This window comes from Bidens hawaiensis, unplaced genomic scaffold (genome assembly GCF_021521415.1).
Source record: "Bidens hawaiensis isolate Kalapana, Puna unplaced genomic scaffold, B.hawaiensis_p1.1 tig00005028_1, whole genome shotgun sequence".
Lineage (NCBI taxonomy): Eukaryota > Viridiplantae > Streptophyta > Magnoliopsida > Asterales > Asteraceae > Bidens > Bidens hawaiensis.
The window spans coordinates 1,201,722-1,273,810 of record NW_027491319.1 but is presented as its reverse complement, the minus strand read 5'-3'; the positions used below and the strand labels follow the sequence as shown (position 1 = coordinate 1,273,810).

Sequence of the window (72,089 nt, the reverse complement as noted above, 5' to 3'; positions counted from 1 at the left end):
TTAATCATCTTTGATTCTTCGTTCTTTAGATTTTCACCATGCTTTCAATTTTGATTGTTTTGTTTAATTTAGACATTAATGTGCTAGGCTAAATTCCATAAACTACCTAGGTCGTGATGAACCTTAGTTCGGTTTGATATTTGTTTGGATTTCTTTTCGTTATGGATTTTATGTTCTAAGTAAACGGTTGAGTTTGATTTAATTGATGCGTTTGATTGCTTGGTTTTTGCTTTCTTGAATTTATTGTTTCGCATTACCCTTGTTAATTGTTTCATATGATAGGGTTTTGTTAGGTCACTTACTGTGTTTTCTTGACTAGTTTGTGATTAATATGCATTAAAATCATAGAAACAATAAAATCAAGTAAACAGATAAAAAGTGAACTGCCAGTCTAGAAAACTGTAAGGTGATAGGCTTTTTATAGATCTTGGTTGGTTAGGATTGCTAGATTTAGTTCTTCGTAAGGAGTCCGTCTAGGTTTGATTGTCAGCTTGGTTTATTAAGTTAATTGAGTCTGCTTTGCTATCTTTGAATTCCGCGCTGTAAGGTAGGTTTTCGTTATAAAAGATACTTAGACATAACCGATTAAATAACCGTAAGGAAGTTTAATATAAAACTGGTGAGTCTTAAAACTTGTTAGAAATCCATAGGCGTCTTCTTGAAGTTCAAGGGTCCTGTTCGGGTTTTCTGTCAAGGGGCTATTTTATGATCCCAGTTCCATAACGTGAGTTTTCCATTTAATTAATAACCGTAACTTTAGGGATTCTCATCTGGGTAGTTATCTTTGTCATCTGAATTAATCTAAGTGTTTACTTGTGTAGGTTCCCAGCCGGATCTACACGAGATATCGCGTTCTACGTAGGTGCGGAATCCCTACGTAAGACGTTACGAGCGTAGAAGACAAAACGATTAAACACGTTACAATAAACACAAACACGTTATATTGCAACCGTAAACACGTGATACAAAGATCACCAAATACAGACTCTCTCTAACTTGTTCTCTGAATAATGAACTCGTTGAATTATAATTACTCTCTAAGCCGTAACCCAGGACATATATATCACGACAACTTCTCCTGGCATGTTCAGGCGAAGTTGTCCCTAACTTCGCTTGTCTAACAAGTTCGCCCATATCAGCGAACTTGTTAGCAACTTCGCTTACATACAAACTCAAATCCAAACGACTCGATTACAGACACTAGACACTGAACTACTGACATCATGTACCAACAGACTCCCCCTTGGCAGTAGCTTCATCTCTTTATCTTCAAGCACGTGTCTTGTAATCTTCAACGACCTTGCATCTTCATTTTCAAGCATGAACTCCTTCGCGTACACAAACTGATACAATTCTTTGATATTTCTTCGCTTCGTCTTTCTAAGCAGGAATATAAAAGATTTTCTTCTCATTCAGCACCTGCAGATCAGCTTGCGACAAGTTCACTAGATGCATCGGATCATAAACTCTTAGCAGCTCTTGTTCATCTTCGTCTTCCATCACTGCTTCAGCTGTTTCACAATCAACATACCACCACTTTAGATCTTTGAGCACATCCTTGGGCATCTGTTTCATCGGCACTTCTTTAAGGCACCGGATAGGCTTATACTTCATAATCATCCAAGGTTTACCATCTGCTCTCAATCCACGATCTTTGTCTTGGATAAGTTTTCCCTTTTGTGGTTTCAACAGCTCAAACTTCTTCTCTTTTATACTTTCCTTCCAAACAATCTTCCCAATAACTCTAGCCATATTATCATCACTTCGATTTATCAATCCCAATCTGGCTAAGTCTTTCACCTCACATTCTGGCAATGTATTCAATGATCTTAAAAGTCTTTTGAAATACTGAACACCATCATACCTCTTAATAACAAAGAGCCTCAACTGCTCATCGTATATCCAGCAAATAATCCCTTTTCTCGCTTCAGCATAGCCTCTAATGTTGTAACTCTTCTTAAACATTGTAGGGACCGCTGGTTTCTTTGTTTTTACAAACCATTGAGCATAGCCTTCTTTCCATCTAGGCTACTCTTCCCATTCAGTCTCACCATTCCCAATCTCTTGACTCCTATCTGAGTTCTCGACTTGCGGTATCTCATGCTCCACATTCTCCTCTACTATCTCTCCCTCTTCAATATCATTATCAATCACTATCTCTGCACCAATCTTCTCTATCTCATCACTCGGTAGTACATCATCATCACCAACCAACTCATCATCCATCTCCTCTATGTCCACTACCACCACATCATCATCACCAGCTGCAGTTGTCGACTCCCCCTGAGTTGTGGAAGTCCCAAGAGCTTGATCAGTTCTTGGCAACTCACCACCTGCATCTTTCGACAAATTGGGATCATCGTCTCTATCATTTCGTCTCTTGGTCCTCAACTCATCGCCTTTACAGCTCGTCTCCCCCTGAGATGCCAAGAACTCCTTCAGAGCATCTATGATTTTTCCATGTTCTACCAGCAGGGACGACTGCATCTGATTCTCTGCAACTAGGCGTTGAATAGCATGGGTCTGGATAAGATTTATCCTTGATTGTTCTGCCACTACCCGTTCAAGTGCTGCTATTCGTTCTGAGTCTGATAAGGTTGCATCGAAATCAAACCTCAGATGTGATATATCTTGAGTGTACTGAGGAGGGATTTCCGATGTAACCGGGACCTCAGAAGTAGGCAAAGATGTAACCGCAGGTGGTATCGTCACCGATAACCCTGCAGTGACCACAACAGTCGACTCAATAAAGTGTGCCACGACCTCCGTTGGAGTAACACTCGGCGGCGGCAACGAAACGATCTCCGGAGTCGGTAGTTGGAAAGAAGTTGGTGGGAGGCCAAAGGCAGATGAGGTAGCCACCACGGGAACGTCCGTGGCGCTTGGCCTTGTAACCTGTAATGATGAGGGAACCATTGTCATACCGGATAGTGCGGGTGGGGTGAAACGTACCACCCTCGAGCTCTCACCAGCTCCAGAACCTGCACCTATCCGTTCCCTTCTTGATCTGCGTATTAACTGTTGTACCTCTTCCTCGTAATTTGACTCGCTGTCATCATCAGTTCTCTTTCTTTTCCCATGAGTCCGTTCATGTGTTACCAAAATCCTTCTTGCCTCATCAGAACCAGCCACCGTAGCAGCTGTCCTAGTAACATTCACAGTCGACACCCTCTCAACCGAGACTTGCACATACTCCTCTGGATCAACCCTCTCCATGTCAAAAAATCCTTGACCGCCAAACTCTGCGTCAAGGTCAACGTTCTCCTCCGGTGACACAACAGGAGCAGCAGGTATAGCTTGAGGTGCTCCTGCCTGTTGTGGTGCCGGGTCCCGAAACTCGTCCCCTCGAGCAGGCACATACCCCGGGTTGATTAAGTACCCAAATAGTGGAGTATGCCCAGGACGGAGCTCAGGTTTGCTCCTCGCACTGGAGGATCTGCATTGGGCAAAGATCCTTTTGCTCACACTTTCTACGTATCGGATTGGGCGGCGCTGAGGTAGCGTTGGAGCAACATGATTCAAGATCATTTGGAGAAATCTTGGATACATGATAAATCTCTCACGCGCCACCGCTCTTCGTTGTCGATCGATCTCGTAGAAGACCATCTGACTAAAGCTGTAACGCTTGTTATAAGTCAGAGCAGTCATAGCCGACTGCATGGTCGCGCCCATGCCATCAATGCCCGCCTTTCTCCCTGACATGCAAACAATCATGACATGCATGAGAAAGCGCCACTGGTCAAGCAGAAACCCCTTTCTTCTCTGCGTATCTCCCAAGGGACCAGAGTATCCCATCCTCAAAAACGCTCCATCACGGAAAGGAGCCACAACTCTGTCGGGTCATCCATCGTCTCATCTCCAAATCGTAAAGCCGCCCGGATCTGTTCAGAAGAGAACTGAACAATCTGATTGTTGACTGTTGCGCGCATCACCGGGGGCTCGACTCTACAGTCATATTCCACGGTCTGCCAAAAATCCTCAATGTTGGGCAAGGATATCGGCAGTGTTGTAGAGATCGCGTGGAATATACGCGAGCGTAGTAAGAATGTGATGATTTCGCGGAAATCATCAACTCCGCTCGCCTCCGGGTCTAATGTTATATACATGTTGTGACCCGGGAAGAACTGTCTCTGGTTATCACCACCGTCATCTCTGCCTGCACCACCTACAGCAACCATATCTGCATCAAACAAACTAAGTACACGTCAACGCAAATCACAAGTTTGCCTGTTACCATGAGCGAAGTTGTGATTTATTCTGTATAGGCGAAGTTAGAGGTGGGGCGAAGTTGGGAACAACTTCGCTTCAACTTGAACTTCGTCTGATAACTGTTAAGTAAAAAGGTCCAGGCGAAGTTAATGATAACTTCGCCTAACCACAACATCGCCTCATAAACTGTTTCAAAATCTATAATCAGGCGAAGTTACGGATAACTTCGCCTAAACTGTAACTTCGCCAAATTCGAATCGGCAACAGTTAGGTTTATCGAACGACGTGTAGATGATGAAATTGGAGATCGAGGACTCCGTAACACATGATTTTATGAAGTTTTAGACGTTCAGGTATATTACGAACACGTAATAACAAGTTTGAAATCAGGTGTTTAAGGTTTCGAAAGACGAGGTCGATAATCGAGTCGAAACGACCGATGATTAACCTCAAAAACATTGATATTAGAACCCTACACACCTTTAATCGGATTAGAATCTGAAAAGAGAACACAGATTGATCGATGAAATATGATCGGTTAGAGTAACGATAAGTTCGCCGGTTGACAAGAAAGTTAAGTTCGCTGGTTTTTGAAATAATGATACTGTTTGACCTTAAGACTTCTTTATATAGGGTCAGAGATTATACGGGCGAAGTTAAGGATAACTTCGCCTATTGCAGGCGAAGTTATGGAGAAGTTCGCCTATATATGAAAATTTTCAAAACAAACCCCTATAATTTGAACAATTTGCAATTAAGCTTTAAAAACAACCTTTAAAGAATTAAATGATACGATTAAGACCAAGTAACCAGGTATAAAATCAAACAACTACATAAGCAGAAAAAATTTTAAAAAAAAAATACACGGGATCAAATTTCAGTCTCGATAGGGACTACCATGTTTTAGAAAAGATCCGAACAGGAATCATACTAACTACGTGACTGTCACACAGATCCGTGTTTAGCTGTATTATGACATAAGAAACAGGTTGTAAGCAGGTAAATAACTTAGAATGGTTTTCATCGTTTCTGTGATACGGGTTAGGTTCAATTAAGCTCAAAATTTAAGTGGGCAACAACTCAGAGATTATGATGCCTCCTATCTATTCTCAAAGCGTATTTGGCTTTCCCCAAGTCACCCCGAGTTGACCTCGACCCGTAGTGTCTGATTAAATAGTAAGTACTCTTCGATCTTTAGATTTTGCATCCCGTTCTCTTTCTTACACCTTGATTGAGAAGTATAAATATTATGAACTCTAGAATGTCTTAGTAACACATAATTTTTTTTTATGTATTTACACAACTTCAGATAAACTACTGCAAGTCCCGAATCTGGATCACTGCAGTTTCTAGACACGCTATCTTTACGGGAATCAGAACACTCACGGGCTCGTGTATGACTGGGTAAGATATATATGGAGACATGCACAACTCATAAGAAGTTTCCACATAAAATCGAGTAGATTTTGTTAGTATCACTTCTACTTTTACGCACCATAAAAAGCTACCATGACATACAATGACTGTTCTAAAGTCTTTTAGGCCTAATAACTTTACTAGTTAAGAACACAGAATCAGTATATCTATCACTTTCCAAGGTTAGATCAATTTTCTGTTAAACATAGTAAAGGTACTTCTTACGAAGTAGTAGACTTGAAAAATAATTTCATCTCCCGAAAAATTTTTAACTTCAATCGCCCCGATCAAATTGAAGTTTTCAGGTAAACAGCTATCCCGAAGATCCAATGGATCAGCTGGACCGACCACATACAAGTATGTGTCCTTCTAACTAAATATGATCGACTAATTTTCAGCGAAAGAATAAAAACACATCATAAACCACCCCGGTCACTTTCAGTCATCTGGTTAATGGCTATCCTCATATTCTACAAGTAGAAATGAGGACCAAACATATCCGAAGACATGTCCTTCAAACTGAGGCAACCGACATACTTCTAAGCGATAGTGACGTTTTTTTTTATTTTTTTATTATTTTTTTTAAACAAAAACATAAAGCATGGTTACTCGGGATTGATCATCTCATTCAGCTCAACAAGGTTTTGAATCTAGTTTTGTCAAACGCTTTCGTAAACAAGTTAGCGAAATTATCTAGCGTATCAACCTTTTCGAGCTCAATCAGTTTCTTCTCAGCACAATCCCGTATAAAATGATGACGTATGTCAATGTGTTTAGTTTTACTGTGCTTAACGGGATTGTTAGTTACTGAGATAGCAGCAGTGTTATCAATGCAAATAGGAGTAAGAGTAAAATTCAGACCATAATCGCGCAACTGTTGTTGAATCCAAAGAACCTGGGAGCAGCAGTTGGATGCTGCCATGTATTCTGCTTCACAGGTTGAAATTGCGACTGAGGTCTGCTTCTTGCATTGCCAGGACACTAGTCTGCCACCAAGAAACTGACATCCACCAGTTGTAGACTTCCGACTCTGATTGCACCCTCCATAATCAGAATCTGTGTAGGCGACCAACTCCAAGTCTCCTCCTTTTGTGTACCACAACCCCAACTTAGGCTTGCCTTTGAGATACCGTAGAATCCTCTTCGCACCCTTCAAGTGAGATTCCTTTGGGTTTGCCTGAAAGCGAGCACAAAGACAAACAGCAAACATTATATCAGGCCTAGAAGCAGTTAAGTACATTAAAGAACCTATTATAGCCCGATATTGGGTTGGGTCCACGTCTGCATCGTTGTCTGACTCAGCACCCAATTTGTGGTTGACGCAGACTAGAGTATCGTATGGAGTGCTGTCCTCCATCTTGAAACGTTTGAGAACATCATGGACATACTTCGTCTGATGAATGAACATACCATCTTTCTTCTGATCAACCTGCAGTCCTAAAAAGAAAGTTAGTTCACCCATAGCACTCATTTCAAATCTCTTCTTCATGACGGCCTCAAACTCCTGAAACATGGCGACCTTTGATGCAGCAAAGATAATGTCGTCCACGTAGACTTGCACCAGTAGAAAGTCGCTCCCTTTTCTCTTGAAGAACAATGTGCTATCAATCTTACCTCTTTCAAACTCATTCTCAAGCAAGTAGTCGGATAACGTTGAGTACCATGCACGAGGTGCCTGATGTAGTCCATACAGTGCTTTACTTAGCTTGTACACGTGATCGGGAAAGTCAGGGTCAGGAAAACCCGGAGGTTGCTCAACGTACACAACCTCATCGACTTTACCATTTAGGAACGCACTCTTCACATCTAACTGAAAAACCTTCATCTCCTTATGAGCAGCAAATGCCAAAAACAGCCGAATGGCTTCCAATCTTGCCACAGGAGCAAACACCTCATTGTAATCAATCCCCTCTTGCTGATTAAAGCTTTTAACAACCAGCCTCGCCTTGTTCCTGATAACAATCCCTTTCTCATCTCTCTTGCACTTGAAGACCCATTTTGTGCCAATCGCATGCACATTTCTTGGTTTTGCAACCAAGTTCCATACCTCCATCTTCTTAAACTGGGCTAATTCTTCTTGCATGGCTTCGACCCACGAGCTGTCTTTGAGAGCCATTTGATAGTTCTTTGGTTCAATCTGGCTGATAAAGCAGGTGTACAAGCATTCGTTGATTATGCCTGATTCTTTAATGCTTGTGTAAACACAGGTGTGCTCATTCAAGCTTTGTCTTGTTTGTACACCATCGGACAGATCACCTATCACATTTTCCAGAGGATGATTTTTGTGAATTCTCGTAGTCGGAACCGAACTGACATTCAGATTATCTTCCAAGTTCGAAGATAGCTCATCAATGGGTGATTGATGTAGAGAGTGAAACGGATTGATGAATTCCTCTTCAGTAGAGGCAGCAGGGGTATTAACAGCATTTGACGAGGAAGGCTGACATTCATCATACTGTGGTCGTTGCACCAAAGTGTCTTCCTCATCGCATATCATCTTCGTAGCCATTCTTTCCTCAACTTCTGCAAAATCCAAATAAGGCATGTTAAAAGATTTAAAAAGTCTATCATAGTCGAAAACCGCGGCGGGTCCCGTGCTTGGTTTTGGTGATTTGTAACTTGTGATATCAGTGTTACACACCACCTCAACCTTGTTGGTCGATGTATTAAAGACCCGTCTGTTGGGAGTCCCAACAACGTATCCGACTAAGATTCCTTCGTCGGCTACTTCACCAAATTTAGAATTGGTCTTTAATATCGAACACGGTGACCCGAATGGTTCAAGACCACTCAAGTTGGGCTTTCTCCCATGCATAAGTTCATAACAGGTTTTATTTAATCTTTTAACAGTTAACACTCTATTAAGGATATAACAGGCTGTTGCAACTGCTTCAGCCCAGAACACCACGGGAAGTTTCGAATCAGCCAGCATGGTTCTGGCTCCTTCAATTAAAGTTCTGTTCTTCCTCTCAGCCACTCCATTTTGTTGCGGTGTATACGGAGCGCTGTACTGGTGTTCAATCCCCTTCTGTAAGCAGAAGATCTCCATCTCATAGTTCTTGAACTCAGTCCCATTGTCACTTCTGATGTACTTAACCCTTTTTCCCATGATATTCTCAACCTTGGTAATCAAATTCTTTACCATCTGAACAGTTTCATCCTTTGACTTCAGGAAATATACCCAGGAATATCGAGAGAAATCATCAGTGATCACCAAGCAGTAAGATGTTCCTCCTAGACTTTTTACATTCACTGGACGGAAGAGATCCATGTGAAGTAGTTCTAGGGAACTGACTATAGAATTAATCTTCTTGGTGTGATGGGATTTCTTGTGTTGCTTTCCCTTCTTGCATGATAAGCATTGGTCTTCGAAGTTGAAATTCTTCAAGGGAACACCCAACACCAACCCATTCTTGACAATGTAGTTCATCTTCCGAAGATGAATATGCCCCATTCTCCTATACCATAATTCAGACTCCGATTCAGTCGCTTTCGACAAAAGACACGATTCTTCTGTGGCCATTTCAGTCGACCTCATGTCCATGATATACGTATTCTTCTCTCTTGGAGCCCTCATAACAATCCAATCCTCGGGTATCTTAAAACCAGGATGCAACATAATCGCCTCATTCTTGGTAAAATGCATGGTGTAATCCTTGTCACAGATCTGCGAAACACTCAGCAGATTGTGCTTTAATTCTTCAACAAAGTTCACTTTCTCTAAAGTCATCTTTCCATTCGTCACAGTCTCAATTCCTGTGATCCTTCCACCGCTCTCTCCAGCGAAACTCACTCTTCCTCCTTGAACAGGTTTCCATTCGTGTAACAAATTCTTGTTACCCGTCATGTGCCGGGAACAGCCGCTATCCACAACCCATAGATTGTTTGCAGCCCTGTTTAACTGTTCCTGCACGATTAAAGCAGAGGGTTAAAATCTGGGGACCCAAGACCTCTTGGTCTTGGGTCGATACATCCCGTACCTTGGCTGTCCAAAGTTAGCATAAGAATAATTTCTGTAAGTCCTGAGCGGATACCTTCTTGGAGATTGACTATGAGGCCATCCAAACCATCGTGAATTAAATGAATTATTACTTATGGTTTGGTTGTTAGCAGTGAAAAACTGAGATCTATTTCTTTGAAAACCTGAATTAGACCAATTTTTGAACTTTGATGAGTTTTCAGTTTTTCCACTATTGTAATTATAGTTAGTTCTGTTCTCAGTTTTTGAAGGCCTCACACCTCTGAATCTCTGCTTCAGAGGGCAATCAGCAATTAGGTGTCCTAATTGATTACATCTGAAACAACTCCTGTGTTCAACTTTCTTTTCCATAGTTGTTTTAGATGTTGAGGCTGTATTACTGCCCGTTTGTCTCACATAAGGTGGGACATACGGGTTTAGTGGAGATTTCTTTTAAGTTGTTTTATGTTTCTCCCCACTTTTTGGTAACACTGCCTCTTGTTTTGTCTCACTCGACTCGGAAGACTTGTCCGAGTTAGATGAGACAGGACTAGGCACAGAAATTCTCACATTAGACACAGGCTTACTCGTTTCGCCTTTACTAACTTCTGGATCTTTAATAGTTACCTTAACCGGAACTGTCTGACTATAATCAACATCAACAGATTTCTGATTACTAGGATCATAAGTGTAATTATGATTGTAAGGTGGTGGAACTTCATGATAACCAATTCCTCCCCTTTTAACTGGGGAACCTTGATCACTAACGAGGTGATCAAGTATAGCGGTGGAATTTCTGAATTTCTCAAGTTTCCTGTTTAGTTCCACCACTCTCACCTGATGATCAGCTATCTGTTTATCCCTTTCAGCTATTAGTTTGGTTTTTTCTTCTAACACTTCATAGCTTAGATCAATTACTTTAATTTTTTCAGCTAGATTTGCTTTTAAACTTCTAATATCTTTTTCACTAGCTTTTATTTTTTACTTTATAACTATTTTCTCTAGCTTTTGTAAAATGATGTTCTTCTTTTAAGGTTTTAAATTGAGCATCCAAACTAACATACTGATCAGTTATAGTTGTCAATTGTTCAGACAGATTTTCACAATTAGTGCAAGGGAGTTTAGTACTTACCTCGGTGAGCTGATCTTTCACATCTGCTATACAAGCTTCATTTTGAGCCTCTGCCATGTAAGCTTCACTTTCGCCAGTCACTTCCTCAGTATCTGCAGTTTCGATATTCGCCACATTTGCCTGTTCGAACACTTCTTCAACGTGCAGATTCCAGTTATATTCCCCATTCTGTCTGGAAGTCATGGCTCTATTATCATTACCACCCCCATTCTGGTGTGTCGACCTGTTCTGACTACATTCAACTCTCTCATTCGTGCACTCCTTCGCAAAGTGGCCATTCTGCTGACAGTTGTAACAGCGCACCTTTGACTTGTCAAAACCCGGCCTCTCACCAACAAACTTCCTTCCTGTGTTCTTCATAAACCTCTTAACCCTTCTCATAATCATAGCCATCTGCCACTGCAGATCCATCTCTTCCAGATCATCAGCATCGATCTGATCATAATCTTCATCCAAAGTCGCAGGATCAACAATCTTACCCTGAATGTAATTTTCATACGAAGCAATGAAAGATGCATAGAGAGCCAACTGCTGTTCAGCAGATTTAACACTCATGGGCATCCTTGAGTAGTTGTTGTTCGAAACACTTGGGGTAAAACTACTCTTGGTTGCTTGAGGGTTAGAAGCATTTGATCCTCCAGCTACAAAGCATACATCACCATTCATGTTGAGAGATACATGACCTTCATGTGTTGAGTTAGCGCCCGACTCTCCCTTTGAGTAGTAAGCAGACGAATCAGACTTCGAACTTGAACTTGTATTAACCTTGGCACCATACATTCCTGGATCTTGAACCTGATCAGTAGGTGTCTCTTTTCAAACCATGTTTAGTTCAAAAGTTCGTAGCTTGTTTACTGCCGTTTCCAAATCATAGTCGGCAAAGTCTTTGTCTTCTCTCATCAACACGGTGTACATCTCCCATTTCGGTGGGAGAGCATCAAGAAGCTTTTCAACAATCTCATCTTCTTTATAAGTAATCGAATAATTGCTGAGTTCTGTCATCAGATGATAATATCTAGTGATGATATCATCAAGTGATTCATTCTTCAGATACTTGAAGACCGAGAACTGGGTTTTAAGTAGTTTAATCTTTGAAGCACGGATTCCCACATTACCCTCAAAACGGTTTTCAAGCGCTTCCCAAAGCTCTCTGGCAGTTTTGTACTTTCTGAAAGTGTGCAGAATCTCTTGTGGAAGAGCCATTGTAATTGCTGCATGAGCTTTGCTTTCGGCCTCATACATTTTCTTCTCTTCTTCTTCCATCTCTTTGTATTTCTTTATCTGATCACGACCCTCATACTCAGTAGTAGGTGGAATGTAACCATCTTGTATGCATACCCACATCTTAGCATCTTGGTACTTGACATATTGTTCAAAACGATCTTTCCACGCTACATAATCGGTTTTCTTAAGCATCTTCGGTGCCTTTGTAGCCGAACCCGCTTCCACTTCCATCTTAACTAGTTCCGTAATGTTGATTGAAGACATCTTTCACGAAACACACAGAAACCCGAAAAATAAAAATTTTATTTTTAACAGTACTGTAGGCGAAGTTGTGGATAACTTCGCTTAAGTCTGAACTTCGCTGATTCTGAACTTCGCTTCCTTTTCAAATTTGCCTGATTCGGCGAAGTTGTGTATAACTTCGCTTAAGGTAAGCGAACTTGTGAAGTAGGAGAAGTTGTGGGTAACTTCGCTTGAGATAAGCGAACTTGAGAAGGTAGGCGAAGTTGTGGATAACTTCGCTTAACCTTATATCTTCGCTGAAACCTTACGAACAGTGACGGCAACTTCGCCTGATGAACACGATGAATATGCAGGTTTGATTTCTGGACTTTACGAGGTTTGTGAAGGTGTTATGGGTTGTTTATGATTGTAGGAGGTGAGTATAACACAAAAACTCAGAAAACTCGTCCCGCGAATAGTCGAACGGAACGATTTCTACACCCGCGTGATAATCCCGAACCACACAATCGAGAAAAAGCTCTGATACCAATTGTAGGTTCCCAGCCGGATCTACACGAGATATCGCGTTCTACGTAGGTGCGGAATCCCTACGTAAGACGTTACGAGCGTAGAAGACAAAATGATTAAACACGTTACAATAAACACAAACACGTTATATTGCAACCGTAAACACGTGATACAAAGATCACCAAATACAGACTCTCTCTAACTCGTTCTCTGAATAATGAACTCGTTGAATTATAATTACTCTCTAAGCCGTAACCTAGGACATATATATCACGAAAACTTCGCCTGGCATGTTCAGGCGAAGTTGTCCCTAACTTCGGTTGTCTAACAAGTTCGCCCATATCAGCGAACTTGTTAGCAACTTCGCTTACGTACAAACTCAAATCCAAATGACTCGATTACAGACACTAGACACTGAACTACTGACATCATGTACCAACAACTTGTTTATTAGTTTAAAAGTAATTAAGTTTAAGTTTTATTATTAATTAATTAATTAGTTTTAAGATTATGATTATGTTTTATTATTATTATATTAATCAGGGTTAAGTTTTATTAGTTTATTATTAGTTTAATTAAAGTAATCATTAGTTAATTATTAGTTAAGTAAAATAATTATTAATTAATTATTATTATTAAGTTTAATTATTAGTTCAAATTGCCCCTCAAATATTATTAATAAATAGTCGTGTCTTGTAGTTGAGTCTAATTTGCTAGTTTTATAATTTAAAGAGTCTTGTGGGTTTGATATCCGGATTTACTTAGCTATACTAGAGTTGATCGGTTCACTTGCCGGTAGTAGTTTAAGTTAATTTAAGGGTCTAGAGTATTACTTAGTATCTAGATTAGTATAATTTTAGTTATTTATTATTTGACTACTTTTAGCACATCAAGTTCACTCGCCGAATGTGAGCTCGGATATTTGGGATCCGGTGCTTCGTTTTATTCATCGGGTTTTGGTGAATATGTTGATTGGTCGTGGTTCGGGCGATAACAAAGTAAACTGGTTGGATATCTTTTTGCTTGTTGGCGATGGTAGATCGGGTCCCGCTTAATTACGCGAGTCTTTTGGCATGTTCTTTCCATCGGACGAGACGTGGTGGAACCAAAAATAGGTCAAAGCTAGAGATGGGCCCATACATCACACTTATTGCTAAAAATTTGGGTGTGCTTGATAGGTTTATACCGAAATACATGAGATTGGGACTTGGAAGAGAGTTTTTGGGAGTTAAATATTTGAGAAAAGCGGTATTTTGAATATGAGTGACCCGTTAGCGTGGGGATGTTAAGTTGGGACCACAGATTCATCCACCGCTGAACATCGAGGTTGTTGCGGCTATGAGAGCCGGTTTATCGACACGTCACCAGAGGCCACTACACAGATCCGAGAGACTGGGTGTTCAGTTTCCGGTCAGAGAGCCTCGCCCCGAGACTATTACTATGGACTCATGTTTGACTGGATTGAGTCCAGTTTTGATCAGATTAGGGGGTATGTGACCGAGCAGCGGGGTGAGTTGAGACAGATGATGCAAGAACAACAGAGGATGATAATGGCAAACCAACAGAGGCAAGATGAGCATATGAGTTATTTGATGACTGAGTTGAGGATTGGTTTTCTTGCTTCTCTTCGACTGCCGGATGTTGTGGGTCCGAGCGGGTCAAGTGCTCCGGGTGGTTCGGGGTATGGTTATAGACAGCCGATTTATGGGCCGGGTCATCCGGAATTTGATAATGCAGAGCCATTTCCCTATTTTGAGTAGGAGTCGGAGGAAGAGGAGGATGAGGATTGATCTTGGCTTGACGAGCCAGCATGAGAGTTTATATCTTTTGGACGTTTTTATTTTATTTTTTTCTGATGTTTTTATGTTTATTTGGTCTGTATTAATTTTACTTTAGACTATTTGGTTGGGTTGGCTGGTTGGAAGTTGGTGGATGTTGAAAACTTATAAATAACCTTTATTTTTTTAGATGTTACGTTTGATGTTACTTAGGTTTATCGAGAGGAGTGGCCGTGTCCGTTCAGAAAGAGAGACTGAGTTACCAATTCATGTTGAGCGGTCGGTAAGGAGAGCACCCATGGAAATTGACTGACACATTGACAGCAGGCCCGGCTATAAGAGAGGGCCGAGTAGTCGACGGACCTCGGCCCGACATCCCGATAGGCCCGGATTTTTTTATAAAATAAATATTTATATATTTTTATGAAAAACAATATGTATATATAATGTTTAAACTTAATTACACAACCACTAGATTGGTTTAGTGGCAAATACGTGTGACTTTTAACCAAGAGGTTGTGAGTTTTAACCTCACTTGAGACATTTTAATCTATTTTTATAAAAAAAAGTTTTTGACACAACCAAATCATAAGGTCGAAAAAATTTTAAAAAATAAATTGTTTAAACCCAACAATATACCTCTTTTTATTAAGGCCCAAAATTTTTTTTGCCTTTGACCCAAAAGTTTTTAGCCGTTCTCGGAGCCGGGCCTGATTGACAGTCTCGCATATTACCAGCTAAGTTTTTTCCTTTGTACTTTGTTTTTATGTTTTTGTTTTATCTTTTTAGTTTTTTGATTTTTATTTTTATAATTTTTTGCTTTTGTTTTTAATTCTTTCGAGTCGTGTTTCCCGTGCCCGCATTGAGGACAATGCAAAATTTAAGCGTGGGGATGGGACACAAGTGTTTTAACTAATTTTAGTTTTGTTTTCATTTTCGTGTTTTATTTGATAAAAAAGAAATTGAAAAAATGTTTTAAAAATGTCCCTTGATATAGTTTGTTTGCGTGAAAGTAGGAGATGATGATATTTATCGGAAATTGGTTTTCAAACTACTAATAATATGAGATAAAATAAAGAAAGCGCACTTAACTTAGGATGTGACGGTAGGCTCAGCCTTGAAAATGAAAGGACAATTTGATAAAATGGTTCGGAAATCTCTTGTGGATAAAGCGTTTTGTACGTGTAAGATAAGTAATGAAAGGTCGGGCCATACTCAAGCATCAATTTTTGGTATGAAAAGTGGAAATATTATAAAGTTTGAAAAGTTTAAAGAAAAATTGAATACGCTATCATATGATGCTTGGGTAGGTTTAACGTTAAAGTATGCCGTGTAGCATGTGATATAAATCTTAAACTACTAGTTTTAGTGTTTTACACATCATTGCGTATGATTTTATAACCTTAAATCTTGTATTGATGTGATGCCCCGTGTCCGGAGACCATGGGTCTGTATGAAGTCTATTCATCTGGGAATTCACAATTCGAAATGAGGTTATGAATATTAAAATAAAGTTAAAAAAGAGCAAACCAGTAGATTTTTCCTTAGACTTTCAACTGTCAAATAACTTTGTGTCCTCATGACGACCAACCACCAAACTATTCAAGCATTTTCCTAGTGTCATTGAACTACGAATCAACTGGTTGGAGCATTTACTTCCATCATGATTCCCATAACTTAACAGGTTATGAACCGAGGCCAAATCAAGATATATAGAGGCCAATTCAAGGAATAGAGCTCGAAAAAGGCCCAAAAAGGACAAAGCGTCAGAGCGTCGGTGTTGTGCATGATTGTTGCGGTTATAAAGGAAAACAACATAAAAATAGTTGATTATATTAAAGGGGTTTGGATCATAATTATTATACGATGCAATTTCCATAATTATTCTACTTGTATATATAATTAGCACGTTAATTTTATTTGCACGTTAACTTTTCCCATATTAAAGAGCTTTAGTATTTATTTGAAGTTTAAAGGTTTTTATTTTTGTCTTTTTAAGTATTTGAGTATTTAGTGTTTATATATTTCTTTTAGGACCTCTTTTTATTTATTTAAATAAATAAAAACCTACATATAAATTAAAGCATAATATTACACAAATACACAAAAATTAAACATACAACAAATAAACTTATTCTAGAAGAACGAAATATTACACAATAATTTAAACATACGACAAACAATTTATGAAAATAAAGCAATTTAGGACATCATAAACGCATGTCATTGATAAAGATTGGGATAGTTATTTTTATTATGACCGACTCCTCTGTATATGCTACATTTATGAAATCTAGGTTCATTATCATAATACTTGTCTATCTTGTTATAAATTCTTCTGGCGCGTCTCCTCCCTCATAACACGACAATTTTTGACAAGTCACCTTGAATTCTTCAACATAGGTCCCTCCAATTATCACGTTTTCCAATGGGGGGTAATTGCCTTTGTATAGCTGGCGGTATGTAGCTGTGTGGAATCGAAAATCAACGACTTGAGGTTGTTCACGTCTCTAGTGGCAAACTACAAAGGCGTGGGAAAATGAAAATTTATTTAGTTGCCACTTATATAGAATGTGCATTTTTGGTTCTTATACTCAACCGTATATTCGTTGCCGTTGTTTCGCTACTAATCGACGACCACTAGGAAATAGAAATTTACATCGGAAAATAGAAAGATAGGCCAAATCAACGGAACAAATGCACAAAATCCAACTCTAATGGTCATCTCCCTCTCGCGGCCGCTAGCTCCTTGCTCGCGCATCCGATCGTGCTACCCCTTGCGGTGTGCGCTACTAACGTGGCTTGCACCACCCTGCTCGCGCCATTCACCGTGGTCGACAACAGGTAGTCTTAATGTGATTATATAATTGGAATAATATGCATTTTTAAACATAACATTTTTTTTCAACGACCAACCAAAAATATTTGGTTAAACAACTAACTAGCAAGATGCTAGCAACATCAGGTACAATTAGCCATAAAATCTGAAAGTACAACCCCTGATTTTCATCCTATTAAACTCTTACAATGAATAAAAGTTAAAAGCATTACACCTCTCTCATGTTAGCCCCAACTATTTAATCTTTTTTTTTTCTTTTTAAATATAAGAATGAATGAACAAAGTATAAAATGTTTTAGAATATAACATTATCTTATGCCTTTTAAAACATGATCTATATAATAACTTAGTACACTTTATTTCACGTCAAATGACCGATCATGATCCATATCATGATGTATTCCATGATGTACATACTAATTTTTACACCACCAAGTGGGTGATGTACCCCTTTAGGTGAATAAACATCATTTTATCACAAAGAAATAAACGACACAATAAATTAAAAAAAATCAACAAAACACAACTCTTATAATATACTATTATCACATGTCTTTTAAACAATGATATATGTTACAACTTAAGCACACCTTATTTTACGTTAATTCAACCGATCATAATCCATATCCTAATCGCAATTAGAAACATTTTTATCCTTTTCACTTGCAAAGAAACTCTCTTTTTCACTCACACTTAACCAATATCTAGGGCTGTTAACAAGTTAAGTCAGGGTGTTTTTGAGCTCAAGCTCAAAATTAAACAAGGAAGCTCAGCTAAACTTGAACTTGATTTTAAAGTTAAACGAGTTAAGTCATAACTTGAGTCATGAACTTTTTAAAAAGCCCTCCATATTACAAATTTTTCATTAAATTCTTAATTTAGCAACTTTGTAACCTTTTTTGTTGCTACTTTCTTTTCACAAATAAAAAAAGTAATTTTTTTCTTTTTTTGTAGAATTAATTATCTAATATAAGTAAAATACAGTGTCGGTGCCACAAGAAAATTTTAAGTTTTTTATTGTTTTTTTTTTCAATATGACCTTTTTATCTCGGTGCCACAAGAAGATTTCCAGTTTTTTTTTTTTAATTTGACCTTTTTAGTAAATGAGACACCCTATGTCACAAGATCAATTTTAAGTTTTCCATTGTCTTTTTTAATTTTTGCAATTTGACTTTTGTTATTATATTTTTTTCCTTTTACCGAACGATGTTGCGTAAACTAACAGCCTTAATATCTCGCCCAAAAATTTTCGGGTTTCACCAACACCCTTTTTTTGTTTTTTAGTTCTAGCATTGCAACTAATATTAGGCAGCTGACCGATGTCGCGTAGCCTCATCGCCTAAACGTCCGGGCCCAACGATGCTCGGGTTTTACCAACACCCGAGTTTCATCGACTGATGTCACCACATTTGGCCACCTCAATTTTTTTTTCTGTTTTAGTTCCGAAAATGTAACGAAGGTAATCGAAATCGACTGACCATGTCATCACCCAAGAACCACAAAGCTTTGTTTTACTAACACGACAACGTCACACCCATGTTTTAACGTTCGAATAATCATTTATTCAAAGGGTTTATTTTTTATAACTTAACTTGACGGATTTTTTTTTGGGTTTTTATTACTAATAAAAGACAAGTTTGGTGTCGCAAAGCCCCATTGGGCCGTTTTGCGGCACCCTATTAGTTCACGATGTTTTTTTTATTCTGCCTAACGAACGAACGTAAGGAAAACCGACCGAAAGTCAATTTTTTTTCTGATACCATAACAAACATAACTGAATCCAACCTTATTCGTGTCGACTTACCGTGTTTTGTTTTAACCCAGGTATCGTAACAAACATAACGAAACCGTCCGAATGACAATTTTGTTTTTGTTTTTTGTTTCGATTTCTGTTTCGTAATAAACGTGATGAAAACCAACATAATTCGCGTCGACTTACCACCTTAACACCTGGGACCGACAACGCTTAGGTTTTGTTACCGCACGCCTATGTTTTACCAACCTGCCCGGCGCAACGCACTGGGTAATACCACTAGTTTAGAACTAAAACTTACTTTCCACTATCGGCACAGTTTACTTTCCACTAAAACTTAAGTTTTTTTTAATTTGTTTATTTATTTATTAAAACATTTTAATTAAATTAATAAAATGACTAATTTGCCTCATATGCCTTGCACATGACTTAATTTAACGAAAAAACAAACTGGGTTAGTGCCAAAGGACAAACACTGTCGGATTTTAAAACATAAAGGATAAAACAAATCAACTTTAAAGATAAAGGACAACGAGTGAAATTTGGAGAAACATAAAGGACAATTTCTATAATTCTGTCTTTAATTAACTCACCCCTAATAAATAGTATCCCAGATACTCGTATCTCACATTTTCAGGTTGAGAGCTATTCTTATTAAATCCAACTTGTTTAAAAATTATCACCTTAATAAATAAGCATCTCGGACTTGCAGGTCCTCTTCGGGATGTATCTAACAACTTTACTCGGATCAATCCGTGTTGTTAGCTAGCGAAAATCACTAACACTCGGATCTCGGATCTTAGTTTGTAAGAAACAAAAGAAGGGAAAAGATATAATTAAGATGGGTGTTTGGTGGAGAGAGAAAGCTCTCTTTATTTCCAAGTAGTTGATAAGTGTTGGTTGGTTCTGGAGAAATGTGTTAAGTGACCATTTATATAGGGTCTTCATTTCTTCAACTTTTACATTTCGTCCATACAAAATAAATGTACTGAGATACGTAATACATCGACTAAAAGCTAATATAAATACATGCATAATCATAATACTAATATAGAATACTAGCCCTGCTTATTTTACATCCTTATAACTTTCAATTAAGTTAATAAGTTACAACCTTGTAACTTATTAAATTTTTCCTCTCACAATATAAGCAATCACAAACACCTTATTACTTTTTAAAAGTTAATAAGTTATAAGTTGATGAAAATAAGCAATCCTAAACACCCCCTTATCTATATATATATTATATATAAAAGAAGAGTGATTGACACACATGTCTTTTCATAATTGCATGACAAAGACATAAAAGACATTTCATAATTCATGGTTTATGAAATTACTCTTTTACCGTTTTGCTTAGGCCATTTCATAATTAAATGAAAAGGACAAAAAAGACATTTCATAATTCATAAATGCTATTTTTACCTAGAAATACAAAAATGAAGTATAAATATGTGTACAATAGTGTGATGTTTAGGAAGGATTTTAGAACAAGGTTTAACGATAATAATATTATTATTAGTGTGGTGTTTAAGGATTATTAGGAGTTTACATCTATATCTATATTATATTATTAAGGAGTGATGGACAGAAAAGTAATTTCACAATTAAAGGACGAGGATATAAAGGTAATTTCATAATATGATAGAAAAAGTAATTTGTTATTTCATTATTTCGTTTTTCAAACTTATCGTACAAATTAATGAAGCTAACAAACTTTAGGAGTTGCTATTTAATCCTTTTGGGTTGGAAAATTTTATTGAAGGTTTAGGATTTACTGGGTGACTTGAATGCATGCTATTAATTTCAACTTGAATGCATATGAACGACGATTTATACACTACCTTAAGTTGTCTCTTCAGATTACCACCATCCATCTGTTTCAATTGATTACTCCTTCAATTCACATGCATTCCCTTCAATAGCAAACAAAAATCAAAACCCCTGAACAATAAAATTCCATATGTTTGTATTGGTTGAACAATCATTTGTTTTCGTTTGATTTGTTTGCTTTTGTATAATCCTATCACCTTACTAATGTTGTCGTATCATCTAATACTAAAAGGTTTGAGTTTTGTTTCATTCTAATAAATGAAAATGCATTTTTTAGGTATAAATTGTTGGTTGGAGGTCATAAGGAGATGAGACCGCCTCTCCTTGCATATTTTGTTTCTTTAATATTCTACCATGTGTTTTTCATCTTGTATTGACTACATTATCATTGTCTTGCTTAGGTGAGGAAGACTACAAATCAAAACTGGGAATCACCATACTCTACCCTTGAACCAATGATATTCACATCTAACTAGAGATGGCAAAATTGACGGGTCGAGCCGACCTGATGTGTTATAGTAAGTTTTATATATTTGAATACATAATTAAATGTGTTTTGTTTCTGTCTTAATTCTTTATGTTTAATGTTGTTAAAGAGAAAAACATTGACTTGATATGTGATGTCTAATGGTACTTTAAAATTTTCTTGATTAAATGTCGACTTTTCGGATTGAGATTCTCTAATGGAACAGTTTCTTGCAGTCATTGCTATTATTACAAAATAATTTGGGAAGTTTGTGCTATTTTAGTCTTTTATATTTCATAATGGACCCAAAGTGGTATTCTATTTAAAGTAAATCTCGAATATATAAATTATAATAGATAAATTTTCAATTAAAATGGGCTTATTCAAAAGGAAAAACACGTCGTTTTCATGTTCTTAATGCTTTTGACTTCTTTTTTTCAAATTCTCACATGTAGTTAGTTATTTTAGTTGAAGATTTCATTGTATATTTATTAACGTTTTATTTTGTCTACACTTTACAGGTTGTAAATTATAAATTTTGACGGAAAGTCGGTTTCCTGCTTTGCATTGTCAAAAACTGATTTGTAGGTGATGTCAGCATCAGAAGGAAAGTTTTCTTTATTCAAAGTGTTTTCCGTGGTTTTCCCATGTTACAACTTCCGTACCAATTCAGTCGATCCGAAATGGATCGGTTAAACATTCATTAGGGAGGCTGGTCTTGACTTTTACGTGTGGTATTCATTCTCGTGTACAGTAAAACCACTCCTTTACTTTACTCCCTGCTCATCTCTGGGATCTGAGTTTCTTACTTCCTTATCTGAATCTCCAACAAGATTCTGATGCACCATTCCATTCTATCTGATATTTATTATTATTGTTTCATTCCTTTCAATCCACCCACATACAGATACACTTATTAATTATTACAATCCATCCAAAACTCTCTCTTAAGATTTTATTTATTTGATCATATTCATTTCTGCTAGCTTAGCTTCCAGTGTGTGTAAGATCGATGGGAGTATGTGGATCCAAAGCCAAACGGTGCGTCTGTGTTGGATCCAATCACCAAGATGGTGAATTAACACCCAGAATTAATAATACTACTACTACAACAACACCACATGGTGGACGAAGAAGAACAAGACGAATCGATAGGAAACCCAAACCCGAACCCGTTAATCGCTACCCATCTCGTAATAATAATAAAATTGACCCATCTGCTTCCAATTCCATCGATCGCTTGCATCGTAATCCTACATTTCAAGGTTTTAATATTATTCACAATTTGTTTGATTTTGAAATTAGGGTTTTATTCTATTTTTAATAATTGTTTGATTGATTACAGGGAATTCGGATTCTTGGTATGATTCTCCAGTTGCAGTTGACTCTGATGATGACGAAGAAGAAGAAGAAGAAGAAGATTTCTACAGCACCCAAGATGGTACTTGTACTTACTAATTAATTATTAAGTGGTCCTTTTTTATATCATTTTGACTTTTATGGTCAAACTTATCTGATAACTTTGATGTAACAGATATGGTATCTCAAACCGGGTCGATTGGTGCGTCAGTCACACCGCGGTTTGCTGATAATGCCAATGGTGCTACTGCTACATTCTCCGGTTCTAATTCGTTAGTGAAACAAAATGAAGACGCGTCGTCTACTGTATATAATGAGTCTCACAATTTTGGAATTTTACAAAATAATTGTCTCCCGTGCCTTAACTGCACCACGTCCACGGATGTTAAAAGTAAATCACCGTGCTCGAGTCCTCAAAGTGCAAAGAAGAAAGTTACGTCTATGCTTTCTTTTAAATGGAGGGAAGGCCAATCTAATCTTTCTATTTGTAAGGCTCGTGTTTATAGTTTTGTTATAAGTTTTATTAGTTTAGATGATTTCTAATGACATTGTTTTGTTTTAGTGTCCCCGAAAGCGGTGCTTCATAGACCGGTCGCCGGCTCTCAAGTCCCGTGTTGTCCCATTGACAAGAACATGTCTGATTGCTGGTCTCCACTTGATCCAAGTACATTTAAAGTCAGGGGACATAACTATTTAAGGTACTTAATATGGTGTTAGGATCGAATACAAATAGGTTTATCGTCCGAATTGTATGAAGTGAAGGAAAATTCCATGAGGTGGCATTTTCTTGATTATGATAATTACATCAACGAATAATTACGCTATAACAACATTGTACTAGAGTAAAAAATTAAGCTACAGTTATATGCTGAATAAGTTTGATTATTAAAATTACGAAAATGCCCCAACGTCCTTATCTACTTCGCTTCGTACACTTCGCACACAATGTTGTTTGTACCAGAGCCCACCCCTTTAAATACGATTATGAAACTATTATGAAAATAATAATCTAATAATATGTTCTTTTTATTTGGCAGAGATAAAAAGAAAGAAAATGCTTCCAATGAAGCTGCTTCTATCCAATTGGTGTTGATGTATTCTTATCTCAACGTAAAATTGATCACATTTCACGTCTTATTCAACTTCCAACCATTGAGTCATCGGGAAAAATCCCGTCACTACTTGTTGTAAATCTTCAGGTACATCCACAAGGACCACAACATTTTTATAGACTTAATATCTGTATACTTATTTAAAAAAAAACATTTTCCATCAGATACCGTTGTACCCTCCTACAATATTCCAAAGTGAATATGATGGTGAAGGGATGAGCTTTGTTTTTTACTTCAAGCTCTCGGAAAACTATGAGCAACTCCCACTTCATTTTCAAGAAAATATTAGGGTATGATGGTCTTTATATTGTTATATTTGTTTGAAGTTTTACAGGACGTTAATTTTGATTTTATAACAGAAAATAATTGATGATGAGGTGGAACGGGTTAGAGGTTTTCCAGTAGATTCAATTGCACCGTGCAGGGAAAGATTAAAGATTTTGGGGCGGTTGACAAACTTGGATGAAATTCTGTTAAGTGCGCCTGAAAGGAAGCTTATGAATGCTTACAACGAGAAGCCGGTTCTTTCACGTCCGCAACATGAATTTTATCTGGTAATGATTTATATATACATGATTTTTACAATTATCCTGAATATATATAAAAAATATTTATAACCGTGCTATGATTCTATACTTTGACAGGGAGAGAACTACATTGAGATTGATTTGGACATGCATAGATTTAGTTACATATCTAGAAAAGGTTTTGGTGCGTTTCAAGATCGTTTGAAGCTTTGTAACCTTGATTTTGGGCTCACTCTTCAGGTTGGTATTTTAAAAGAGATCATCGATTTTTTACTTTATTTTTTATTTTTTTTTGTCTAAATTGATAATTTGAATCTTGATATAGGGCACAAAGGCTGAAGAACTGCCAGAATGCATTTTGTGTTGTGTTCATTTGAAAAAACTTGATCACAGTCATTACAACCTTCTTGGACTTTAAATCTGATTACTTCTGATGAGTTTATGATTAATAATGATGGAAATAAAGATGATATAGAAAATGTTGTACAACTTCAGAACTAGATCTTGTAATGCAGTTGATTAGAATAATGTTGTACAACTGTTGTTTTACTAGTTGGTTTGTACAAGTGTTGTTTTGCAGTTAATTTGCTACCGGTAACGCTTTTTTTGTGTAGAAAACAAATTAATAATTCAAACAAATTATAAGCTGTTTATATTGACCCGAACTCATTTTGACCAGTTATACAATCCGACTTGACCTTAGTGTTTCAATAGTATTGTTGACTTGATCTTGTTATGGAGTTCGTTTCAAGTTTTGGCTGTGAAAAGAATGGTTTTAATATGAAATTATGAATCCGGTTTGATAGTGAATTGCCAATAGTCATACTAGGGATAAATGCTAACGGGTATTGACTTTTAACTTCATTAAATTTGATTATCTTTTTCAACAGACTAAATGGCAGGCTGTACACACTGCAAACAGGCGATATGGGCCGTCTAACATTCACAACATATCATAACATATCATATAGGCTTTATAACTCTATCCCACCAGTATGGTATGGTGAAAACAAGGCTGAACAAATAGTATCGGATCGAAACGTGTACTGTCAGTAATGATTCGGTATCAACTATTTGAGGCCTCGTGTTCGGTACAATTAGGGCTGTTCACAAGCCAAGCCGAACCGAGCGAAGGCTTGCTCGTTGCTTGGCTCGTTTAAAACCGAATCGAACGACTGAAATTCGAACCGAGGGAAAACCGAAACGAGCCAAAATCGAATCGAGCATTTTTCGATCGTACATCGAGCGATTTCGAGCAATATTTATTTCTTTTTCTGTTTAAAATTTTCAATAAGAAACAAATTTGAAGGTTGTAAATAATATATTTTATAAATAAATAAGTAGTTTTTAGAGAAACGTGTAATAGATTGTAAATTTTTATTACTAATAAGTTTGAAGTGAGATATAATGATCATGTAAACAAACCTCTAGTATTCTAAAAACTTAAAGCGAACAAATAAAACTATAAAATTGATGGAATATAAGAAATTTTAAGGGGTAAAAATAATTGTAAGTTTATATTTATATGTTTTGTCTATATATTTATATATTTGTTCATATATTATTATATATAAAATAAATTAAAAAAAGACCGAGCATTTTCCGAACAATCTCCGAGTAAGCGGAGAGCGAGTTCGAGCGACGAGCGGTTTGGACGGCCCTAGGTACAATTCGGTATTGGTATTTACCGAATTTTTGCCTATGTCACCGGTACTGAATCGAGCATTTTCGATACTGGTATCATGTTTTTAGGAAATTCGGGATCGGTATCGATATGATACCGGGCTCATCCCTAGATGAAAATGTAAATATATGGATTCATGTTAAATTTAGAGAAAAGGGGTCATACGTGCCCATCTAATTTTACTAAGCACCAACTAATGTGACAGTAACATTTTTATCGAAAGTTATATTATATATGGGTGCTATTAAACGTACCCCCTTATATCATTTTTACTAAATATACACCCCTCTTAACTTATTAGATAAATTGCTATTACTCATTAACATTATTTATACATAGTCCATACAATATTTTTTTTTACTTAATAATCTCTACTTACATATATCAAATTAAAAACAATCAAGTATTACTATTAATTTATTTTATTAGTATTAATATTGTAAATATTTATAATATTTTTTTTAATTTTAATAGTATATATTTATAATATTCTTATTTACCTCTTTATCTTTTACAAAATAAACTCGAAAACCTAAAACCCTAAACTCGATCCCTAAACCCAAAACCCAAAACCCGAAACCCTAAACCTTAAATCCGAACCCTAAACCCAAAACCCTAAACTCAAAATAATAAAAAAATACAACTTATAAAAAAATAATATGAAATTCTTATTTTTGTGTTAATTTGGTAATTATATAATTTCAAGGAATAATATGAAAATTGGTTTTTCCAGGTATATATACGACAAGCAATCAGAGTAGGTACGTTTAGCCCCATGACATACAATGTGACAAGGGGTTGTGTGATCTTTGAAAGTTTCCAAATAATGGTTTCAGTGACAATCACGGCACGGAGAAACCAAGGAAATACTCAAATAGTATAAATCTGAATCTAAATTATTTATTTAGAATAATATTAAAATGCTAACTGATATTTTTATTTATTTGAAAATTCAAAACCTAACAAAGGACTAGTATTACCGTCCTAAATGGAACTAGAGGGACCAAACTATTTTGGTCAAAACAATGGACAATCAAACACGTTGACCTTATCCACATGTCACCCACCCCTTTGCCGGCAAATCCTCATTTCCCAAAGCAACTCCGCTACCGACCGACCTACATTCCGATCACCACCACCTTCCTTACACGCTCCCTTTCTCAACTAACGAATTCGCAACCTTAATCTTCTTCCTCTCCTCCTCTTCCTCAACCTTCTTCCGCTCCGCCTCCGCTTTCGTCTCCTCCAACGCACCAATCAAACTCCGCAAACACCCGTCCGGGTCTGCCGGACTCGTCTTCGGCATCAAATTCTCCGCCACATCCGCAGGCGTCATCTCCGTCTCCTCCAACAACTCCCTAACTCGTTGAAGGTGATTTGGATATACGGGTAGAATAAGGTGAAGCATCGTTGGGAGTATTTGTCGACCAAGTTACGGATGTTGTAAGGGAAGTATTGTTGGATGATGGCCCAGACGAACATGACGCTAGCGAGGACTGAGCCTATGTGACCTAACATATCTGCCATGTTGGTGTGGTTCATGGTGTTGTGGTTTGTATTGGATTTAAAGGGAAATGAGAATGTGATGATTTGGGGTTGAAAACGGTGGGCGGGGGGTGATTATTATAAGTCCGCTACGTGTTTGTTTTGTTTGTATGTGTATTGTCAATTAAATTAAATGTATGTTTTAATGATTAATTTAATACAAAGAAAGTTTGGACGTGTAGGATTTGTTTTTTTCTATTTAATGACGGTTGATTACAATTTACAAAGAGGAGATATGAGTCTTTTTAAATAAAAAGTGATGCATAATCGGCTGATTAGGATTGATCTAGACCAACTCATTATGTAACTGATTTGATATGCCAACGATTAAACAATTTGTTAGAGATGCAAGATAGCATAATTAAATAGCCGTAAAACTCTCCGACAACCATTTAAAATTGTCAAATAAATAACCTTACTGACAATCAGTTAAAAGTATCTTAAAGCTCCATGGCTTTGTTGATGACTTTAGCGTTGGCGGAACACATAGTATTGTGTATATGCTACTCGTTCAAATAACAAATTAGAACAAAGAAAGAGAAAGAGCATTTGGATATCAATGATAAAAAAAACTATATTTTCTAATAATAAATACGATTGTCATGTATGAAATTTATAACTGGTGTTGGTGAAAACCCATTCACATCAATTAGATGGTAAAAGTTTTTTATTGGTAGTGAATTATTGTTCATTAAGCAAAGAAATCTTAATTAATAGCTTAATATAGACCTGTATCAAGAACAAGCTGACAAAGTCAGCTACCCCAATCCTCAAAACTAAGTATTGTTGCTATATAGGTTGAGTTTATTGTGAAATTTCTATTACTGGATAATACAAGGCAGAGTCGAAGAGTATGAAATATACAAACTTGCTTCAACATTGATAAAATGAATTAAAAGCATCATTTTATATATAGAATCTCATCATCTGAGAGTAACCATATAAATGATGAAATCCAAGGTTTAGAGCATTCCCATCCCATCCCCTCCCCCATAATTATGTGAGGGGGATTGGTAAATTATAGGGTGAGGTTTTGAATGAATGTGAGTGTAAATTATAGGATGGAAATAAATATATAGTGTTTTTTGTAAATTTGGGGAAAATTGTTTGCCCCTATTTATTTTTTAATATTTGTTGGATTGGTTGTGAGTAGAGGAGAGAGAAAACTGTAATGATAAAAGTATTATTTAATTTAACAGGAAAGAGAAATGTAGTGTTTTGTAGTGTAATTATAGAGATAAGGATGAAGAACGGGATGTGAATGCTCCAAAGTTATTACATTTACCTTTTGATATAGATTAGTAGATAAGTGGAAAAAAGTGGTTATAGTAACAAATCTATTGCAAATTTGCAATTATTATTTGTAGATTGGAAAATTTAATTTTATTATCAGAATAAGTGTTATGGTAATTAGGCTTAAAAGTTTGGTACCAGTTATTACAAAAAACAACATGACATAATCTACAAACTATATAAACGTTAATATTAATACCAAATATTCAAAAAAGAATGACAGTATATAATCAACAATGAAATTCAACTTAATTTGATAACAACGTTGACATTAAAATGATATAATCCAACAACATGCTTGGTGGAAGTTAATCCCAAACATAGTGTTGGTTAAATAAATGGGTCGGTTCGGTTATGGCGGTTTTGGAATTATCTTTAACCAAAATCGACCCGTATTTGACGGTTTTAAAATTTCATTAGACCGACCCACCGGTTTATGTCAGTTATCGATTAAAATCGGTTCGGTTATCTTGGTTATGGTTCGTTAAACGGTTATGACGGTTAAGATGCTCACCCCTAATTTTAATGCAGAAGGCATCAATCATGTATAGCATATCATCACCATTTCCATAGCCACACCATTACAACCTTTAGAGAGAGGGCGCCAAAGGCTCATCAGCCCTTGTTAGCGCCAGTGCTTTGACGAGATGGAGGAGTCACGTGTTTTTCAACCAATCACATTCTCCAATCTATTTTTCCAATATTAAAATAATATTAAATATTAATTGTGTTGTAGTTGAATCATTACACATGTTTGATGGTGGACATCACTTTTGATTAAATAATGATGTTGCACAACACATGATCTTAACTCTTCGCAAACATATAAAAAAGAAAGCGTAAGTGGGCATGAAGGTCTAATAGATCTCATATTGTCAAAAGAATAAAAAGCTTTGTATCATATGCATAATTGTAATCAAATATATAATCATATTAACAGATAATACAAATGACAACAACATAGATAAAATGAATAGTGACAATAGTGAGACAACTTTTTTTTTTTACAAATGTTATTGTATAAATATAAATATACGTACTAGGAAATTGCTAAAAGAATAACCGAGAAATAAATTAGTTATTCATTATACTTTCTAGAATTCAATGACTAGAACTAGACAAAAATATATTGCTTTGAGACGTGGAACAAAAGTTTGCTTATTTAAATCAATTATTTTTGTTTCAAAAAATAAAAATTACATCGATTTTAGGGGATCATTCAATTCAAACACTTATTCGGACTATTACTCAACAAAATAAAACTAAAAAAATAAGCTTAGGGTCACTCGAATAAATTCAACAATTGGTGAAATGAGATATGTTATAGTATAATATATCAATAAACAATATATAGAAGGGACAATTGTTTGTTAATCATAAAATATTTACACTCTTTGAGAACTTCATTTTACAAAGAGTGTAGAGATGGTTGGGACCGTGACAACATATTTTCTTACATTGTATTCTGTCATCATGAACTGAAAATGATAACACTCTAGTCTAACCATCTTTTATTTCTAACAATTTGTATTATTTATTTTTTTTCAATAGTTTTTACATTGAAAATATTGATAGAACCTATACATTCTCATATTTACTAATTTATTAAATTGATAAATTAACCGGAGCAAAAAAAAATTACATAACAAGAAGTGGGTTTTTAATCCACTCGAGTCTAACTAACTTTAAATCAGCAATAGACTCTCTTTTTAAGTCAATTTTAATGAAAACAACCTCATTTCTTTTCTTTCAAATAAGAAAATGAACCACAAGTCTTTCCTCTCTTTATTAAATGGTAAAGAATCCACCCACGAACACATCTCCTCTGGCGCTTTGGAAATAAATTTCTCGTTTCTGTTTCTGGTAGTTGACGAGTCAATATCTAGTATCTAGGGTGCATGCGGTTTCCAAATTTAGACCATGTGTAGTTGATGGAGCCCCTATAGGGGCGTTTTGCGCCATGTGGCGTCACGTTACCATAGAGACTTTTTGGTTAAAAGATGTGTAGTGTATAACCATTTCAAATAATTACCTTATTATTATCTTTTTATTATAATTTATCAAAAAAATAAAAAAAATATAACAAGCCCGGCCACCAATCACCTTTCACCCATTTCCCCTACTGACGCTATGTGGGAAGCCCCCTCACCCAGCACCCAAAGGCGCCCCGGGGAACGGTGTTCCGGTGCTTTGGGGGCTCCATGGGTGTAGAAAACGCCTAACTACAAATGGTGTTATAGCATACAAAAACATGTTATTGAATTTTGAATATGATTTGGTGAGCTTTCTCATTATTTAGTGTTTGAATATGGTTTAGTTATTAGGTTATTATTCTATAAGGTTATCCTTTCAAGTGTTTCTTGTGAAGTAATGTGGTTGGTTTTTAAGTGAGCCAAATACCCAATTGAAAAAATAAGCATCTGCTCGTTAAATAGCTTCCTGTAGATAAATTACCTGATTATTTTTTGAAGTTACATATTAATATAATCGAGTTATTTCTATTATCTAGAGTAGGCTTTAACATGTAAAAAGATGGAACGTTGATATTTACTTAATTTATATTTAACTTGGTCCTAGTTGTATCTCATCGTTTCTTCCCGTCCACTTATTTTATACCTTATTCTAATAAATTATTTTTAACTTGAAGATTTGTCTTTTTTATTTTATCATTATAATTTTGGCATTTACAAACAAAATAAAAAGTGGGACTCATTTCCCTTCTTTACACCTCCTCTAGACGCCAAACAACTCCACATTCGGATGAATTACCAAAAGTTGTATTTAAATACACGTCTTTTACATTTTTTTTAAAATTTATAATATTACCATGTTTATTTCTATAATCTTATGTGAGATCTATACAGACACAATTGCATATTCTCTATTCAAGTTCCACCAATTACATCTAAGTAGCATTTTCGTACGGTCTTCTCAATCTTATTAGCTTTATTTGATGCAAAATTTTATATAAACTTTCGTAATAAACTTTCTTAACAAACTTTTTAGTGGCTTCGTTTCCTAACTTTAGCCTTAAAAACCTTTTTACTCTAAAGCAACGGTTCTAGAAATGCTAAATATTAGGCTATATGCAAGAATGATATATGAATATTTTCTTTTAACATAACTGAATGTGTGTATACATCTTATGCTCTTATATATCCAATAATTATGGATACATATTAAGACTTTATTTTAACTTTGTTTAACAAAAATTTCTAGATCTTTTAGGATAAATACATCGCCAATTGCAATTTTGCATAGTGTAGGATTTAAATTCCCAACTTTTTAGTTGGGCATATCACTTTATTAACAAGGATGTCCACTTGACTTATATTTTATCTATACAAAAGTTTTTCTATTACTGCTATGCAATGCAGCTAAGGGTGGCAAACCCAATCTAAATGGACTGTTTTGGTTTAAGGTGGATAAATTTTAAAAGTAAAATGGGTTAGGATGGATCATAAAAAATCTTCAAGGAGGTCAGGATGGGTTGGAAATATACAAGTGAGTTTCATTTATAGGTGATGCAGCGGTAAAACGAAAATGAAGATTGAATCACGTAAATTCAACGAATACCCGTGATGAACTTCCAAACCCCAAAAATCTCACCCAAAGGTCAGGGAAAGTGAAGAGAAAAAGTAATTATTATAAAATTCAAGTTTGTCTCTCCAAATTACATAACCAACATATAAATAAAGTTTCTAATATGAAATTGGCCTAAAATGGGCCATGGGCCAAACACAACCCAAAAACAAAAAAATAAAAACTGCTGAAAAAACATAAAAAAATGCCTATAACTTTATTTAGGAGTCGGTTTTGGGCTTCGAATAGGGGCCAAACCGCCGTAGACGTTTGCTACAATGTGCTCCTCGTCTCAAGCTTCGATTTGACTGGTAATAGGCCTGAAACGGAGCTTCGTGGGCCAAGTTATGCCCGTTTTCGTGGGCCACCTTTTGTAGTGCGATCTTGGGCCTCCAAATACATAATAGCCCGGTCTTCAACACTTGGACCCACATATTGTTAAAATGAGTCAAAACAAAATATCCAAGTTATCCAAAATTTATCTAATTCAAAATACCCAAACTATCACGTGCGAAACAAAACTCATCCGAAACCCAAAAAACAATTTAAACGAAACAAAAACTCCGAACCGACTTAAACGAAACAAAAAAACAAAAAGGAAAATGAACCGAAATAGAAAAATGACCAAAACGAAACAAAAAAAACCGGAATGAAACCGAAAAACTGACCAAAACGAAAAAAAAAGCGAAATGCAGCCGAAAAGATAACCAAAACTAAACAAAAACACTGAATCGACCAAACCGAATCAAAACTGAATCGAATAGAAAAACGACCAAAACGAAACAAAAAAACCGACATGAAACCGAAAAGTTGACCAAAACGAAACAAAAAAAAACGAAATGCAACAAAAAAGCTGACCCAAACAAAACAAAAACACCGAACCGACCAAAACGAACCGAAATGAAACTGAATTGAAATAGAAAAACGACCAAAACGAAACAAAAAAAACGATATGAAACCGAAAAGCTGACCAAACCGAAACCAAAAAAAAGTGGAGTGCAACTGAAAAGGTTGATCAATACAAAACAAAAACACCCAAGCGACCGAAACGAAACAAAAAGAACCAAAACGAAACTGAACCGAAATAGAAAAACGACCAAAACGAAACAAAAAAAAACGAAATGCAACTGAAAAGTTGACCAAAACAAAACAAAAACACTGAACCGACCAAAACGAAACAAAAAAACCGAAACAAACCTGAACTGAAATAGAAAACGACCAAAACGAAACAAAAAAACTGAATTGAAACTGAAAAACTGACTAAAAGAAAACACAAAAAAACTAAATGCAATTTAAAAACCGGACCAAAACGATCAAACACCGAACCGGACCAAAACGAAACAAAAAAAACTGAAACGAAACTGAACCGAAATAGAAAAACGACCAAAACGATACAAAAAAATCGATATCACACTGAAAAACTGACCAAAACGAAACAGAAAATCTTAAACGTAGCCGACCAAAATAAAACAAAATGAATCGAAACGGAACAAAAAAGACGAAATGAAACCCAAAAAAGTGACTAAAACAAAACAACACTGAAACCGAAAAATCCGAGAAATCGAAACCGAAATCATTGAAACCGAGCAAATACCGAAACCGACCGAAATGAAAAAAAAAACGAAACCGAACCGAAAAAACCCCCGAAAAACTCGAATCTGAACCAGTATAAAACAGTTTTTTTATGAACGAGGATGACGTGGGAAACATTTTAGTTATTTTACATTTTGCTTTTTTTATTTATATTTTGAGTCATTATTTTTTTAATAGTTTTTTTGAATATTTTTTTAAAGTGTTTTTAAAACCATTTGTATGTCAACCTTCACTTGGGTCAAGATAAGTTAGTTTTACCCATTTTAACTTATATCCATTCTAACCTTTTATTTTAAAATTCCATCCTGACACATACCCATCCTGACCCATCACCAAAATCCAACCCAACTCACTCATATTATCACCTCTAAGTGCAGCAATGATAGATAAACCCAATAAAGATTTATTAAATTAATAAATTATAAAATAAACATGTATGTGTTTAATTACGCAAAATGGATACTTGAATAAACATATGTGATTGGCTTTAATCAGGATTTGTAAGAAGAATAATGGATTAAGCTTTAATCAATTTTATTGGTTTTGATTATGACCAAATTGACCTAACATGACATGAAGTATATCTAGCTCATCAATGATACTATATGTCAGATATATGTCCCTAAACACTTGATTAATTATTATTACTCGCTAAACAAATATGATAAAATTAACAAACCGTTTAATGAAAAATCTACATCAAAGAATGAAGATGATGAAATTAAAAGATAACTTTATAGAAGTTAAGAAGATTAAAATTAAGAAAGTATTATAAATTACATAAACAAAAATTGTTTAAATAACCATACCTTGAATTTCAAATAATACTTGAAATAATCTTCCACCTTGAGATTGTTGGAAATTTTGGACTAATAATATTAATTAGTATACTAATTAATAACGAGTTCAAGAGTAGATATGAATTTGATATCGATGCTCTAAAATATGTGGTTAAGAAGAACTTTGGTGAAATGAAAATGGGTTTGTCCCACATTGATAGAAAGAAAAAATAAGAAGTGGTTTATAAGGAGGAGGGCTCACAAGGTTATATTCTTGTATAACAAGACACACTTTGTGGCACTAGCAAGGGTGCGAAGCACCTGACACGCACGCGCACGGGCTCGGGCGATGGGCGCAATGTGGCGCTTTGATGGCGCACTGAATAAGCTGGTTTAGGACAAATATCGTGTTTTGAGAGGATGTATGCCAGTGGTCGCCAAATGTCGCTCCAGGTAGTGTGCAGCCTCCCTGCAGTCTCGCCAAGTGTCGAAAGAGTGTGCAGATTGTGATAAGTGTCATGCTGACTCATGACATGTGCCTGCTATAAATAGCAGGTTTGGACAACACTTTTCAACACACCACCAAAATGCATACCTGCCATAAATAGCTAGCTCAACTCGTTTAACCACAAGTTTGACATTGTTTTGTTTCGTTTAAAGTATCGTATACCCTAGTACAGGTATGGTTCGGGTGCTAGGTTAATCCCGGCAGTACACACTGTTGCGGCTGTTGTACCCTGGAAGATAGACGGGTTCACCTGGGTGGCCCGAAATCTGTTTTAAGGGACCTCTGTTAACAGAAATTCTCAGCCAACACCCTTTTTTACGTTACTTTCTTTAGTTATGTACTAATGTTTTTCTTTTCTTAATTATGTAATTTTATTAAATGCAAATTTGTTTTGTTTTCTTCCGCACTTGTATTGTAATTAATAAAAGTATCGTTTTACTTTAATTTTGCGAACGAAGGTTCTACAGAGATATGTTGTCACACCCCGACTTAGGGCCTAGGCGTGTGACTATCAGTTGGTACCTGTTTTGTAAATATATCAGAGTTTATGGGTTAATTTTAGCGGAAGACTTCTAGGTTGAATATAATATTAATTTACATTGGAAATTTACTTGGGAATTAAATACCCAAGTATCGGTTTACAAAAAATATAAGTTTTATATTACAAGGATTTTATATCAAAAACGGAGTCATCTCGTCATGCGCTTCTATCTTCATATAGACTCCAATCCTTATTATTTCTACTTATGCTTAATTACCTGCAATGGTTTGGAAAAATATGATAGCTATGTGCTGGTGAACACGTATGACTCAATAAAACATTTTGAATGACGATTACAATACAAGCATAGTTTTCTTGACAAACTCAGCGGAAGCATTTCTACTTCCAGTATATGTACCACTGCCCTACACACACAACGGTATTCTCCGAGCCACACGGCCCTGAACAGAGAACTGGTCATGACCTTTTAAGCTCGTGGCTAACTCGCCTTTGATTGATTGATTGAGCTTTAACAATTATGTTTGGATCCATACACATGCGTATTCGGTCTGAGTTAATTTTATTTTCTACTTTGTATTATAACGTTTGAGAGATCACATGATCTCATTTAGTCTTTGATTGACTCGTTAAGACAAACACCCGTTCATCTTATCGAGTATAAATATGTTTCGACTGATTAAAAAGGTTAGCGTATTCACCTGTACCGTCGGTGTTGAAAACCTTGACTGATTGATTGTGAATGATATTTAACCTATTCATAAATAGATTCGTATGAATGTTTTGAATGGTGTTTCTTGATTAATCTATGATTACTAAGCTTAACCTTGAATTCGTTTATCTTTGATTGTGAATGAAAACACTTAGTTTTATGTGACGTTTGATATAGCATGCTTTGGCTTAACAGGTTCTAACACGTTTGGTAAGTTTCTCCAGGTAAGTAACCCTGTCCCTCGGTTGATTGGGATTTGTATGAATTACTTTCCTTAGGCAAGAAACTTACTACTAGTGATATCCCCTTTATAGTTACTACATGACCGTCAAAATATATCTTTTACTTAACATTACTTCATAATGAAGTAAAGTTTATGAAAACTTGATTGTGAATGTTTATGAAAATACGATCAAGGTTAAATACCATAGTCTCGATTGATAGTCTAATCTATAATTTAAATAACTTAAACATAACTCCTACCTTATACGGGTATTTAGATTGTTAATAAGAAAAGGCAGGATCTTGATCTACTCGATTGTATGATTGTTAGCTCGATTATAACTTCGTTCATTGCACGAACTACGAGGAAACAGCACGTCGGCTCGTCACGGCTATTGGGCACGCCTTTCTAGGTTAAGTATGTGAATGTGGAGGTGTTTTGGGATGAGGAGAGCTCTAAACCCGTCACCCTCTTTTATAGGCGATTTTTGGAACCCGTCGCGATACGCGAAGGGTTTCCTTAACCCCGTCGTGTATTGAGATGCCGCAATTTGACGCCGCCTCATCAGCTCGTGACACGTGGCTGTCATATTGTGCCACGTGTTGACACGTGGTTGGACACGTGTCCAGTTACTTAGCATGGTCATCGCGATACGCGATGACCTTGGTGATTAGGCCGTAGCATATCGCTACGCCGCCCTTTTCTGGGTCTACATGCAAGTCCATCGCGCTACGCGATGGGCTTATCTTTGCCCCGTCGCGTATCGCGATGGGTGAAGTTTTCAGAATATTCATTTTTGGTCCTTATACTTTCTAAGTTAGCATTTTAGGCTCAAATTTATAGGGTTTAAGACGCGGTGTTACATCCTCCCCACCTTTTGAATAATCTCGTCCTCGAGATTTATTGGAATAGATAGGGATACTTATTCTTCATTTCTGACTCGAGCTCCCACGTATACTCGGGTCCTCATATTGAATCCTATTTGATTTTCACGAGCTTGAGTTGTTTGTGTTTGAGAAACTTGATCATGCTATCTTCTATTTGAATCGGTTGTTCCACGAACTTAAGTTTCTCATTGACCTTGACATCTTTTAATGGCATTGCAAAGATTGGATACATGAAATACGTCGTGAATGCCTTTCATTTCGTCGGGTAACTCTAGTCGATAAGCAAATGGTCCAATTCTTTCGAGTATCTTGGATGGTCCAACAAAGCGTGGACTTAATTTTCCTTTCTTTCCGAATCGCACCACACCTTTCTAAGGCGATACTTTCAATAATACTCTATCTTCTTTCTTGAATTCTAAAGGCTTGCGACGAATATCCGCATAGCTCTTTTGTCTATCTCTCGCTGCTTTTAATCGCTCACGGATTTGTATAACTTGATCAGTAGTCCTTTGAACAATTTCAGGTCCTGACAACTGACTATCACCTGTCTCTGACCAACAAACAGGTGTTCTACATTTACGCCCATACAATGCTTCAAACGGTGCCATTTGGATACTCGTATGGTAACTGTTGTTATACGAGAATTCCATTAGGGCAAGATGGGTATCCCAACTTCCTCCTAAATCAATTACACAGGCACGAAGCATATCTTCTAAAGTTTGAATCGTACGTTCACTTTGGCCATCAGTTTGGGGATGATAAGCAGTACTTAAGTTTAATCGGGTCCCCATTGCTTTTTGAAAGCTTGACCAAAAATTTGAAGTGAAATGACTATCTTTGTCGGAAATGATGGATAGCGGCACACCATGTAAGGATACTATATTTTCGACGTATAAATGTGCTAACTTATCCATGCTGTACGTTTCTTGAATTGGAATAAAGTGAGCAGACTTGGTAAGTCTATCTACAATAACCCAGATTGCATCATTTTGGCGAGAAGTTTTAGGTAACTTCATGATGAAATCCATAGTTATCATATCCCATTTCCATATCGGGATTTCCGGTTGTTGAAGTAGTTCTAACGGCTTTTGGTGTTCGGCTTTTACCTTAGAACAAGTTAGGCATTTGGCTACATACAAAGCAATATCTTTCTTCATACCAATCCACCGGTAATCATTCTTTAGGTTGTGATACATCTTATCACTTCCCGGATGCATCATATATTTTGACTTGTGTGCTTCTTCTAAAATTCTATCTCTTAGATTTCCAACCATTGGCCCAAATCCTTGTACCAAGTCTAAGGATTTCATCACTTCCTTTGATCAGTTGGTCAATTGTGTTGTTCTCCTTCTCGGCTTTAATGTTTCCTTCTTTCAGTGCCAACTTCTGTGCTTCTTTAATCTGATAAGCTAAATCAATTTTGAGTTCCAATCTAAGAGCTCGGACTCTCTTTGGCTTTTCATGTTCTTTCCTACTTAAGGCATCAGCCACAACATTGGCTTTCCCTTCGTGATAAACAATCTCACAATCGTAGTCGTTGAGCGTTTCCCTCATGTTCAGTTCCTTTTGATCAAATATGTGCTTCAAACTCTTGTGATCAGTATATATTATAAATCTTACACCATATAGATAATGTCGCCATAACTTTCATGCGAAGATTATAGCGCGTAATTCAAGATCGTGTGTGGTGTAATTCTTTTCATGAACTTTTAATTGTCTCGAATCATAGGCAATTACTTTCTTTCCTTGCATTAAAACACATCCCATTCCCGTATGCGAAGCATCACAGTAAATGGTAAAATTCTCTAGTCCTTCTGGCAAGGCCAGAATAGGTGCATTGGTTAACTTTTGTTTGAGTGTTTCAAATGCTTCTTCTTGCTTCGGTCCCCATTCAAACTTAGTTGCTTTTCTTGTGAGTGAAGTTAATGAGACAGCTATTCAGGAGAAGTCTTGAATGAATCTACGGTAGTAACCAGCAAATCCTAGAAAGCTTCGGACTTAAGTTGGTGTCTTGGGTTTGTCCCACTTGGTTATAGCTTCTATATTTGCTGGGTCTACTTGAATACCCTTTTCATTTATGACATGACCAAGAAATTGAAATTCGGACAACCAAAATTCACACTTAGAGAATTTGGCGTACAACTTCTCGTTTCTTAAGGTTTCAAGTATAATCTTGAGGTGAACTTGATGATTGTCTTTGGATTTTGAGTAAACAAGAATGTCATCAATGAAGACAATAACAAACTTGTCTAAGTATGGTTTGCAAATTCGATTCATCATATCCATGAAAGCTGCTGGAGCATTAGTGAGTCCAAAAGGCATCACAGTGAACTCATAATGCCCGTATCAAGTTCTAAAGGTTGTTTTAGGCATATCTTTCTCTTGCACTTTCAACTTATGGTAACCCGATCTTAGATCAATCTTAGAAAAACAACATGCTCCTTGAAGCTGATCAAACAAGTCGTCGATTCTCGGTAACAGATACTTGTTCTTAATTGTGACCTTATTTAATTCTATATAATCTATACACATCCTCATCGATCCGTCTTTCTTCTTTACAAACAAGATTGGAGCTCCCCACGGTGACGAACTTGGCCGTATGAATGCTTTTTCTAATAACTCATCTAACTGTTTTTTCAATTCTTTCATTTCCGTAGGTGCTAAACGATAGGGAGATTTTGCTATCAGTGAAGTCCCTGGTATAAGGTCGATCTTAAATTCTACTTTTCCATCAGGCGGGCTCCTGGTAATTAGTCAGGAAACACATCTTGAAATTCAGAAACGATCGGCACTTCCTCCATCTTCTTTGGTTAGGGTTCTTTAGTTATGTAGGCCATAAATGCGCGGCATCCTTTACCTATGCAATGGCTTGCTTTGATCTTGGAAATGATTCCTACCTTTTCTCCTTCTTCGTCTCCGGTTATACGAATGGTTTTGTTATTAGGTGTTCGAATATCGATGGCTCTATCGTTACATAGGATACGGGCTTGATTAAATGATAACCAGTCCATACCTAAAACTACATCAAAACCTGTCAATGTCATTGGTAACAACCGTACAGGTATGATGTGATTGGCTAACGAAATTGTGGCATTATCTAAAGCCACGGTTATTCTACTTATATTTCCTTCTGCAGTTTCAACTTCATAATGTTTATCTAATTTAACTAAGGGCTCATTTAATAGACTACAAAATTTATAATCTATAAAACTTTGGTTCGCATCCGAGTCAAATAAAACTCTAGCATAAACATTATTAATAGGAAACGTACCGGTGATCACGTCCGGTATATTAGCTGACTTTTGAGTGTCTAACATAAAGACACGGGCGTTTCCTTTCTTGGCATCGGTCTTAGTTCCGCTGCCACTTGCACCAGTTGCCGCTGTTGTCGGCTTCCTTTTCGGACACTCATTGCTAAAATGTCCTCTTCCACTACACTCAAAACATACTGTTGTCTTCTTCCTACAATCTGTTTCCGAATGACCTAGTTTCTTGCAAAAACTACATATAATAGTGTTAGTTGGTCGAAGACATCTACCAAAATGTCTCCTACCGCAAGATTTGCAAATGGGGCGACTATACACATATGCCCCTTTCCGGTTTCTTCTAGGTCTTCTTCATCTTTCCACCCACACTCGTTCTTCCATCATTCTTCTTCTTATCATCACGGTTTCTAATCATTCCGTCCATCAAATACCCGGCCAACTCCATAGCAGATTCCGTCGAGGACGGCATATGTGAACGAATTAAGTCACGGATCTCGATTGGTAATTCGTAAATATATCATGTCACTTTATTAATTTCAGGAGTGACCAGATGAGCCACAATTCTACAATACTCAAGGAACTTGGTGTTATATTCTTTGAGATTGGTTCCCACAACTTTGTGGTTCCATAGTTTAGTCTGAATCTGATCCATTCATTAATCGAACAAAACTTCTTTAATATCATAGCTTTAAACGTTTCCCAATCTAAATTGTATAAATTCTCTCTACCCTTGATTCCGATCAGGGTATTCCACCATTCTAATGCCTCTCCTTTTAACATCTGGGAGGTATACTGACCTTTCTCTTTTTCCGTGCATTTGCTTATAATCACAATCGATTCCATTTCCTCCAACCATCGGAGGGTATTTATTGCTCCCTTATCCCCGTGAAATTCTTTGTGGTTTTAAACTTTGAATACCTTAAAATCACAACCTTCGTTTATTTTAAGTTTCTTTGTTTTCTCATGGAGGTCGTTTTCCGCTGTTGAGCTTTCATCACTTGCTTCTTTCTTCCTCTCAGTTTCTTTTTCCTTTTTCTTACTTTCTTTCTTTTCCGATTCTCTTTTCGACTCTTTCTTTGATTCTCTTTTTGAATTAACCGTTTCACTTTTGCTTCTACTTGCTCTTTTATTAGATTGGGAAGCAATTCGACTTGGATCGTTTTTCAAGATTTCATAAATTGGACTTACAGCTTCTTTATTAGATCGCGAATACCGAGTACATAGTCCTTCGGTATTGCTTGAATGTGTGCTCCTACAGTCTTTTCTTTGTTGTTGATTATTTGTAAGTTTTCTTCCATGTTCTTTTCTTTATTATTTAATTGAACCTCCTGATTACTGTTGGCTTTAGACATGCTATTACATGAATAAAGCAAGGTTTAGAAATGACACACTTTATATTACATTATTTATTTTACAAAAAGAAAACATAACAACTAGCAACGATTTCTAATCCTTAATCCACTTTTTAACAAGATTTTTCATCTTGCCACATTTCTTAACTATCTTTCTCCCCATTTTCTTTTTTTCCACTTTCTCGTTCCTCAGCTCGTCCATCACTAAATTTGGCGGGCTTGGATATCCCGTTGGTGCGGATGCGGCTGGGAAGAGATAAGCGTTTTCTTGTGGATAGAGATGCGGGTTTGCAACATATGTAAGCATTTCTTCATTGGTAGTATAAAATTCCTCAATAAGATTTGCCTCATCGCGGATCTCTTTAGCTTGTTGGGAGATTGAAGGTCTCGGTCCTAAATATGGAGCAAAATAAGGATTCTCATTCTCCTCATCTTCTTCCTCGGGATCCTTCTCTTCTTCGGGATCCTCTTCTGATTCATAAGGATTCTTGATTGGTGATGGATTAAATCTCATTTTATAGGGCATAGTAACCCTCATCTATGGTTTCCGGCTTGGTTCTGCAGTAGTCGGTGGGATCTGGTATTGATAGTTGGACGGTGGTGATCCGAATTGCCATTTCCTTTGATCAGAGTGACAATTCATCCAGCTCGATGATCCGGATTCGGTTTCCTGCTTGATCTTTCTTTGGACTTCTTGTTCCTCGGAAGGATGGTGCGTTGAGATATCGGACTGATAGTACCGGGGAATGTTGTTGGTGGTATCGTCAGAAATTTCTATTGGCATTTGATGACTTTTCCTGGGAGATACACGGGTTGGCTCCCATATGGCATCACCGGATTGATTGGTTGATTGTGATTGAAAAAGCTAGTATAATAACTACTGCTACTCTCCATATCGGATGGATCGTGATTGATTGTCGGTTTTGATCGGATAGCTACTTGGTGTCTATGACCAAGATAGTTAACGTAAGACATCTGCACTTTGATTAAATTTAGGGATAGGAGGTTTACCAATCCTATCTTATCCCTACGAAATAATAATAACTTTTAATGGTTAAAGCTTAGGTACTAAAGTTTAATACCTAATTCGCTGAAATTGATGGCTCTGATACCAACCTTTCACACCCCGAATAAGGGTCTAGGCGTGTGACTATCAGTTGGTACCTGTTTTGTAAATATATCAGAGTTTATGGGTTAATTTTAGAGGAAGACTTTTAGGTTGAATATAATATTAGTTTACATTGAAAATTTACTTGAGAATTAAATACCCAAGTATCGGTTTACAAAAATATAAGTTTTATATTACAAGGATTTTATATCAAAAACGGAGCCATCTCGTCATGCGCGTCTATCTTCATATAGACTCCAATCCTTGTTATTGTTACTTATGCTTAATTACCTGCAATGGGTTGGAAAAATACGTCAGCTATGTGCTGGTGAACACGTATGACTCAATAAAACATTTAAAAGATGATTACAATACAAACATAGTTCCGGTATATGTACCACTGCCCTACACACACAACGTTATTCTCTGATCCACACGGCCCTGAACAGAGAACCGGTCATGACCGTTTAAGCTCGTGGCTACCTCGCCTTTGATAGACTGATTGAGCATTAACATTTATGTTTGGATCCATACACATGCGTATTCGGTCTGAGTTGATTTTATTTTCTACTTTGTATTATAACTTATGAGAGATCACATGATCTCACGTAGTCTTTGATTGACTCGTTAAGACAAACACCCGTTCATCTTATCGAGTATAAATATGTTTCGTCTGATTAAAAAGGTTAGCGTATTCACCTGTACCGTCGGTGTTGAAAACCTTGACTGACTGATTATGAATGATATTTAACCTATAAATAAATAGGTTCGTATGAATGTTTTGAATGGTGTTTCTTGATTAAGCTATGATTACTAAGCTTAACCTTGAATTCGTTTATCTTTGATTGTGAATGAAAACACTTAGTTTTATGTGACGTTTGATATAGCATGCTTTGGCTTAATAGGTTCTAACACGTTTGGTAAGTTTCTCCAGGTAAGTAAACGGGTCATTCGATTGATTGGGATTTGTACGAATTACTTTCCTTAGGCAAGAAACTTACTACTAGTGATATCCCCTTTACTGTTACTACATGCCCGTCAAAATATATCTTTTACTAAACATTACTTCATCATGAAGTAACGTTTATGAAAACTTGATTGTGAATGTTTATGAAAATACGATCAAGGTTAAAGGTCATAGCCTCGATTGATAGTCTAAGCTATAATTTAAATAACTTAAACATAACTCCTACCTTATACGGGTACTTATATTGTTAATAAGAAAAGGCATGATCTTGATCTACTCGATTGTATGATTGTTAGCTCGATTATAACTTCGTTCCTTGCACGAACTACGAGGAAACAACACGTCGGCTCGTCACGGCTATTGGGCACGCCTTTCTAGGTTAAGTATGTGAATGTGAAGGTGTTTTGGGATTAGGAGAGCTCTAAACCCGTCACCCCCTTTTATAGGCGATATTTGGAACCCGTCGCGATACGCGAAGGGTTTCCTTAACCCCGTTGCGTATTGCGACGCCGCCTCATCAGCTCGTGACACGTGGCATGTCATATTGTGCCACGTGTTGACACGTGGTTGGACACGTGTCCAGTTACTTAGCCTGGTCATCGCGATACGCGATGACCTTGGTGATTAGGCCGTAGCGTATCGCTACGCCGCCCTTTTCTGGGTCTGCGTGCAAGTCCATCGCGCTACGCGATGGGCTTATCTTTGCCCCGTCGCGTATCGCGATGGGTGAAGTTTTCAGAATATTCATTTTTGGTCCTTATACTTTCTAAGTTAGCATTTTAGGCTCAAATTTATAGGGTTTAAGACGCGGTGTTACATCCTCCCCACCTTTTGAATAATCTCGTCCTTGAGATTTATTGGAATAGATAGGGATACTTCTTCTTCATTTCTGACTCGAGCTCCCACGTATACTCGGGTCCTCGTTTTGAATCCTATTTGATTTTCACGAGCTTGAGTTTTACTTTAATTTTGCGAACGACGGTTCTACAGAAATATGTTGTCACACCCCGACTTAGGGCCTATGTGTGTGACTATCAGTTGGTACCTTTTTGTAAATATATCAGATTTTATGGGTTAATTTTAGCGGAAGACATTTAGATTGAATATAATAATAATTTATATTGAAAATTTACTTGGGAATTAAATACCCAAGTATCGGTTTACAAAAATATAAGTTTTATATTACAAGGATTTTATATCAAAAACGGAGTCATCTCGTCATGCGCTTCTATCTTCGTATAGACTCCAATCCTTGTTATTGCTACTTATGCTTAATTACCTGCAATGGGTTGGAAAAATACGTCAGCTATGTGCTGGTGAACACGTATGACTCAATAAAATATTTTGAATGACGATTACAATACAAACATAGTTTTCTTGAGAAACTCAGCGGAATCATTTCTACTTCCGGTATATGTACCACTGCCCTACACACACAACGGTATTCTCCGAGCCACACGGCCATGAACAGAGAACTGATCATTACCGTTTAAGCTCGTGGCTACCTCACCTTTGATTGATTGATTGAGCTTTAACAGTTATGTTTGGATCCATACACATGCGTATTCGGTCTGAGTTGATTTTATTTTCTACTTTGTATTATAACGTTTGAGAGATCATATGATCTCATGTAGTCTTTGATTGACTCGTTAAGACAAACACCCGTTCATCTTATCGAGTATAAATATGTTTTGACTGATTAAAAAGGTTAACGTATTCACCTGTACCGTCGGTGTTGAAAACCTTGACTGATTGATTGTTAATGATATTTAACATATACATAAATAGGTTCGTATGAATGTTTTGAATGGTGTTTCTTGATTAAGCTATGATTGCAAAGCTTAACCTTGAATTCGTTTATCTTTGATTGTGAATGAAAACACTTAGTTCTATGTGACGTTTGATATAGCATGCTTTGGCTTAATAGGTTCTAACACGTTTGGTAAGTTTCTCTATGTAGGTAAACGGGTCCCTCAGTTGATTGGGATTTGTATGAATTACTTTCCTTATGCAAGAAATTTACTACTAGTGATATCCCCCTTATAGTTACTACATGTCCGTCAAAATATATCTTTTACTTAAGATTACTTCCTCATGAAGTAACGTTTATGAAAACTTGATTGTGAATGTTTATGAAAATACGATCAAGGTATGCCATAGCCTCGATTGATAGTCTAAGCTATAATTTAAATAACTTAAACATAACTCCTACCTTATACGGGTACTTAGATTGTTAATAAGAAAAGGCAGGATCTTGATCTACTCGATTGTATGATTGTTAGCTCGATTATAACTTAGTTCCTTGCACGAACTACGAGGAAACAACACGTCGGCTCGTCACGGCTATTGGGCATGCCTTTCTAGGTTAAGTATGTGAATGTGAAGGTGTTTTGGGATGAGGAGAGCTCTAAACCCGTCACCCCCTTTTATAGGCGATTTTTGGAACCCGTCGCGATACGCGATGGGTTTCCTTAACCCCGTCGCGTATCGCGGCGCCGCAATTTGACGCCGCCTCATCAGCTCATGACACGTGGCCTGTCATATTGTGCCACGTGTTGACACGTGGTTGGACACGTGTCCAGTTACTTAGCCTGGTCATCGCGATACGCGATGACCTTGGTGATTAGGCCGTAGCGTATCGTTACGCCGCCTTTTCTGGGTCTGGGTGCAAGTCCATCGCGCTACGCGATGGGTTTATCTTTGCCCCGTCGCGTATCGCGATGGGTGAAGTTTTCAGAATATTCATTTTTGGTCCTTACACTTTCTAAATTAGCATTTTAGGCTCAAATTTATAGGGTTTACGACGCGGTGTTACATCCTCTCCACCTTTTGAATAATCTCGTCCTCGAGATTTATTGGAATAGATAAGGATACTTCTTCTTCATTTCTGACTCGAGCTCCCGCGTATACTCGGGTCCTCATTTTGAATCCGATTTGATTTTCACGAGCTTGAGTCGTTTGTGTTTGAGAAACTTGATCATGCTATCTTCTATTTGAATCGGTTGTTCCACGAACTTAAGTTTCTCATTGACCTTGACATCTTTTAGGTAGTGTGCAGCCTCACTGCTGTCTAGCCAAGTGTCGAAAGAGTGTGCAGATTGTGACAAGTGTCATGCTGGCTCATGACATGTGCCTGCTATAAATAGCAGGTTTGGACATCACTTTTCAACACACCACAAAAATGCATACCTGCCATAAATAGCTAGCTCAACTCGTTTAACCACAAGTTTGATATTGTTTTGTTTCTTTTAAAGTCTCGTATACCCTAGTACAGGTATAGTTCGGGTGCTAGGTTAATCCTGGCAGTACACACTGTTGCGTCTTTTGTACCCTGGAAGACAGACGGGTTCACCTGGGTGGCCCGAAATCTGTTTTAAGGGACCTCTGTTAACAGAAATCCTCAGCCAACACCCTTTTTACGTTACTTTCTTGAGTTCTGTACTAATATTTTTCTTTTCTTAATTATTTAATTTTATTAAACGCAAATTTGTTTTGTTTTCTTCCGCACTTGTATTGTAATTAATAAAATTATCGTTTTACTTTAATTTTGTGAATGACGGTTCTACAGAGATATGTTGTCACACCCCGACTTAGGGCCTAGGCGTGTGACTATCAGTTGGTACCTTTTTGTAAATATATCAGAGTTTATGGGTTAATTTTAACGGAAGACTTTTAGGTTGAATATAGTATTAGTTTACATTGAAAATTTACTTGGGAATTAAATACCCAAGTATCGGTTTACAAAAATATAAGTTTTATATTACAAGGATGTTATATCAAAAACGGAGTCATCTCGTCATACGGTTCTATCTTCGTATAGACTCCAATTCTTGTTATTGCTACTTATGCTTAATTACCTGCAATGGGTTGGAAAAATACGTTAGCTATGTGCTGGTGAACACGTATGACTCAATAAAACATTTTGAATGACGATTACAATACAAACATAGTTTTCTTGACAAACTTAGCGAAAGCATTTCTACTTCCGGTATATGTACCACTGCCCTACACACACAACGGTATTCTCCGAGCCACACGGCCCTGAATAAAGAACTGGTCATGACCGTTTAAGTTCGTGGCTACCTCGCCTTTGATTGATTGATTGAGCTTTAACAGTTATGTTTGGATCCATACACATGCGTATTCGGTCTGAGTTGATTTTATTTTCTACTTTGTATTATAACGTTTGAGAGATCACGTGATCTCATGTAGTATTTGATTGACTCGTTAAGACAAACACCCGTTCATCCTATCGAGTATAAATATGTTTTGACTGATTAAAAAGGTTAACGTATTCACCTGTACCGCCGGTGTTGAAAACCTTGACTGATTGATTGTGAATGATATTTAACATATACATAAATAGGTTCGTATGAATGTTTTGAATGGTGTTTCTTGATTAAGCTATGATTGCTAAGCTTAACCTTGAATTCGTTTATCTTTGGTTGTGAATGAAAACACTTAGTTCTATGGGACGTTTGATATAGCATGCTTTGGCTTAATAGGTTCTAGCACGTTTGGTAAGTTTCTCCAGGTAAGTAAACGGGTCCCTCGGTTGATTGGGATTTGTATGAATTACTTTCCTTATGCAAGAAACTTACTAATAGTGATATCCCCCTTACAGTTACTACATGTCCGTCAAAATATATCTTTTACTTAACATTATTTCATCATGAAGTAACGTTTATGAAAACTTGATTGTGAATGTTTATGAAATTATGATCAAGGTATGCCATAGCCTCGATTGATAGTCTAAGCTATAATTTAAATAACTTAAACATAACTCCTACCTTATACGGGTACTTAGATTGTTAATAAGAAAAGGCAGGATCTTGATCTACTCGATTGTATGATTGTTAGCTCGATTATAACTTCGTTCCTTGCACGAACTACGAGGAAACAACACGTCGGCTCGTCACGGCTATTGGGCACGCCTTTCTAGGTTAAGTATGTGAATGTGGATGTGTTTTGGGATGAGGAGAGCTCTAAACCCGTCACCCCCTTTTATAGGCGATTTTTGAAACCCGTCGCGATACACGATGGGTTTCCTTAACCCCGTCGCGTATCGCGGCGCCGCAATTTGACGCCGCCTCATCAGCTCGTGACACGTGGCCTGTCATATTGTGCCACGTGTTGACACATGGTTGGACACGTGTCCACTTACTTAGCCTGGTCATCGCGATACGCGATGACCTTGGTGATTAGGCCGTAGCGTATCGTTACGCCGCCCTTTTCTGGGTCTGCGTGCAAGTCCCTCGCGCTACGCGATGTGCTTATCTTTTCCCCGTCGCGTATCGCGATGGGTGAAGTTTTCAGAATATTCATTTTTGGTCCTTATACTTTCTTAGTTAGCATTTTAGGCTCAAATTTATAGGGTTTAAGACGCGGTGTTACATATGTCTTCCAGCTTGATTAATCAAGAAGATCTAATCTATCTTAGCACGTAAAGGTTAAGATAGCATGGCTAGATATTTTGAAGAATTAATAAACATAAAAGCACATAACTTATTTTTGTGCAAAACTTAGTTGGATAAACCCAGGTCAATGAAAGATGAAAGAGACATGTTATAACATGTGACGAACATGCATTCTAAGGCAAAAAGCAAGATAAAATATTTGAGTGTAGACGCTAAACTTAAATTCGTAATTTTATTCCCGTCAACTGAAACTTCTAACCAAACGCAAATTGTCATTGACTCATTTCATTAAGCTCTAATCTATCTTAAAACCCCTTAATCACATACACATACATTACTACACTCAAATACGTTAAAACCCATTTTTTGTTTTATATAAAAATTAAATATTTAAACTAGAAAAAAAAAGAAGATAAAACTAAACTTTCATTGAAACTCAAACATCACATTATTTTTTTCTAAAAACAAAGAAACAAGTACGAAAACATCAAAAATACGATAAGTTAAAAAAAATAAACAAGTATGAAAAGTTTAAACATCACAAGGCCAACCATATTTCCCCACCTCTCGCGTTTGAACCGCTTCCTCTCGTGTTAGAACCGGATACTCTTGTGTTCGAACCGCCTCTTGTAACACTAGAACCGGTTAGAGAATGTTGGTTGTGTGTATTTTGATGTGAGTTAAAATGGTAAAAAGACAGGTATTCAAATAGCAAAAAAGTTTTTTTCTTTTTGGAATTAATCCTCCCAAAACGGTTAGTATGTTGTCAATGTTTAATCAGTTTATTTTGTTAATTTTTGATCGGTGAGTTATACCCGGTTTTGGGTACCCGGTAATGGTACACGAGTCAGATGCGGCCGTCTACCCGCTTCCACGAGCCTTACAAGCACTCCCACAGCCCTTCCTTCCAAATAATAGTTTTTGACTGTGGACATTTCTTGTGATATGGTATTTTTATGTTTATAATCAATCTTATGTTTATTTTCACTCTTATGTCGATGACCGACTAAAAATTTGTCTTATAGTTTATCTCGTGATATAATTGGTTGGCCTAAGCACCATTATATTATTTTAGGCCTAACTTTTCAAATTCAACAAAAGACATTCCAAATAAAGTTGACAGTTTGAGACCTACCCCTTTGGAAGTGAATAAATATCCTATCTATTTTAAAGGCAGCCCCATGTCGACTCCATACTTAAAATAATTCTACAAGAAGCCAATGAAAAAGCCAAATGTCACTTTCGACCAAAGAATCCAAACAAAATGCTAAAGGTTAAAATAGAATCTAAGCATAATTAAATAATTTCGACGGCAACCTAGAGAAAAACATGTGAGGTTGATAAAGTTATAGAGCTTAATAATAATTTGCAATGTTTGTCCTATGAATGTTTTGTCTTGTAATATCTTTAAATTTTAAGTTATGATATTAGAAACTGATTGGCAAGTTGCTGAGAAAAATTTCAGACGATTATGTTGTTAAAGGGTGTCTTTGGGATTCCTTATTTTCTTCTCCTTATAACTTATTGTGATAGAATAAGTTATTTTTGTGTTAAAATAGTGTTTAGGAAAACAAAAGTCATTTTCCATATCTCCTTATCTACTAGGCTAAAATATAAGTTTTCAATAAGTTAGGATTTCCTAACTTATCTCATTATCAATACAATTTTCCATTACACCCTCATCCCACCATTCCACCCAGCTCTTTAACCACCTACCCATGCCATCAAAAATGTTTTTTAGTCATCTTACATCAATATGTTAAACCAAACACTTTTTAAAAAACAACTTATTGCCTTATGTTAATCCAAACACTTTTTTGGAAACTGTTTATTGAAAACCCATAATACCTTTTTACCTTATCATTAAAAGACCTTTTTCCCTTAAATAAGGAATCCCAAACACACCCTTAATTTGTAATTGGATTTACTTGTTAAATTATGTTCAACAAAAATAATACCATGTGACCTTTTCAATCGTTGTTGGAATTGATTTTGTTTGAATACGATCATGATTTAACCCGTAAACTAACGGAAAATGGTGAAATTAATAACGTCAAATTTGGTGACAACGGCAGTCTATTTTCTTTTTCTTTTTTTAAATCAATGTAGACATTTACATAACACTCCCTTGAGTAACTTTGTGGATATTAATTTAGCGAAAAATTGACATAAAAACTAATCCACCCTGATTCTTATAAAGTAGGACATTATACCATTTTTGTAGCTAGCACATCATTTAACCAATAAAACTTTGTTTGCATAATGAAGCCTACCAAAACCTAATCCACCCTGATAGAAAGAAGGTCGTTATACCACACGACCCAGTTTTCAAACAAAACTTTGTATCAGACTAGGGATGACTGAATGGGACAGTACTGAAACGAACATTTCGGTGCTGGTACTAGAACCAACCACACACCTAGAAAGGAAGGAAGAAAACTAACAAGATTTCCGTAGGTGCAAACCCGCTCGGTTTCTTAGGAAGTAGAACTTTATCCCACGCGACACAATTGTCAAACAACATTTGGACTCAACTTAGGTTACATTTAAGAACATCGTAGAGTCCACAAGCACGTCTTTGTTATTGTTTACAATGCAATCAACAAACAATACAAATTAAGGACAGACATTAGGTGCCACGCAAGAATTGAAAACTTGTGTTTTGGGCCAGCCAATAATGCTAACTTGTTCCCTAGCTAGAACAATAGACTAGTCTCTATTTTCTGAAATCACTCAAACGCATTAGTCATCACAAAAGTTAAGACTATAGACCACTTAGACAGAACCACAAAAAATCCTAGTGACCCACATTCCTTTGTTGTAATTTTATTGACCGAGTGTTTGTAATAACTTGAAACCGGGACCCTAACCAATGTTCTTGTGGTTATAGTAACACCACAGTATAACTACCAAACACAACTATTAACTTTACCAAAAAATGTTGTACGTTTGATGAACTTTTGGTCCGTCTTCCACGTTGCTTCTTAAACCAGCGTCAGTGTCTTACATACAACAAATGCGCAATGTGACAATTACCCAAATTCCAAACATAACAAAAATTTAAAATATCAGAAGAATTACATTCAATTCCTTAAACAATTTCTGTTAAGCGGATCGAAATCAAAGAACACCAACATACCGACACACGGTTTGCTCAACGAGCGTTTTCTATTTATTACTTCAACTAACGAATGAAAGAAAACAAGAACTCAAATACAATGAAAAATAAAATACTAAAGGGTTTATATAGCACCCAAACAAGCAGACTCCTAAACCAATACGTACTTAGGAATTTGTATTTTAAAACATAACAAACTTATTCAAAAACTAATAATATAACTTAACTAAACTTATTCTCCAAGTTAACACAATTACCCCTTGGACTTTATGATCTCCTCCAAACCGCCCCTTCGAGATCAACCGAACCACCCTTTGATGTTGTAAACTTTATCACTCCCTCTCAACATCAACTTCCATGTTCATATCCTCGCAAAAACCAACCATCTTTTGTCCAGACAAACATTTGGTAAATATATCCGCTACTTGTCTTTGAATATTGTATTCCAAGTTCACTTCTTTCTTCAATACTTTTTCCCTCACATAATGATAGTGAACCTCAATATGTTTAGTTCTAGCATGGAACGTAGGATTTTCCGCCAACTTTATCGAGGACATGTTATCACAAAACAAAGTCACCTCATTACCCTCTACCTTCTGGTTCATGTTCTCAAGTAAAAGTTTTAACCACACCAACTCTTGAGTCGCCATCGCAGCAGCCCTATACTCCGCTTCGGTAGTGGATAACGAAACCTTAGGTTGTCGTTTACTACACCACACAACCGCACTTTGACCTAACATGAAAACATACCCGGTGGTTAACCTTCTTTTATCCAAATCTCCAGCATAGTCCGCATCCGTGTACCCCACCAGTTCTAGTTTAGAATTTCGTTTGAACTTGATACCATATTTTAGAGTCATTTTTACGTACCTCAGTACCCTTCGCATGCCGTCAAGATGGGGCTTCCTTGGTTTCTGCATGTACCTGCTCAACACACCTACAACAAAGGCCAGGTCCGGCCTTGTAAGTGTTAGATAAATCAAACTACCGACCATCTTTCGGTACATGGTCGGATCATCGAGCTCTTTTCCTCTATCAACACACAACTTAACTGTAGTGTCCATTGGTGTTGTTGAAGGCTTACAATCAATCATACCATACTTTGTTAACAGATCATAACAATATTACTTTTGATGTAGCACAATTTCACCATCCTTGTAACTTACTTATAACCCTAAGAAGTGACTAAGTTTACTAAGGTCCTTCATATGGAACCTCACATACAGGTTCTCCTTTAATTGTGCAATTGCTTCTTCATCATCACCTGTGATAATTAGATCATCCACATAGACTAGAACTATAACCATCTTCTCACCGATTATTTTTGTAAACAAACTAGCATCAGCTAATGTCATGGTAAAATCATTGTGTTGCAAGAACTCACTAATTTTCCCAAACCACGCCCTAGGTGATTGTTTCAAACCATAGATCGCCTTCTTCAGTTTACACACATACTCCAGGTGTGTCTGACTTTCAAACCCTTCAGGTTGTTCCATATGAATTACGTGATCCAAGTCGCCATAAAGAAAGGCGTTACTCACGTCCATTTGCCATAACCTCCAGTTCTTACTCGCGGCTACGGCTAGAACAACTCGAACTGTGGTAAGCTTTGCTACCGGACTAAATGTGTCCTCGTAGTCTATGTCACACCCTGACCAAAGGCGACGGAACATGCCGAGGTGTAACGATTGCCCATAAGCGCATGACACTATTTTAAGCGACAATATTTAACAACTCATTTCATTTCACAACATCGAAAATGTCACATAACAATAATCATAAGTCAAATACAACAAAATATAACAAAATATAGCAAATCAAATATTGTTCATTCTTGCTAATATCCTAACGGTATTTGTGACGTTTTTTTCACCGAACTCCAAAGTCAACCTAGATGCAAACATGTAACATTTCATAAAATAAAGTTTGTCAACACAAAGGTTGGTGAGCAATTCGTAGTTTTTGAGCATATATGTATATAATAGAAAAGCCACAATCTTGTATACGAAACAACAAATAAATAGCAATAATTTGGATAATATGAGGTCGCTAATAAGAATTCATTAGCGGCACCGTCTATAAGAGAATACTAAATAGATTCGGATTTCATGAGGTCGTTAATAAGAATACATTAACAGCACCGTGCTATAAGAGAATACCAGATAGTTCACAGATTTATGAATCAACCTTCCAAAAGCGGTAAACACATAAGCATATAATCATGTAAGCATAGAACACCAAATCGAGCATTTATTTAAGTAAAGTATACAATAATGTTTGTGGTTTAAGACTCAAGTATAAAGCATTTGATTTGAATAAGTATGAAATGTCACCCCAAAACTAAAGATAGAAAACAGGGTATGAAGTTACTCACGTTCAAGTAATAAACTTGAAAGTTTGATTATTCGGAGATTTGCCGAAACGACGAGTTAACGTATGAAGCCTAAAATAAAAGAAGTATTGGATTTAGAAAGGTTGCTTTGAAGATCTTTAAATAAAATAATTGTTGCAAAAAGTAAAAATTTTAAAGTTCGAGGTTTAAAATGTAACTATTTAAGAATTTATAATAATAACCCTTAAAAATGTAAGTTTGCTCAAAACCGGGTTAAAGTATCTAACCTTAATATTTACTTAACCAATGTTAAGTAATAAGGTGGTAAAAATGCTAAAATGCAAGTTCCATTGGGATAAAGATACTAAAACGGGTTTTTAACGAGTGTTCGGGTTGTTGGTTCGGGTGTTGATAATTGGTCAAACCCAAAGTCGACTTTCCAAAATAATGAACGTTATGAGATAACTCAATAAAACATAATAACACTTAACCAAGTATGTAGATCTATTGTTTTAGAACTAACAACGCACGTTAAGCGCCGACCAAAGTATGTAGATCTATTGGTTTGGAGGAGATCATAAATGTCACACCCCGACCAAAGGCGGCGAAACATGCCGGGGTGCAACGATTGCTCATAAGCGCATGACACTATTTAAAGCGACAATATTTAACAAACTCATTTCATTTCACAACATCGAAAATGTCACATAACCAAATATTCATAAGTCAAATACAACAAAGTATAAAAAAATATAGCAAATCAAATATTGTTCATTTTTGCTAATATCCTAACGGTATTTGTGACGTTTTCTTCACCGAACTCCAAAATCAACCTAGATGCAAACCTGTAACATTTCATAAAATAAAGTTTATCAACACAAAGGTTGGTGAGCAATTCATAAGTTTGAACAATAGATATATAGTATGAAAAGCCACAAAACTAGTATACAAAACCATAAATAATAGCTATAAACTTGGATAAATAGTTATCGCTAACAAGTTAGCGACACCCAACTATAAGGGGTTGCCAAATAGTTTAAGATTTTATAGTTATCTTTAATTGCATTACGTTAACGACACATTGCCATGAGGGGTTGCCAAATGGTCTAGGATTTATAGTTCCACCATCCAAAAGCGATAAACACATAGGCAAATAATCATAGAACACCAAATCGAGCAATTATTCAAGTAAAGTATACAACAACGTTTGTGGTTTAAGACCCAAGTATAAAACATTTAGTTTAGATAAGATGAAATGTCACCCCCAAAATAAAATATAGAAAACGGGGTATGAAGTTACTCACGTTCAAGTATAAAACTTGATCGGTAAAAGATGAATAACCGGATGGATGAAGTTTAACGAGCAAGGCCTAAATGACAATAAAATCTTGGATTTAGAATGGTTGTCTTGAAGATCTTTAAATAAAATAATTGTTGCAAAAAGTAAACAATTAAAGTTCAAGGTTTAAAATGTAACTATTTAAGAATTTATAATAACAATCATTTAAAAATGTAAGTTTGCTCGAAACCGGGTTAAAGTATCTAACCTTAATATTTACTTAACCAATGTTAAGTAATAAGGTGGTAAAAATGCTAAAATGCAAGTTCCATTGGGATAAAGATACTAAAACGGGTTTTTAACGAGTGTTCGGGTTGTTGGTTCGGGTGTTGATAATTGGTCAAACCCAAAGTTGACTTTCCAAAATAATGAACGTTATGAGATAACTCAATAAAACATAATAACACTTAACTAAGTATGTAGATCTATTGTTTTAGAACTAACAACGCACGTTAAGCGCCGACCAAAGTATGTAGATCTATTGGTTTGGAGGAGATCATAAATGTCACACCCCGACCAAAGGCGGTGAAACATGCCGGGGTGCAACGATTGCTCATAAGCGCATGACACTATTTAAAGCGACAATATTTAACAAACTCATTTCATTTCACAACATCGAAAATGTCACATAACCAAATATTCATAAGTCAAATACAACAAAGTATAAAAAAATATAGCAAATCAAATATTGTTCATTTTTGCTAATATCCTAACGGTATTTGTGACGTTTTCTTCACCGAACTCCAAAATCAACCTAGATGCAAACCTGTAACATTTCATAAAATAAAGTTTATCAACACAAAGGTTGGTGAGCAATTCATAAGTTTGAACAATAGATATATAGTATGAAAAGCCACAAAACTAGTATACAAAACCATAAATAATAGCTATAAACTTGGATAAATAGTTATCGCTAACAAGTTAGCGACACCCAACTATAAGGGGTTGCCAAATAGTTTAAGATTTTATAGTTATCGTTAATTGCATTACGTTAACGACACATTGCCATGAGGGGTTGCCAAATGGTCTAGGATTTATAGTTCCACCATCCAAAAGCGATAAACACATAGGCAAATAATCATAGAACACCAAATCGAGCAATTATTCAAGTAAAGTATACAACAACGTTTGTGGTTTAAGACCCAAGTATAAAACATTTAGTTTAGATAAGATGAAATGTCACCCCCAAAATAAAAGATAGAAAACGGGGTATGAAGTTACTCACGTTCAAGTATAAAACTTGATCGGTAAAAGATGAATAACCGGATGGATAAAGTTTAACGAGCAAGGCCTAAATGACAATAAAATCTTGGATTTAGAATGGTTGTCTTGAAGATCTTTAAATAAAATAATTGTTGCAAAAAGTAAACAATTAAAGTTAAAGGTTTAAAATGTAACTATTTAAGAATTTATAATAACAATCATTTAAAAATGTAAGTTTGCTCGAAACCGGGTTAAAGTATCTAACCTTAATATTTACTTAACCAATGTTAAGTAATAAGGTGGTAAAAATGCTAAAATGCAAGTTCCATTGGGATAAAGATACTAAAACGGGTTTTTAACGAGTGTTCGGGTTGTTGGTTCGGGTGTTGATAATTGGTCAAACCCAAAGTTGACTTTCCAAAATAATGAACGTTATGAGATAACTCAATAAAACATAATAACACTTAACCAAGTATGTAGATCTATTATTTTAGAACTAACAACGCACGTTAAGCGAGTGTTCGGTGTTGTCGGTCCAAACTTTGTTATAAGATCAAGTTGGATCCAACATTTCCAAGTACTTAAGAAAATAATTAAAATCAGTTTGTAAACTATTTTTAAAGAAATATACAAGTCTTGATAGCTAAAAACACACTTGTGCGTCTTAAGCGAGTAAATATCGGATTGGTTCGGTTTCCATCTCACAATATGTTCCTTGATGGTCTCCACATGCCCAAATATCATAGATCGTGTATGATAATTTATAAATGAGAAATACTTAAGTTTTACAACTAAAAAGTTAACAACAAGTCTTTTAAGAAAAAGTTTCGGTTTGGTTCGGTTTCCATCTCCCAACGAGTTCATAGATGGATTCCACATGCTTAATATTAAAGAACTTGTAAAAATGATTTTAGAAACTCAAATCTAACATTAAACATGTTTAAACAACTATTTTTAACAAAACTAGTAAGCAAAAGTTCGGTTTACAGTTTAGAGCTACTTGCGGTTAAACCGAAGCATGGACCCTCAAACTCATAACCATGTAACTTGTAAATAAACTAAAATGAGCAGAAGTTAAGAATAAATCATATGTACAAACAAGTTATATAAGTTTTTATATATCAAGAACACGAAGTTCTCCATGAAGCCTTGCCTTACAAGGTCTGAAACCTCACCGATCGGAACCGGATAAGTAACTACCAAAGGTAACAAGGGGCGTGATATTATATATATGTTGTGCCACCATAAACAAGTATTAATAAGACTACATAAGCTAGTTAGAAAGAAAGAAAGAAATAACTCAGTTTGACTTTTGGTAGTCAAACCTTCAAGAACACAATGAAAATAACCTTAAGATCTTTGTATTTGGGAGAGAAAATAAAGATGTAGCATGTGTAAATGAGGGGGAAAGAGTGTATATATATAGGGTAATGTTGGTGGTCAATTATGGGTGTTAAACACAAGAAATTTCATGCAAAAATGAGTCAAAACGAGCACAAACAAACAAATAAACGGGATGCTGATCTGCAGCACGTCGCGCTACGCGACCAGAATAGGGGTCCCCCGTCGCGCGTCGCGACGGGTGGATTTCCTGATTTTTCAATATTTTTAAAAATGGCAGTTTTGGCCCCCGAAGTTCGTTTTAAGTGATTTTTAAGCGTTTTAAAGACCGAAATGAATGTTTTCAAGACCCAACAAGTGTAAAACAATATTGTAACATAAAATCCATCATTGTGAATATATCATAAGCTTCGGTTTACAAAACGGGTCGTTTTACATCAATAAAGTTTACAAAATGGATACGAATCGAGACCCGAAATTGACGAATGTCACATTCTATACCAAGTTGTTGTGAAAAACCGTGAGCAACGAGTCGGGCTTTGAACCGATCTATAGACCCATGAGCTTTTCACTTCAATTTGAACAGCCATTTACACGTTACAGCCTTGACATCGTTGGGTTTCGGTACGAGTTCCCAAGGCTCATTCCTATGTAGGGCTGATATTTCATCTTCCATAGCCTCTACCCACTCGGCTCGTTTGCTCGCCTACTCGTACGTTTCTGGTTCAACTTCACCATCTTCTATAATGGCAACATTGGCTTCATATCTTGCGTTTGGTTTCCTAGCTCTTGTCGATCTTCTCAGTGATCGTTCTAATTCATTATTACTTTCTGCCAGGAGTGGTTCCTGTATACCAGTTTGCCACGGACCTTGAGCGCTAGCTTCTGGGACTGCATCTTTAGTGAGTTCAGTTTCTTCATCATAAAAACCAAGTGTTACTTCTGATGCTGCAAGATCTTCTAATAGTTGTTCTGAATCGGGTAAATTCTTTTGTTCACTCGACCACCATGACGAATTTTCGTCGAACACGACATGTCTCGAAACGTAGCATTTTCCTGTTACCGGGTCGCAATAACGCCGCCCTTTTTTCTCTTGTTCATAACCCACAAAGATGCAGCGAATAGCTTTCTTTCCATCTTTGTTCTAAGCTGATTCGGTATGAAAACATAACATACGCAGCCAAAAACTCTCAAATGATTAACATTCGGTCTCACCTTAAAAGCTTCTCATAAGGTGACACGTACTCCTGACTTTGGGGTGGTAATATATTGATCACGTAAGCCGTTGTTTTCATGGCTTCAGCCCAAAATTTCGTTGGTACGTTTTTCGCGTGTACGATGCTTCTACACACTTCAGCCAAGTGCCGGTTCTTGCGTTCTGATACACCGTTTTGCTGAGGTGTATTAGAACACGTTAACTACCTTCTTATTTGGTGCTCTTTCAGAAAATTCGAGATTTCGGTAGCGAGGTATTCACCACCGTTGTCGGATCTAAGACACTGAATTTTTTGTCCCGTGATCATATCAGCCTCGATTCTGAATGCTTTGAACTTTTCAAATGCTTGGGACTTTTCCTTCATGAAATCAACCCACATATACTGTGAATAGTCATCTATAAATGTAATCATATATATCATACCTGACATTGACAAATGTTTGACATGTCCGAACACATTGGAGTGAATCAACTCTAATGGTGCCTTGGCTTGGTACTTGGAGTCATCAAACGGTTGTTGCTTTGCTTTGCCGAATTAACAGCCGACACACACTATCTCTTTGTTTACGTCTAGTTGTGGCAGCCCACTTACCAATCTTTTCTTCATCATTAGATCGAGCCTGTCATACCTGACATGACCAAGACGGTTATGCCATAAGTCGGCATTTTGTGTCTTATTTGTTTTCTCCACATAAGCGGTTTAGGCTGAAAGGATGTATACGGTGTCACTCTTTTTTCCTCTTAACACCGGTTTGGAATGGGTTTCGAACTCATCGATTATTCTCACATCATCATGCCCAAACAATACATACTTTCCCATGGATGTTACCTGTGGTACAGAAAACAAATTTTTTCTCATACCCGGAATATGAAATACGTCATTCATTAGGAACTCCCTCTCGTTCGTTGTTTGTGGAAATTTTATGTCACCCACATGAGCGATGTGATGTCTTGAATCATCAGCTATCACCACGACTCGTTTCCCGCTGTACTTCTTTGTGTTTAACAGCCGTTATTTGTCTCCGGTAATATGATTCGAACACCCGGAGTCAACGATCCATTCACCGAAATCATTCGAATTGGTGGTTGTTGTGAGTGGGTACTCATCCTTTACTTCCGCCACCCTAGCTTCAACATCCCAAGGCTCTTCTTCGTGCACAACGGCTGTGTTTCCCTCTTCCTTTGGTTGGCTACAATACTTCTCCATGTAGCCTTTTTCTCCACAATTATGGCATTTAAAGGGAAATTTTTTGTTTGCTTTTCCGTTTCGATCACCAGTTGAGTCATCCTTATGTTTCTTATTAAATTATGACTTTCCACCCTTAGTATAATTCTTTTGGTGATTTTTATGATGTTGCCACTTCTTAGTTTTACCTGCATACAACGCCTTTTCATCTTCGGGTTTAACGACTATTGCGGTTGCTTGTTTGGTTAAGGCTTCTTGCCCAGCCAACAAATTTTCGAAGTCGGTTAGGGATGGCTGCGTTGGCCACCCCTGAACAGTCGCCACAAAAGACTGGAACTCTGGTCGCAAGCCATGTATGATTATTCGTTTCATACGCGCATCCCCGATTCTCGCTTGCTAGTCAAGATCGCCAATTTCTCTACACAAGGTTTTCACCTTATGAAAGTATTGCGGAATTGACATCTCCTTTTGGCTAACCGACAGAAGTTCATTCTCGAGTAATTGAAGCTTCGCGTTGTTTTTCTTGGAGAACAAGGAAGCGAGAGAGTCCCATGCATTTTTCGGGGTTGCAAGATCACGAATATGATCGAGAAGTTCTTCCTCGATCGTAGTCTTGAGCACAAACATCGCCCTACCAACCTTGATTCGCCACTTGTGAATTGCACCATTGGTATCGATCCTTGGCGTCTCGGTCTCGGCTCCGTTGGTGACTTCCCAAAGGTCCTGTCCTTGTAAATAGGACATCATACACGTAGACAACGTACCATAGTTGTGATTATTCAACTTCTTGACGCCTTCAATCAATTGCATCTCTGCCATGGTGCTCGCTTCTTCTCTTCACCTTGTTATTCTTCTACCTACAACCCGGTCAATCGCGAAAAGAAATTGCCCGTGAGACAGAACTCTTGGTTGGACTTTGATATAGAGAACGGATTAGGTGATTTGGCTCTGCTACCACTTGTTACGTTTAACATAAGTGGATCGAAATCAAAGAACACCAAAACACCGACTCATGGTTTGCTCAACGAGCGTTTTCTGTTTATTACTTCAACTAACGAATGAAAGAAAACAAGAACTCAAATACAATGAAAAATAAAATACTAAAGGGTTTATATAGCACCCAAACAAGCATCATCATCTTCATCTTAATTTCGGGACGAAATTTCCTAAAGTAGTAGATACTGTGACATTCGTCAATTTCGGGTCTCGTTTATATTCGTTTTTGTATTCGTTTATCATGTAAACCAAAGCTTATGATATAATCAAAATGATGGATTTTATGTTACAATATTGTTTTACACTTGTTGGGTCTTGAAACATTCTTTTTGGTCCTTAAAACTCTTAAAAAATGACTTAAACCAAACTTTGGGGACTATTATTGCCATTTACCAAAAACTTGTTTGACCATTTCAACCATCACATGCATCTTTACCATATTTGTATGAACCATACTCTTACCATTATAAAAGCAAGGCTCCATACACCATTTTGGTTGTTCATCTTCTCCAAATCTCTCTCAAATCCAAGTATTCATCTTCAACATTTTGTTATTTTGATTTCTTAAGGTCAACTAACTATAGTCTTTCATTTTAACTTGTTCATCTAATATTACTAACACTTGAATATGGTGGTACAACATATATATATAATACACACCCCTTGTTTCCTTTATTTGTTACTTCACCGACTCCGGTTGGTTAAGTTTCGAATGTTATAAGGCAAGGCTTCATGGAGGACTTCGTGTTCTTGATATATATTTACACACACATAACTTATTATACATATCACTTATGACTAACTTCTAACCCTTTTAAGTTTTTTCATCTTATTTACAAGTTCCATGGTGTGGGTTTGTATAAGACTAACCTCGGTTTAACCGAAACTAGTCCAAACCGGAAACCGAACTTTTGTTTACTAGTTTTGTTAAAATAGTTGTTTAAACATGTTTATTGCTAGATTTGAGTTTCAAAAATCATTTTTACAAGTTCTTTGATATATGGAATCCATCTATGAACTCGTTGGGAGATGGAAACCGAACTAAACCGAAACTTTTGCTTAAAAGACTTGTAGTTAACTTTTTAGTTGTAAAATTTAAGTTTTCTTCATTTATAAACCAATATACAAGTTCTATGATATTTGGGCATGTAGAAACCATCTATGAACTATTTGTGAGATGGAGACCGAACCAAACCGAACTATACCGACTTTTACTAGCTTAAGACACACAAGTGTGTTTTTAGCTATCAAGACTTGTATATTTCTTTAAAAATAGTTTACAAACTGATTTTAATTATTTTCTTAAGTACTTGGAATTGTTGGATCCAACTTGATCTCATCACATAGTTTGGACCGACAAAACCGAACACTCGCATAACGTGCGTTGTTAGTTCTAAACAATAGATCAACATACTTGGTTAAGTGTTAGTATATTTTAATGAGTTATCTCATAACAATTAATATGTTGGAAAGTTGACTTTGGGTTTGACCATTTGTCAAGACCCGAACCGACAACCCAAACACTCGTTAAAGACCCGTTTTAGTATCTTTGTCCCAAAGGAACTTGCATTTTAGCATTTTTCCCACCTTATTACTTAAAATTGGTTAAGTAAATATTAAGGTTAGATACTTTAACCCGGTTTCGAGCAAACTTACATTTTTAAATGATTGTTATTATAAATTCTTAAATAGTTACATTTTAAACCTTGAACTTTAATTGTTTACTTTTTGCAACAATTATTTTATTTAAAGATCTTCAAGACAACCATTCTAATCCAAGATTTTATTGTCATTTAGGCCTTGCTCGTTAAACTTCATCCATCCGGTTATTCATCTTTTACCGATCAAGTTTTATACTTGAACGTGAGTAACTTCATACCCCGTTTTCTATCTTTTATTTTAGGGGTGACATTTCATCTTATCTAAACTAAATGTTTTATACTTGGTTCTTAAACCACAAACGTTGTTGTATACATTACTTGAATAATTGCTCGATTTGGTGTTCTATGCTTATTTGCCTATGTGTTTATCGCTTTTGGATGGTGGAACTATAAATCCTAGACCTTTTGGCAACCCCTCAGGGCAATGTGTCGTTAACGTAATGCAATTAACGATAACTATAAAATCTTAAACTATTTGGCAACCCCTTATAGTTGGGTGTCACTAACTTGTTAGCGATAACTATTTATCCAAGTTTATAGCTATTATTTATGGTTTTGTATACTAGTTTTGTGGCTTTTCATACTATATATCTATTTTTCAAACTTATGAATTACTCACCAACCTTTGTGTTGATAAACTTTATTTTATGACATGTTACAGGTTTGCAACTAGGTTGATTTTGGATTTCGGTGAAGAAAACGTCACAAATACCGTTAGGATATTAGCAAAAATGAACAATATTTGATTTGCTATATTTTTTTATATTTTGTTGTATTTGACTTATGAATATTTGGTTATGTGACATTTTCGATGTTGTGAAATGAAATGAGTTTGTTAAATATTTTCGCTTTAAATAGTGTCATGCGCTTATGATCAATCGTTGCACCCCGGCATGTTCCGCCGCCTTTGGTCGGGGTGTGACAGATTGGTATCAGAGCCATGACAATTAAGATAGGTGGTTAGACGTAACGACCTAGAATTGTTATGCTTAGGGTCCTATACGTGTGTTCATACGTGTTTACTCTATTTAATTGTTCATATCGCATGTTTATTTATAAACTTGGTTAAAATTCACCAATATCCTAAATGTTCACATACACACACTTTCATAGTATTTCCAAGGTATCCTTACCTACAACGCAAAATGTAGATTTTCATTGTGTTTTATGGAATACAAGATTAACTTGGATCCCGTTGTTTCAAATCCTTTAAAGGTTGCGTTTATATCGGGTTTTTAGCCATCATAGAAAACGAGACATTATAAAATGACCATTTGACAAAAAGATTCCAAGGATCGAAGGTGATTTACTTATCTGGGATGGTTGAGTTATAATGCTCGTTTTCTAGGCCATAAACCGTGTTATAAATGTCAATTATTTAAGTAGTCGAATGCGAGCGTTCCGATCGCCATCCTAATTTTCGGTGTTAAAACAATAGTACTACGGAGGTTCGTGTGCTAGTGTTTTGACATGACGTTGTATCTCGATTTATTGTGTTATCATTGTTATTTGAGTCTAAAACATGAAAAAGTCGCGGTGATCTCATGCACATGTTTAGACTCCAACGTAGTGTTTTATAAAACCTTTTACTTAGTGTTTGAATATCAAGTCGTGGTGATTTCACGGGCGATTTTTCCGACTCTATAAAATCTCAAAATTCTCAAATTTTCAAGCTTTAACTATCTCAAAATCATTTACGTTTTGTTTACGGTTTTGTTATTTATAAACAAAGTTTTATATTTTATCTAACACTAACATCTTCTCCATACTAACTCTAGGATTCACAAAAATCAAAAAATCGAAATCTTATTTTATTTTATACACCTTGGTATTCATTTCCTTTACCCAAAACTTATCCCATTTTCTTTATAAATTTTAGCATGCCTCCGCTAAGACGCCAACCGCGATGGGACTCCACCCGACGTATGGCCGCTCTTGTCGCCAAGCAAATGGCCGCTGTGATTCCCGAACTTATGACCCAATTACAAGCAAACCAACCCGCACCCGTTGTTGCACCTATTGAACCCAAACCCGCATCCTACCTGCTAAAACAATTTACTAGTGCCAACCCGGCCGAATTCTTTGGAACCAACTGTGCGACTACCTTGTTGCAATGGTTCGAATCTGTGGAGAATGTGTTTTTACACAGCGAATGCCCCGAAGCGAAAAGACAAACTTCGCTTCAAGCATGTTTAGGGGAACCGCCCTAACATGGTGGGGTAGTGTTATGCACCTCCAAGGTACGGATGTGGCCATGGCTCTTCCATGGGCCGAGCTCAAGGCGCTTATGAAGAAGAGATTATGTCCCAAACACGAGCTCCAAAAGCTTGAGGAAGAATTTTGGAACCTAAAGCAAGAAAGTGGTGATAACGCCGCTTACTCACTCCGTTTCCATGAGTTGAGCATCCTTATTCCCCATTTGGTTACCCCAACCGAACGTGAATTTGATAAATATATTGGGGTTTACCGATGAAAATCCGGGACTCGGTCATGAGTAGCAAACCCGCGAACCTTGAGGAAGTCATCACATTAGCCGGTTTTCTATCGGAAAATCACGTGAAGACGGGTACCCTAACCCTCAAGAAAGCAAGTGAGAAAAACAAGCCCGAGCCCGCTCCCTAAACCAAGGTTGAACCCACACCACAAGCCATTAACTACTCAAACTCTTCCCGACACAACAACAACAACAACAACAAAAAGAAACCCAAAACCAACTACCAAAATTATGCCGTCACCCAACCTCAACCACAACAACAAACCCAAACCCTCCCTTAAAACCGAAAACCTTATGTTGGGAACTCCCCGCTATGTAACACTTGCCAACTTCACCACCCAACAAACTCGCCTTGTCGCCAATGTACCATTTGTAACCGACTTGGCCATCTCAACACCACATGCCGATACCCACTACGAACCCAACCCAACCAACCTAACCAACTAAACCAACCAAGAACTTTTCCCCAAAATTCCCAAAACCGATATGCACCCTACCCACCAAACCAACCCCAACCACCCCGAGCTTGTTACAATTGTGGAGATCCAAACCATTTCCGCAACAATTGCCCTCGCCTCACCTTTGCTAACCAAACCGTGACCGTACCTTACTACCAAACCCAAGCTTACCAAGTTCAAACCTACCAACCCCAAATTCCCCAACTCAATGCACCACTCATCCAACCCATCCAAGCAATCCAAGCACCACCTCCACCTCCACCTCCACCTCCACAACAAGCACCTCAAGTCAACCATGGTAATCAAGGGCGAGCTTTTATGATTAATGCAAATCAAGCTCAAGTGGCAAACGATGTTGTGAACGGTATGTTATTGGTGAACTATCATTTGGCTTCTATTTTATTTGATACCGGTGCCGATAGAAGTTTTATTTCTTTGAAATTTGAGTCGAAACTTGCGATGCCTCGAACTAAACTTTCCCGGCCGTTCTCTGTTGAAGTCGCCAATGGAAATTCTATTACCATCAATTCCCTCGTCCGCGATTGTTCTCTTATTCTTTCTAAGCATAAATTCTTCATTGATCTCATCCCGATGCAAATGGGTAGCTTCGATGTCATAGTAGGCATGGATTGGTTATCTTTGCACCGTGCTGAAGTCGTTTGTTTTGATAAATTCATTCGCATCCCGCTCGTCAACGGTAAAATTCTTCAGGTCTTTGGAAACGCAACGCCCCGAAGGCTAAATCTCATGTCGTGTGCTCAATCGCAAAAGTACTTACGTCAAAAGTATGTTCCGTTTCTAGCTCTCTCGGTGACAAAAGACAAAAAGGAAAGGAAGATTCAAGATATTCCTATTGTTCGTGATTTCCTTGATGTCTTTCCCGATGATGTTACCAGTCTTCCTCACGTTCATCCGATTGAATTCCAAATCGATCTTGTGCCCGGCGCGATGCCCGTGGTCAAGGCTCCTTATCGTCTAGCCCCGTCGGAAATGCAAGAACTGTCAAACCAACTCGAAGAACTTTCCGATAAAGGCTTCATTCGTCCAAGCTCTTCTCCTTGGGGCGCTCCCGTTCTCTTCGTGAAAAAGAAGGATGGTTCGTTTCGTATGTGCATTGATTATCGTGAACTTAACAAGCTTACTATTAAAAATCGTTATCCATTGCCACGTATCGACGACTTATTCGACCAACTTCAAGGCGCAACTTGTTTCTCCAAAATTGATCTTCGATCGAGTTATCATCAATTGCGTGTTCGCGAAGAAGACATTCCAAAAACCGCTTTCCGTACTCGATATGGACATTTCGAATTTTTGGTTATGCCCTTCGGGTTAACAAATGCACCCGCGGTATTTATGGACCTCATGAACCGCGTTTGCAAACCATTCCTTGATAAATTCGTTATTGTCTTTATTGATGACATCCTTATCTTTTCTAAATCCAAAGCCGAACATGAACATCATTTGCGTTCCATTCTCGAGCTCCTTAGAAACGAACAACTATATGCCAAATTCTCCAAATGTGAATTTTGGCTCGAGGAAGTTCAATTTTTGGGACATATCATAAACGACAAAGGTATTCATGTTGATCCCGCTAAAATTGAGGCCGTTCAGGATTGGAAAACTCCAACGACTCCCACGGAAATTCGATCCTTCCTCTGTTTGGCCGGATATTATCGTCGTTTCATTCGGAATTTTTCCAAAATCTCTTTGCCTCTTACCTCTCTCACTCATAAGGGACAACCCTTCGATTGGGGTTCGAAGCAAGAGGAAGCCTTTTGTACTCTCAAGGACATGCTTTGCAATGCTCCCGTTCTAACCCTTCCCGATGGAAACGACGATCTTGTTGTATTTTGCGATGCCTCCCATCAAGGCCTTGGTTGTGTTCTCATGCAACGAGGTCAGGTAATCGCATACGCATCAAGGCAGCTTAAGGTTAACGAGAAGAACTATACGACTCACGATCTCAAACTTGGTGCCGTCGTTTTCGCTCTCAAAATCTGGAGACATTACCTTTATGGAACAAAATGTGTGGTTTTTACCGATCATAAAAGCCTTCAACACATTTTTGACCAAAAAGATCTCAACATGAGACAACGACGATGGGCCGAATTAATTAGTGATTACGATTGCGAGATTCGCTACCACCCCGGTAAAGCGAATGTTGTCGTCGATGCCCTAAGTCGAAAGGTTAATGTTAAATCTGTTCTGCTTCTAAGCGTTATTGTTCAAACCGATATTCAAATTCGTATCTTTCAAGCTCAACGTACCTCCGTCGAAGAAGGAAATATGTACGACGAAATGTCATGTGGAGCCGAACTTCAACTCGAAACCAAACCCGATGGCCTTTTGTATTTTCTCAATCGTTTGTGGGTTCCCGATCGCGATGACCTTTGTACTTGTATTCTCGACGAAGCTCATAATTCGCATTATTCCGTTCATCTCGGTGCGGATAAGATGTATTTCGATCTTCGTGCTACCTTTTGGTGGCCGGGTATGAAAAAGGACGTAGCGTTGTTTGTATCTAAATGTCTTACTTGCTCGAAAGTCAAAGCCGAACATCAAAGACATTTTGGTCTACTCGAGCAACCACCGATTCCCGTTTGGAAATGGGAAGACATTGCTATGGACTTTATTACCAAATTACCCAAAACCCAAAAAGGCAACGATAGCATTTGGGTGATCATCGATCGATTAACCAAATCTGCTCATTTCATTCCGATCCGCGAGAAGTATTCATTCGAGCGGCTTGCTCAAATCTATGTTCGGGAAATCGTATGCCGACACGGTTTGCCATTGTCTATCATCTCCGACCGCGATGCCCGTTTTACCTCTCATTTTTGGCGTTCACTTCAAGAAGCTTTGGGAACACATCTCGATCTTAGCACCGCTTATCATCCTCAAACGGACGGTCAATCCGAACGTACAATCCAAACACTCGAGGATATGCTACGAGCATGTGTTCTTGATTTCGGTGATTCTCATCTTCCGTTCATCGAGTTCTCCTACAACAATAGCTACCACTCTAGCATTGAGGCTCCTTTTCAAGCTCTTTACGGTCGTAAATGTCGTTCCCCGATTTGTTGGAACGAAATCGGTGAAGCTCAAATCACGGGACCCGAAATGGTCCAAGAAGCCACCGATGTCATTAATCAAATCCGTAAGAATCTCCTAGCCGCTAGAGATCGTCAGAAGAGTTACGCCGAAAAACGGCGAAAACCGATCGAATTTAATGTTGACGATCTTGTCCTTCTAAAAGTATCCCCTTGGAAGGGGGTAGTCCGTTTTGTAAAGAAGGGTAAACTAGCTCCTTGTTTCGTTGGTCCTTTCAAAATTCTTGAGCGTGTTGGGAAAGTAGCGTATCGACTTGAACTACCGCAAGAACTTGCCGGTGTTCATCCGACATTTCATGTTTCGAATCTTAAAAAGTGCCTAGCCGAGGGTAATCTCTATATACCTCTCGACGAAGTTCATGTTGATAAGTCTATGATTATGGTTGAACGACCTGTTGAGATTTTGGATCGCAACGAGAAGAAAACCAAGCGTAGTCATATTCGGTTAGTAAAAGTTCGATGGGAATCACGTCGTGGCGTGGAGTTTACTTGGGAACGAGAAGACGCAATGAAAGAGAAGTATCCACATTTGTTTGCATCATCATCTTCATCTTAATTTCGGGACGAAATTTCCTAAAGTAGTAGATACTGTGACATTCGTCAATTTCGGGTCTCGTTTATATTCGTTTTTGTATTCGTTTATCATGTAAACCGACCCATTTTGTAAACCAAAGCTTATGATATAATCAAAATGATGGATTTTATGTTACAATATTGTTTTACACTTGTTGGGTCTTGAAACATTCTTTTTGGTCCTTAAAACTCTTTAAAAATGACTTAAACCAAACTTTGGGGACTATTATTGCCATTTACCAAAAACTTGTTTGACCATTTCAACCATCACATGCATCTTTACCATATTTGTATGAACCATACTCTTACCATTATAAAAGCAAGGCTCCATACACCATTTTGGTTGTTCATCTTCTCCAAATCTCTCTCAAATCCAAGTATTCATCTTCAACATTTTGTTATTTTGATTTCTTAAGGTCAACTAACTATAGTCTTTCATTTTAACTTGTTCATCTAATATTACTAACACTTGAATATGGTGGTACAACATATATATATAATACACACCCCTTGTTTCCTTTATTTGTTACTTCACCGACTCCGGTTGGTTAAGTTTCGAATGTTATAAGGCAAGGCTTCATGGAGGACTTCGTGTTCTTAATATATATTTACACACACATAACTTATTATACATATCACTTATGACTAACTTCTAACCCTTTTTAGTTTTTTCATCTTATTTACAAGTTCCATGGTGTGGGTTTGTATAAGACTAACCTCGGTTTAACCGAAACTAGTCCAAACCGGAAACCGAACTTTTGTTTACTAGTTTTGTTAAAATAGTTGTTTAAACATGTTTATTGCTAGATTTGAGTTTCAAAAATCATTTTTACAAGTTCTTTGATATATGGAATCCATCTATGAACTCGTTGGGAGATGGAAACCGAACTAAACCGAAACTTTTGCTTAAAAGACTTGTAGTTAACTTTTTAGTTGTAAAATTTAAGTTTTCTTCATTTATAAACCAATATACAAGTTCTATGATATTTGGGCATGTAGAAACCATCTATGAACTATTTGTGAGATGGAGACCGAACCAAACCGAACTATACCGACTTTTACTAGCTTAAGACACACAAATGTGTTTTTAGCTATCAAGACTTGTATATTTCTTTAAAAATAGTTTACAAACTGATTTTAATTATTTTCTTAAGTACTTGGAAATGTTGGATCCAACTTGATCTTATAACAAAGTTTGGACCGACAAAACCGAACACTCGCTTAACGTGCGTTGTTAGTTCTAAAACAATAGATCTACATACTTGGTTAAGTGTTATTATGTTTTATTGAG

At 36.9% G+C, this 72,089-nt stretch overlaps 2 pseudogenes across 1 annotated transcript; one reads left to right on the top strand and one right to left on the bottom strand.

Annotated features, from left to right (window-relative positions):
• The first annotated feature begins 22,265 nt into the window (after window positions 1–22,265).
• LOC143628612 (uncharacterized) lies at window positions 22,266–25,188 on the top strand (annotated as a pseudogene). Its single transcript, XR_013152779.1, has 9 exons — window positions 22,266–22,623; window positions 22,704–22,799; window positions 22,893–23,204; window positions 23,280–23,415; window positions 23,755–23,916; window positions 23,994–24,119; window positions 24,189–24,383; window positions 24,474–24,596; window positions 24,682–25,188. The product of XR_013152779.1 is annotated as an uncharacterized LOC143628612 (transcript).
• Window positions 25,189–53,221: 28,033 nt separating this feature from the next.
• On the bottom strand, window positions 53,222–53,953 carry LOC143628587 (secreted RxLR effector protein 161 pseudogene; annotated as a pseudogene).
• Between the last annotated feature and the right edge of the window lie 18,136 nt (window positions 53,954–72,089).